General features: G+C 34.1%; 2 protein-coding genes across 2 annotated transcripts; both read right to left on the reverse strand.

Moving 5' to 3' along the window:
- Positions 1 to 6,339: 6,339 nt before the first annotated feature.
- On the reverse strand, positions 6,340 to 25,777 carry LOC104599581 (BTB/POZ domain-containing protein At2g13690-like). Its single transcript, XM_010262190.2, has 2 exons — positions 24,753 to 25,777; positions 6,340 to 7,471 (listed from the first exon to the last, which is right to left on the reverse strand). The coding sequence occupies exons 1-2, from the start codon at positions 25,497 to 25,499 to the stop codon at positions 6,536 to 6,538; spliced, it is 1,683 nt and encodes a 560-aa protein (XP_010260492.1). The 5' UTR covers positions 25,500 to 25,777; the 3' UTR covers positions 6,340 to 6,535.
- A 43,017-nt stretch (positions 25,778 to 68,794) lies between these two features.
- On the reverse strand, positions 68,795 to 71,051 carry LOC104599582 (bidirectional sugar transporter SWEET1-like). Its single transcript, XM_010262191.3, has 6 exons — positions 70,801 to 71,051; positions 70,661 to 70,697; positions 70,317 to 70,412; positions 69,775 to 70,054; positions 69,563 to 69,682; positions 68,795 to 69,441 (listed from the first exon to the last, which is right to left on the reverse strand). Exons 1-6 carry the CDS (start codon positions 70,832 to 70,834, stop codon positions 69,280 to 69,282), a joined length of 729 nt encoding a protein of 242 aa, XP_010260493.1. The 5' UTR covers positions 70,835 to 71,051; the 3' UTR covers positions 68,795 to 69,279.
- Positions 71,052 to 72,089: the final 1,038 nt, after the last annotated feature.

Genomic DNA, 72,089 nt, shown 5'->3' on the forward strand with positions numbered 1-72,089 from the left:
AGTTGAGTTGTTTCCTCTATTCTAAAGCGTTGGGCAATTAATTAAAATATAATATAAGAAGTATCGTTTTCTTTTTCTTCCTATACAATTATATTTGGGAAACTTATTAGTGTTTGGGAGGTCTTTTTTTTCAACTGCACTTATTTGTATTTGGTGAGTTGTTTATCCCATAATTTCTTATTTTTGTGAAAGTAATAATTATATCCTTAACTTAACATACTCATATATTGTATATTTTTAATATTATATTGCCCTATCTTAACATAGCCATATACCGGACATTTGGGGTATCAAAACTGTAACAGTTTAAGCACATTTTCTTAAAAAAAAAATTGATTTTCAACAATATTGTTATAGAACTAAAAAGATAAACATATGCTTCAAACTCATAGATATGGAGTGAATTCGTTCCTATGAGCAATATGGAAAAATGATGGGGAGAAATCTCCCTAGTCGTTACCACTGCAAGAAAACAAAAAAAAAAAAAAGGATTTTTTAATTACTCTTCTTTTTAATTGTCCAGTACCTAAATATATTTCACATTGTTATTTACTGATTTATGTATCTTGGTTTTGAATTCTATGCATATTCATTTCAATGAAACACATGCCTTCAAAGTTTTATGATTTTTTATTGACTTACTCTTGTTAATTATTCATTTACAATGTGATAATTTGTATTTTGTATATAAAATTATGTACTAATTTGATTTATCATATGTTCTAACCATTTATAAACTATAACTAATATTTTCTCTTAAAAGTTCAAGACTTATGCCCCACTTTTAGACCATTTTGCCTCAACCAAAGATTAAAATATTAATATAATATGTCCGATACGGAGTATATCACATCGGTATTGGTGTTTACAAATATGGGATACACTATGACCAAGGGTAGGGTTTCTATCATGTTTTGGAACATATGATAAATCAAGTTAATATTTTAGTTTCCACTATTGGGAAACTATACTTAGTTTCCACTATTGCAAGTATAGAGGTGAGTGGGGGAGAAAGGATAGGGTTTCTATCATGTTTGAAGGTGGGGACAAGTTTTGGAAATAGTGTAAGATATTGGAGACATTTTTGCCCCAATAAATTCAATTAAACACTTATTCAATAAAAATACCACCCAATTATTGTTTATTTTTAGAAAAGTGCTATTTTAGACTTATTCTCCAAATGCGTTTAAGTACTTAAAAGGCCTTTTTGTGGTCCCGTAGAAAGTATTGCATTGAGAATTTAATAATTAGTTGATTTTTTATAACATTTGAGAATTTAATATTTAGTTGATTTTTTTTTGTTAATATTAAAAATTAAATGACATAATAATTAAAATATAATAGTTGCATACATTTTTTTGCCTTGGACTTAAATAAAAAATAACAAAATAATGACTTTGTGCATGTATTAATTTGTAAGAAATTATATAATATATCTTGGACTCTTAATTGATGCATTATCATTAAAATTGTAATATATTTATGCATCCTAATATATTAATTGTAATATATTTCTTCATATATATCATTAAAATATACATTTCCTATGTATTTATACATAATTTATGGATATTTTGATTTAAATTTAGTGTTATTAATGTAATTTATGGAATTTCTAGCATATCCAAGCATTTCTATATATATATATATATATATATATATATATATATATATATATATATATTGTTGATATCCATGCATTAGTGTATCAGTATCCATATCCATATCCATATCCAAGTTGCGCAATTCAATACTCAATATCGATACTTTGATTCTTGGCCTCAACTATGCCATTAGCCTTTCAAAGCTTTGATTTGCACCACCTTTCTCCTACCTCAATTCCCTCTCATAAGGCTTAGTTTGTAAAGCGTACAAATACAAATATGTATAGTGCAAATACATACAAAATAAAATACGAGGTTTTGCACTCTACATATTTGTATTTGTACTCCTTCCAAACTGAGCCTAAAGTGAGGACCACATTCATTATCTCCAAAACAAACAACCATCCTCCACCTTCATTATCTTTCATATATATAAGGTGACGACCACATCATTTATCATTTGACTTCCTATTTTACTTATCCCAAACAAATAAGAGAAAATCAATTCTAAAGCAAAAAATAAACTAGAATTTAGACTCCCATATTTGCAATCTTATGCATTTACACTAGTGTAATTGAAATTTGAATCACAAACAAATTAAACCTAAGGTTTAGTTTGAAAAGAGTACAAATACAAATTTGTAGAGTGCAAAACTTTATACTTTGCATTATTTTACATGTATTTGCATTATATATATTTTTGCATTTATACTCCTTCATAGGGCTGTAAATTGGGTTGGTCTCGGGTTTAGGTCAACCCTTATCTAACCCGAGTTGTTAAACCCTCGGACCCTAATCCTAATCCAAACTTCAATCTGGCCCAAGTTACAGCCCTAAGTGTTTACATTTCCAAGTTGCCTTACATCGGAAATATATATGGTATCAAATTCTGGTAAGGCAGATTGAATTCAGCTATAGCCAAAACCAATTTGTTTATGGTCGTAGCCATCATATTTTCCATCCATGAAGTATGATTCATGTCTAGCTTAGTATACATCAATAACAATTAGGTTTAAAGTATCAAATATAATACGGCTTATATGTATCCTCTCTTGGGCCGAGGGGCGTGATACATCCATTGAATTCCAATAATATCAAGCTCACACTCCGTTATTAGAACTATATGGACCAAGATGGACTAAATAAAGATAAATATAGGAACCAATACAAAACTGATAGTTTGATACTGATTTATATAAACCAATAGATGTTAATACACGAAAGAAAACACAATCACATAGAAGTAAGACACAGAAGATTTGATATTGTTTGGTGGTTGATACCCATATCTAAGATTAGAAATGGAACAGTAGTTTTTGAGCTGTTATAATCCTGGCACAGTCTTCGAATTTCACAGAACAGTAGTCTTAGATACCCATATCTAAGACTAATACAGTCTTCGAATTTCACTATTCTCGATTCAACAAAATTAAAATCCTGGCACAGTAGTTTTTTTTTTTTTCGTTTATATCTCAAATGTATTCTCAAGTAGCAAATAATGATAGATCTGAAGCTGTTATAATGCAAAATGAACCCCCTGCCCAACTTGATCCTATTGATTCTTTGTGTAACATGCGTGTTCATGTAGTGATAATGTTTTAAAAATCAACCTGGAATTGAAACCGCTTTGGCCATCTCTGTCCAGGTCAGCAGTTCGATCGACCAGTTCGAATAGATGGCCTGTTCTAAGTTAAAAAATAAAAAAAAATAATTAAAATAAAAAATGATTAAAAGCCATTGTTTGAGTCGAACGGGTTGACGGTTTAACCGTTTGAGTCAGTGGGTCACTGATCAAGTCAACAGTTTTGGATCAAAAAACAGGTTGAGAGTGAAATGGAACCAGTTGTTTGGATAGTTTTCAAGCGTAACAGTCTGACTATCCGGGTCAACGACAATTTGAAAACAATGTAATGAAATAGATGACCACGCTTTTACTGGAAGCTTGAAAGCCTCAAAACACTGGAGAGGTTAGATTGATCAAACCTCCCAATTTTGGGTTTTTTGGATTTTCAACTTGTACCAATTGCCAAGGTTATTGGTTTTTCAAGCTCTGCCAATTGCCAAGGTTCAGGCCAAACTCTTCTCTTGCTGGCCCATGATGGAGAACTGGTGGCCCAAGGTTATCATATTCCTATTGTGGCAGCCCAGAAACAATTAAAAAAAAAAAAAGTATCCTCTTCATGAGAATGACCATTGACCAAATTAATTAGATCTCCAAGGTAAAGAGAGATCTGGGTGCGAAGGAGGTAAAACTAACTTCGTATAGTTTATATGATAATTTAATGGGAGGAACTAGTCTTGCCACATCACAAATGTCAAAACTCTCTCAACTCTCAAGCTTTAACCCAACAGTCACCAAAGAAATATCAATAGCTGGCATTTTAGGAGGGGAATCTTTAAGTCTGACAGCAGAACTACAACTAGTCTGAGATGCAGTCTGAACTTGAATTCTCATTCGTGGCAGAACTGAAATAAAAGTTGAGAGAGCATACGGACGGACCACTTGAAACTTGAAAGTTGAAACGGTTCTTGACTAACCATTTTCATATTAGAATTGAGGATCCCAGAAATTACTAAATTAGAGCACATAGGCTTGTATCAGTCATCTCATGTCAAGGAGGTGACGATGATGACATGATACCCGTCAGGACTCAGGACCACAATGTATGCCTATGGAACCAGCAATTAAATGATTAATGCTCTCACAAGTCACAACCAAGCAGCTTTACATGGGAAATCCATACTAATTCAATCTCAGATCTGAATTCCTTTCATAATGTTGTGCTTTATCTTCCCAAGTCCTACACATTTAAAAGGAATATATGTTGCAAAAACTTAGAGATAGGGGTGTCAATGGACTGGATTTGGGCTGTTCCCAATCCAAGTCTAATGATCCAATGGTTTGATGGTCCAATAAGACATTAGATTGGACCGGTCCAGACTTAAAAGGTCCACATGTTTATCACATCGAGCAAGTGTAGGGTTTAATGGTCGATGCAACAAATCTCTCTCTCTCTCTCTCTGGTGTGCGACTTGGGTTGGCCCAAGTTAATATTTTACACTGCTTTGGGCTCAAGCCTTCCGGCCAAGCTCATCAAATTTAGCCCAACCCAAACCCACCCAAGTTGCACCCCCCCTCTCTATATATAACTTATGTTTTTTTTTTCTTGTATTTTATGTTATCCTTCATTTTTCTATAGTTTTATATGATTTTCTTTTTTTATTTTAGTTTAGGGAGACCAGTTCGGATCAACCATTCCAACCCAACCTAACCCATTTGCATTTAAATCAGATAGGGTTGGGCTTTCTCTTCACTAGATTCAGATTGGATATGGTCAGGGTTGTCTGTCAATGGATTTAAACCAGATTTGGTTGGACCAAAACCACCCGGTCCATTGATGCCACTACTCAGAGTCAGAGACTAGGTGGGAAATTTAGAGGGGCCAATTGGACGGATTTAGTCCAACCTGATCCAGTCCAATGTGAGTCCACTTATAAATGGATTGGACCCAATCCAATCCAATTCATTAAAATGTAAATGGATTGGATTGGATCCAATCCAAACCGAATGAAATATCAAAAATTATATAAAAGCACTTTTAACATTGAGAAAACACTTTGTAAAAGTATTTTGATAAAAATATTTTCATAAAATTGCTTTTACAAAAGTACTTTTGTAAAAGCACAAAAGCACTTTTCGAAAAGTACTTCCATAGACTTATAAAAGTACTTTTGTGAAAGTGCTTTTGTAAAAGTACTTTTTGTAAAAGTACTTTATAAAAGTACTTTCATAGAAGTGTTTTTATAAAAGTACTTTCTAGAAGCGTTTTTATAAAAGTACTTTCGAAAAGTACTTCAAAAAAGTGCTTTTGTAAAAGTACTTTTGTAAAAGTACTTTTGTAAAAGCACTTTTCGAAAAGTACTTCCATAGACTTTTACAAAAGTGCTTTTGTAAAAGTACTTTTATAAAAGTACTTTCATAAGTGTTTATAAAAATGCGTGCTTCCGTAAAAGTTTAAAGAAAATTGATTTTCTAAAAGTGCTTCCATAAAAGTGCTTTCGTAAAAATGCTTTTATAAAAGTACTTCTATAAAAGTGCTTTCATAAAAGTACTTTTGTAAAAAATGATTTCATAAAAGTGCTTTCGTAAAAATACTTTTGTATGTTTTTATTAAAGTGATTTCATAAAAGTGCTTTTGTAAAAGTATTTTTATAAAAATTCTATTGTAAAAATACTTTTCATAAAAGTACTTTTATAAGTGTTTTTATAAAAATGTTTTCATAAAAGTGATTTTCTACTATTTTCAGCTTTGATTGATTTCAAATTAGACAAGGGTTTGGCCTCATGATCGGATTATTGGAAATTTGGTTTAGGTCTAAATCAAACCAATAAGAATATGGATCAATTTATTTTGGATTGTCCCAATCCAATAATTATAATAGACCATCCAAATCCGATTTGATAAAATTTGGATCAGATTGAATCCAAACCAAAACTGATCAATTGACACCCCTAGTGGGAATAGACGAATAGCTGGAGCATGTGGAACCAAGCGGACCTTCCTCTCGTAGCTAGAAACAGAGTACATCGAAATGCATACGCTCTTGAATGCAGGCATGGAGTTAGTTGCCATTCACCCCAGATGAAGAAGAGGGCGAGATGCTTCATCAGTGTACCTTTTTCTTGATCATCAGTTTCAAGAGTAGGCCAGTCCAGTTTAGCTTGATAATATGCACATGGATGCCTTCTTAGCCTCTATATATTAATATTGCTGAATTGTTGTTGAAGCAAATGACAGTTTGCATCAATGAATTGTTAATAGCAATTGACTGCTTGTTAAAACACTGAATCACTAATCTACATAGGTGATCTACAATTCTACATTTACGGACGATGATAATACAAATGAAAGAAGGTGAAACGCCAATGGCTACCGTGATTCTACGGTGCGAATTTCAGGGGCCCTCAAGAAGCACCTGCGCCACCAGATTTGAAAGGCTTTGCCAAGATTAGGACACTCGGTGCCATTCCTGGAGAAACATCGGAACCATTCCATGAACAGCCAATGCTGTTGCTTCAGTGGGAGCGTAAGGAGTGCTTGGCCCATGGCTTCCTCCAACGTCTTTATTTCTAGCCCTTTTCTGCACCTCTGCAGCCAACCAAAGTCTACCAGCATAGGGCCAAACCATGCTTGGAGGACCTGCGATCTGGCCTCCAATCGGCAGTGCAGCTTCCCTCTCCCAAGGGCAATGAATATGTATGCTGAAACTCGGCTGAGCTCATACCTGATCATTGGAGACACCAGCTCATGGATCCTTAGCAAGTCTCCTTGATCTGCCCACATATCAACAAAGTCTTCTGCCATTTGCCTTTCCAGCAGAATCTCTAGAAGCCAGTTTAAGTTGTCAACTTGCCTTGAGATTTGCTCGATCAAGGGCTTACCATTCTCTTCTTTTCCTGACTTCTCCCTAGCAGAGTCAGATGTTTCCCCAAATAGTCTAACCAGTGAACTCAGACAATTTTGACAAACGACATAGAGATCCTCCTTGTTTAGACTTATAGCACCCTTCTCATATACTGAGCTCTTGGACAAAAGGCCCGTGACCAAGGACTTGAGCTCATTCCTTGCACTAGCATCAGCACCACTGGTGATTGACCAAATGAGTTGCATCGCCAAATGTTGCTGGGAATCAACTTGATCTAGTGAGTGCAGCCGGCCCAATACTTCTCTAGCTGTTGCATTGTTAAAAGCAAATTTTGTAAACAACTTCTTAAGCTTCTCTTCGTCATCCTCACTCCAAGGAACAGCCTCAATGTATTTCAAACAAGATAAAATGCCTTTTGTAAACGTGATGCCTGCTGAGACCTGAAATGAAATATAATATTGACTCCTGAGTCTAATAGTCCAGAGCCATCAAATGAAGCAGAAAAGAATTCACCAAAACTCAATGGTGCCATCACTTTGTCCCATAAGCTTTTAAACACTTGAGAGCACAAGTAAACCATTCAAGGTAATCAGGTACAAGGAACTTATTGGTCTAAAGGATGGCATTTAAGATCACTGAAAACCCTCTTTATTACTGATGTAAAAATTGAATTATAAATTTCTAAAGTAAAATATGATGGACTAGACTAGCCTTGGTAGCACACTGGTAGGAAATCAATTTCTAAAATTATAAATTGCACTGATCATGTTACAACCAGCAAACCTTTTTTTCCTTTTCTTTTAGGTAATGAATAGCAAGAATTTTTAGTGGAAACAAGGGGTGAACAGCAGAAAAGAGAAAGAGGGAAAAGAAAACAGAAAAAGAAACCAGCATATCTAGACTATTGAAAAGGTTTCCCTTCAATGCCAAACTATTTCCAACCTAGACCAGTAGAGCTGTATGACTGAGAGCTCTAATACCAAATGATGTGGGACTGACATGATCAAAGGCTGAACTGGTAGCAAATTTGAGAATGACCGCAAGGGAATTGGTGTTTATAATGGTTTAGCTATAAGTTTGGCCTTGTGGGGCCAGGGGCAGGTTTATGGAATGTGAAGAAGTCAAGGGTTACAGCTGTGTGATTGATTAACAAGCAATTTTAGGGCTGAAATTCTTGATATATGCATAGCTTCGCAAAGAGAGAACAAAAAGAATTTGATGGCTTGAAGACCAGAGTCATTAGGAGTGGTGGACAAAAGAGGTAGATTAAATTTGGAGATGTTTTCAAATGGTTTGGCACAAAAGGACAACAAGAGAAATCGAGTCCTTTTTAGTGCACAAATGGTTTGGCACAGGATAAATTGCGTCCTTGACTAGATGTTGAATAAATGACTTCTCCTAGGTATTTGATAACTGTTAGTGTTAGTTTTTTAATAGAGAAAACTTGCAAGAGAAGACAAGAGAAAGAGAGAAAAAAAACTAAGAATCGTAATAGGGGTTCCTAGAATCATCTTGAACTTTGGAAATCACTCACCAAAAGTCACATATAGTACTAAAAAAAATCAAATTAGAAGAAAAACAGCCTTTTGAGAAGAAAGGACTGTTTAGAAAGTTGCAAAAATTCAAAGAAAGTAGCAGAAATCAGAGTTCAAGAGGAGAGAAGAAGAAGAAGAAGAAGAAGGTGGTGGCAACTTGGGTTCAGAGAAAGAGAGTTTCTAACATAATCCCTTCTCTTACTCCCTTAATTCTATTTCATTAAGTTAAACTTTAGTAATTTACAGAGAAGCCCCTAGTTGGGCAGAAAATTAAAAAGACATAACATAAGAAAGAATAAAGCCCAGATTAAGGCCCATTACAGCAAAGAACATAAAAGATAAAAAGGATAAATAGCCTATGGGCCATTCGGTCCATCTTCTCTACACTCCCCCTCAAGCTGAGCATAGATGTCAATCATGCCAAGCTTGCCAGTATCATGTTGAAGTTTAGCCTTGGGAATGCCCTTAGTGAGGAAATCAGCTAACTGTCCTTCAAAGGTGATGAAAGGTAGACACACTTCTCCAGAAGCCACTCTTTCTCGAATGAAGTGTTTGTCAACTTCAATATGCTTAGTTCTGTCATGTTGCATTGGGTTGTGAGCAATGTTGATGGCGGCCTGATTATCACAGTATAACATCATTGGCTTCTCATGCTCAATACCCAGTTCCTTCATCAAGGATCTAAGCCACAATAGTTCAGAAACTCCATGAGCCATGGCTCTGTATTCTGCTTCGGCTGAAGATCGAGCAATAACTGATTGTTTCTTGCTTCTCCAAGAGACAATATTACCTGCCACCAAGCTATAGTACCCAGAGGTAGATCTTCAGTCATCAATGTTTCCGACCCAGTCAGCATCAGTGTAAGCTTCAAGTTTCATATGGCCATGCTTAGCAAATAGAATTCCCTTTCCAGGGGAGCCCTTCAAATAACACAGAATCCGCTCTGCTGCTGCCATGTGAGTATCCCTAGGAGCATGCATGAACTGACTGATGCAACTGACAACATATGCAATGTCTTGCCAAGTCATGCATAGATAAAGAAGTTTTCCAAGTAGTCTCTGGAAGACTCCCTTATCTTCTAACAATATTCCATCTGAAGCAGAGAGTTTATGGCTCATATCGATAGGAGTAGCAACTGGTCTAGCACCCATCTTCCTTGTTTCAGAGAGCAAATCAAGAACATACTTTCTCTGAGAGATAAGGATCTCATCCTTGGATCTAGCAACTTCTATGCCAAGAAAGTATCTCAATTCCCCCAGATCTTTGATCTCAAACTCTGTATGAAGGAAAGATTTGAGATGATTAATCCCTGAGACATCATTACCAGTCACAACAATATCATCAACATACACAATCAAGTAAACGACCAATGATCCTCTCCTCTTCACAAAGAGGGTATGATCAGACTGTGTCTGTACATAGCCAAAGCTAACAAGGGCAGCCCTAAACCTTTCAAACCATGCTCTAGGAGACTGTTTGAGTCCATAAAGAGATTTCTTCAGCCTACAGACCTTTCCTTTCATATCTGGTTCATACATCCTTGGAGGAAGAGACATATAGACCTCCTCATGTAACTCTCCATTTAGAAATGCATTCTTTACATCCAGTTGATAAAGTGGTCAGTCTGAGTGTGCAGCCAAAGATAGCAGAACTCTCACAGAAGTCATCTTGGCAACAGGGGCAAAAATCTCCAGATAATCAATCTCATATGTCTGTGTATAGCCTTTTGCAACCAGCCTAGCCTTGTACCTTTCAATGGTGCCATCAGCATGATATTTGATAGTAAAAACCCACTTATAGCCTACTGGATCCTTCCCTTCAAGCAAATCAACCACTTCCCAAGTGGCATTCTTGTGCAGGGCATCAATTTCTGTTCTCATAGCATCCCTCCATTCTGGAATAGTAAGAGCTTCTAACACAGACCTGGGAATTGGGTTAGAAGCAATAGAAGAAAGGTAGGCAAAATATGAAGGAGAGAGCAAACTATAAGAAAGGTGTTTGGAAATGCAATGTGTAGTACACTTCTTTTTTCCTTTCCTAATAGCAATGGGGATATCAAGATCTAGGAAGGATGGCTCTAAAGGGGCTGTAACAGTACCTGTTGTCTCATCTGTAACTGGAAGTGCATGAGGCTCATGTGTTGGAGGGGAAACAATCTACTCATTTCTGGTTCTCTGCCATTGGTACAACCTGGGATTAAAAAGAGGGCGAGGAGGTAAAGGAGGAGGAATAGGAACACTAGAATGAGAGTGAAGTGATTGATCCTCCCTTGACTCATTTGGAGGAAGAGACTCAACAAAAGACTCAACTAGAACAGGAAGAGGAAGAGCAAACACCTGTGACAAATCCTCCCCCTTTGGACAATGTCTCTCCAGAGAAGAACCATAAAAGGCTATAGTTCTCTTCTCTCCCTTGTTCGAACACCGAACCACAGCAATGGCAAGCGATGGTAATCCCCAACCTCCGGCGGCCGTTCTCTCTCCCTCTCCTCTTCTTCTTTCCTCTTTCTTTTTCTTTCTTCCTTCTTCTTCCTCCTCCTCTCTCAGTTTCCGTCACCTCCATAGATCTCTCTCTCCCTCTCTCCTCCTCTCTCTCTTTCTTCCTGTCCCGAACCAGTTGCAACAGCAAGCCATCCCTCCATAGAGCTCTCTCTCACCTTCTACTTACCAATCCATCAGAACTCTCTCTCAGCATCAAACCTCCCTCTTCTCGGTCATCCTCGCTTGGGCAGAACCGCCACTGCAACTCCTAGCAGCAGCAGTGCCCTCATTTCAAACTCTCTTTCTTTTCCTCTCTCCCTCTTTCCATTACTGTCAAGACCGACAATCATTCTGATCCACTCTCCATCGCTTTTCTCTCTCATCTAAATCAAACCAGCATTTCCTCATCTTCTTTGTTGAGACAGTGGCTGCGATCAGAGGTTCCAAAATCGAGTAACAACGGCGACATCCGGCCAGATCTCTCTATCACTCTCTCCTCCTCACCAGTTCCATGCCTTTCGGCTGAAACTGTTGATCACTTTCTACTTTTGGACATCCAGCAGAGGTAGCGGCAACCATCTCATCTACCTTCTGTTTTTACCTCTTCGAAATTCCTGATTGCAAGCACCGAACACCAACCAGGTTGTGTGGAGAATGGGCATCAAGAGGTGAAGTGCTGTTGATCGAAGTGCGCCGACAGGTCATCGCCTGTCTGAATAACTTGGGTGACAGTGTTGATCGAAGTGCTGTTCCCTTTGGGAGAATGATGGAGGGTGAAAGAGGATTCAGAGCAGTAGGAAGATGGAGGTCTGAGGTGTCGATCGAAGCCAAGACGTTCAAGTTCGAAGAGGAAAGGACCAAAGGCTGTACTGAAAATCAGAGAGAATAACAGGGCAACAGTGTTGGTGTCAAAGGAGGTTATAGCATGGATGAAAGGTTTCATAGATGGGGCTATCAACTCTGGTATGGTGAATGGTTGGAAAAATTCCATGTCAGTTCCAGGCAAGAGATATGTAACAGAACTGAATAGAAACAAGAAGGGGTGGTTCGTCACTGTGGTGGAGTTTTTTGGAGCAAATGGAAAACAAATGCTTTGTGTGCCGGAAGGGAGATTGCAGAAAGGGTCGATGGCTTTTGTGCAGGTGCTGCAGTCTTACCTTGTAGCTTCGGAAGAGAAGGGAGTGGATGAAGGGAAGGCAACTGGCCAAAAGCTTGAAGACCAGAGTCAAAAAACTCAGGAGGAGGCAGCATCGATTGGAAAAAAAGAATGGTGTTAGTGGCTGATAAAAGGGTGACAGATTGGAAGAAGGTTCTGAGTACAGTTGCAGGAGAGATGGGTGCTGGGAATGAAGCAATGCTGTTCCCTTTTGCGGAGACGAAAGCCGTGCTTGATGTAGGCAACCAGGAACTAAGCTTCAAAGCAGTTGTGGTGGATGGAAGTCTGATACAGGTTCAGAACTGGAGCCCAATCTGCAATGAAGTCAAAGTTCAAGATGGGTGTGTTTGGCTGAAGCTAATAGGCCTTCCATTTCACCTATGGCGGAACCCTGTTCTTGAGTATATAGTGCAAAGACTGGGAGGTGTTTTAGTGAAGGCTGATAGACGTAACCTGAGTGCAGTGGAGTTACACGTTGCTGGTGTTAGACAGAAGAACTTGCCAAGGTTCTTTGATATCTGTTCGGATGAAGCCTGGTACAAGGTGTGGGTGGCTTCAGAAGTCGAATGGTCGTGGTGAGAAGGAGGTCCTAAGGTTGAAGATGATGAGATGACAGGGTGGTGGACATGTGGAGGGAAGAGGGAGGGCGGTGAAAAGGTGGAGCAGATGAAGGTTAAATCTAGGGTTACTGTGTCGGCTGGGGAAAACCAAACGATAGGCAACCTATTTAAGGAAATTAATTCAAATGGGTTTGAATTAAACAAAATTAGGGCGGGCTCTTCATCTTATGCTGACATGACAAAGAAGCAGATTGCTTCTGGGAGCAGAATGGCTTGGTCCGAGCCGGTGAAGGTGGTGGGTTGGTCGGGCAGGCTGAAGATTAAACCGGGACAAATTTGGAAGGAGCCACGTGACAACTTAAAAAGTCATGTGGGTGGGTTGGGCGGGTTGGAAAGTGAACCGGGCCACTCATTTAAGGGCCCATGTGACAACTTAAGTGGTCACGTTGGCGGGTCGAGTGGGCCTAATACCGAACACATGTCTTTTTTGATTGACCCACGTGATAACTTAAGTTGTCACGTGGGTCAGGGTAAGGAGACACAACATAGACCATTACTAGACAGTGAACTTGGTCTATCTTCATCTCAAATGGCGAGAATGGATGGGGGACGTTCGCAGCAGTGGAAGTTGGAGAAGGGGAACTTTCAGTGGGTCCCCCGCTGGAACTGTGAGGAGGTTAGCTCCCTGCGACTCTCCTCAGACAGGCCAAATCCAAGATATGCAAGGGAAAGAGCAAAAGAGAGGGAAGAGGCGAATGAAGGCTGGGTGCAATGTAGTGAGGAAGATGAAGATTTGAACGAAAGCTCAGATGATGGTACCAGCGTGGGCAGTGTAAACGACAAAGGTGGCTATGCCGGAGGTGACATGGATGGATGGAATATTGCAAGCTAATTTCAGGGTGAAGATTGTAACCAAACTAATTCATCTCCAAGACTCCAGAGTGTGCAAGGTACAACAGAAGGGGCAAATCGGGAGAACCTGAAGCAAAGTAGGAACACACCTCCTAGGGGTGATTCAGGGGTAAAGAGGAGAGATCACCAGAGTGACCAAAGGACAAAAGTACTTTCCAACCAACTCAGGGAGACAGACGTTTACCAACCTTTGAAACAAGAGAGGGAGGTCGGGAACAGTCCTTTTCCAACCTTTCTACCAATCCCAGGTAACAAAGTGAATTCGGTTTGTGCTACTAATGTGTCTCCTGTGTCTTTGGTTCTAGATTCCGTCTCGGCGCCATGTACTATAGCCCATGAATATGCAGCCAAGCTAGATGGTGGGTTGTCCAAGGTAGTGGAGAAGTGAAGGAATGTGGGGAGGAGCGGGAAGGGAGGTATAGGAACGAAAAGGTGTGGGAAATCATTGAAAGAGTGTTTAGTGAAGTGGAAGGAATTCTGACTTGGAGGAGGGGTGGGGAGGAAGGAAGAGGGGAGGGGTCAGTGGAGAGGAAGGAAAGGAAGGAGGGTAGAGTGGGAGAGGAATGTGGGGAGAGAACATGGCTGGAGGCAGGTAACAGGAGAGGGGGGATGGTTGGAGAGGAGAGAAGAGGGGTGGGACCAGAGGCGAGGAGGGAAGGGCAGGGGGGCAGAGTTGGAGGGGAAAGTGCAGGAAGGATAGGGGTGGAGGATTCGGTGAAAGAGGACAAGATAGCAGAATTTGTGGGGAAGATGGGGTGTAGGCTGGAAGATCTGAATGTGCTGAAAGAAGGTCTACAGAAGAGGAAGAAGGAGATAAAAACGAAGAAGAGGAAACTGAGTGAAGTAGAGAGACTGAAAAGAGATGTAGAAGGGGATAAGAAGTTTGGAGCAACAGGAGATAGAAGAAAAGGGGGAAAGTAGTGGGTAGGTAGAGAGGGAGTCAAGAAAGAAGTGGAAATGAAGATACTTAGTTGGAATGTGAGGGGAATAGGGAGTGCAAGAAAAAGAGCAACAATAAAAGAGGTGATAAGGAGGTATTACCAAGATATTGTTCTGTTACAGGAGTCCAAGAGAATGGAGTCTAATAATAGTTGGGCGAGGAGTGTATGGAAAGCCAGGGGATTAGCTGGGTGGTTACTCCTTTGTGGGGTGCTTCGGGGGGGGATTGTAACAATGTGGAAGAGGGATGCAGTTGAAGGCCTGGAAGAGCTGATTGGGAAGTATTTGGTTTCCATGAAGTTTAAGCAGCAAGAGGATGGTTATGTATGGGTGCTCATAAATGTATATGAACCAAATGACTACAGAGAGAGAAATGAGTTGTGGGAGGAATTGGCTGATGTTAGAGGAGTGTGGGATGGGCCATGGTGTGTGGGTGGCGAATTTAATGTGATTAGATACTCGGAGGAAACCAATAAAATTAATCAGAGGGTGACAAAAAGCATGCGAAAGTTTAACAAGTTTGTGAGTGCCTTTGAGCTTAAAGAGATTCCTTTAGCCCACAAAACATTTACATGGTCAAATCTCCAATCTAGTCTCATCTGCTCTAAGTTGGATAGATTCCTGTTCTCTTTGGATTGGAAAGAACATTGGGGAAATTTGGCTTCAAGAGCTCTCCCAAGAGTGACCTCGGACCATTGGCCCTTAGTGATTTGTAAGGAGGAAAGGAGTGGAGGACCCGCCCCATTTAGATTTGAAAACATGTGGTTACTCCACCCTGAGTTTACCAATAAAGTAAGGGAGTGGTGGTATGACTGTAACCCAATGGTGGATTGGGAAGGGATAAGATTCCATAAGAAACTACAATTTGTAAAAGCAAAGGTCAAGGAGTGGAATCTTTTGGAGTTTGGGAGGTTAGAAGAAAGAAAGAAAACGCTGATGGACCAACTTGAAAACATTGACTCTAAAGAAGAAATGGGAGACTTTGGAGAGGAAGATAAGGAACTCAGGAGAGGCTTGAGAAGGCAATTAGAGGATTGCCTGCATAAGGAAGAAATAAGCTGGAGGCAAAAATCTCGATGTAAATGGTTGCAGGAGGGAGACAGAAACACTAGGTATTTTCACTCTTTGGCGGATGGAAGGAGGAACTTTATCTCCAAATTGGTAGTAGGTGGAGTTGAGTTAAAACAACAAGAGGAGATAGTCGGGGCTTGTGTGGAGCACATTGAATCCATTCTAAGAAGGCCGGTAAGTAGAAGGGTGTTTGGTAGAAGGTTTGGATTGGCCAGATGTAGGGGTGGAGAATAGGAGAAGGTTGGAAAGAAGAGTTGATTTGGAAGAGATTAAGGAGGTTGTGTTTTCTATGGATAGAACAAAAGATCCATGGCCGGATGGGTTCACAATGGTTTTTATCAGGACTGTTGGGATATTTTGAAAGATGATCTTTTGCTGGTGTTTGAGGAGTTTTTCAGGAGAGGAATCATCAATCCAGGTGTGAACTCTATATTTATAGCTCTGATTCCAAAAAAGAAAGATGCCTCCCACCCGAAGGACTTTAGGCCAATTAGCTTGGTTAATAGCCTGTATAAGATCATTGCTAAGGTGTTGACATTGAGGTTGAAGGAGGTTTTGCCAAATATCATAGCACAAAATCAATGAGCATTTGTGAGTGGAAGGCAAATCATTGATCAAATCTTAATTGCTAATGAGAGTGTGGAGAACTTTAAGAAGGCTAAAAAGAAGGGAGTGGTCTGTAAGTTGGACTTGAAAAAGGCTTATGACTTGGTGGATTGGGAATTCTTGAGGGAAGTTTTGATCAAATTTGGGTTTGGTGGTAGATGGTGCAATTGGATCATGGGTTGTGTCCGGAATTGTCATTATTCAGTGCTAGTGAATGAGACAGTGGTAGAGTTCTTTCTAGCCAGTAGGGGTATAAGACAAGGAAACCCTCTCTCTCCTTTCTTGTTCATACTAATTGCAGAGGTCCTGGGGAAATTGATTCACAGAGCAGACTCGAGGGATCTCATTAGAGGTTGGAGAGTTGGGAGGACGGAAACCCCCCTCACTCACTTACAATCTGTTGATGACACGATTCTTTTCTATGAAAGTGGCAATGTGAGCTTTATCAGGAACTTGAAGTTGGTGATACAATTGTTTGAGCAAATGTCTAACTTGAAGGTGAACTTTGGGAAAAGTTGTGTAGCAGGGGTGAATATGGAGGAGGGAGAGATCAAGGAGAGTGCAGAAGTGTTGGGGTGTGAAGTGTCAGGGTGGCCATTGAATTACTTAGGGTTACCATTTGGTGACAACCCTACGAGGGAGAGCTTTTGGAACCCGGTGGTGGAAAGGTTTGAAAAAATATTGGTCTCTTGGAAAAAGAATTACCTCTCTCATGGTGGAAGAGTTACACTGATTAAGGTCACGCTTGCTAATTTACCCATCTACTTCTTGTCTATGTTCAAAATCCCAATGAAGGTATCTAACAGGTTAGAGAAGTTGATGAGAGACTTCTTGTGGGAACCGGGAGAGGAGAAGAGGGATCATATAGTCAGCTGGGAGGTAGTGTCCAGGAGTAAAATTTGTAGTGGTTTGGGGCTCGGGAATGTTAGGAGAAGGAATATGGCTCTTCTAGGGAAGTGGTTGTGGAGGTTCCCCTTGGAGAAGGAGAAACTATAGGCTAGAATAGTGGCAAGTATACATGGGCTGGAGCACAATGGTTGGGATGCTGGAATCAAAGCCAGGACCACAAACTTTTCTCCTTGGAAAGCCATTCACGATCTGCTTCCAGTATTCTCCCCCAATATCAGGTATGATCTGAATTCCAGTAACTCCATAAAATTCTGGGAACAAACTTGGGTGGGGAATGCCCCTCTAAAGGATCAGTTTCCTTCTTTGTATGCTCTATTTGATCTTAAAAATGAGCCAGCTTCATCCTTCATTACCCCGTCCTCTTCCAATTTTGGGCTTAGGTGGAATTTGGGTCTCAGAAGGGCCTTGAGGGATTCAGACTTTGCTAATATTTCGATCCTTCTTGAACTTCTTGATAATGTTGTCTTACTCACAAGGGCGGACTCTAGAATTTGGACCCCTACCCCCACTGGCTTCTTTTCTTGTGCTTCCTTTTTCAAAGTCATAAGCCAGTCCACCAGTCCTATAACCCCCCCTTCCCTGTAAAGCGGATGGGGAGACTGGTTTTCACCTACTGGTGTCTTGCCATTTTGCGAGGTCAATTTGAGAATGGGCTTTTTCCCTCTTTGGGTGTAGATGGAACCCTCCATCAGATCTGCAGGGCCTTTTTTCCCCTTCTGTCTTCAGGTGGCGTAGGAAAAGGGGAAGGACTATGTGGAGAGGTTTGAGGGTTGCAGTATGTTGGACAATATTGGAAGAAAGAAACTTTAGGATATTCTCAGCAGTTGAGAGAGGAGTGGAAGAACTAAAGACTATCATTCATTTTAGGGTTGTATAGTGGCTGAAATCTTTGGAACTATTCACAGGTTACACAGTGGATGACATGTTGAGGAAGTGGGGTGAAATAGCAAAGTGCACACAGACCAAGTCAGTAATGAGTGTGTCTTGGACACCTCCACCTGCTAGGTTCATGAAATTAAATTTTGATGGGAGTAGTAGAGGGAACCCTAGACAATCAGGGATTGGGGGTGTCTTTAGGGATGAGAATGGGGTCATTTTTGCCTTGTTCTCAGGCCCAATTGGAGTGGGTGACTCCCTTAGAGATAAGATCTTTGCAGTTATGGAAGGAGTCCAGAAAGCCAAGGAGATGAACATTAGAAAACTCTTAATTGAAGGGGATTCGGAGGTGGTGATAGGGTGGCTGAATGCAAACAACAATGGTTTATGGAGGTACAGTAATCAGAGGAGGAAATTTAAGTGGTTGGTGTGGGAGATGGAAGATAAAATGCGCTGGGTCAAAAGATCAGCCAATTCTCTAGCTGATGGTTTAGCCAAACACGGGGCAGAACGGGATTCAATGTTTTGGGCTAAGTTGTAATTTTTGTCTCTACCTATTCTTTTGTTTTCTTGATTGTACTTGGAAGATAAGTGTGTTTGTCTTCCTTATGTAACCTCTTTGGTGAATTAATGAAATTGTTATTGATCAAAAAAAAAAAAGAACCATAAAAGAAAGAAAGCTCATCAAAGGTGACATCCATTGAGACATACTGAGTGCTAGTCTTTGGATCAAAACAACAGTAACCCTTCTATGTGGGGGAATAACCAAGGAAGATACACTTGTGGGCTTTTGGTTCAAATTTATGTCTCTGGACACTTGGGATATGTACATAACAAGTGTAGCCAAAGACACGAAGAGGAATAGGAAAAAGATCCTTGTCCGGATGGAGAAGACTGAAGGGAGACTTAAACCCTAAATCCCCGGATAGCATATGGTTTATAAGGTAGGTAGCAGTGAGAACAGCATCACCCCAAAATTTTGTAGGGACATGTAAGGCAAATAGAATACTTCTTGCAACATCAACAATATGTCTATTTTTTCTTTCAGCAACTCCATTCTGGTCTGGGGTCCTAACATAGGAGCTTTGATGAATAACCCCTAAATCAGTGAGATAGCAGATCAGGTTTTTCTCAAAATATTATTTTGCATTATCGGATCTTAAAATTTTAATTCTGGTATCAAACTGAGTTAGGACAAATTCATGGAATTGCCTCACAAGTCCGGGAACTTCATCATGGGACTTCATCAAAAATATCCAAGTGAATCGAGAAAAGTCATCAATAAACAAGATAAAATATTTGTAGCCACCCATAGAAGGTAAGTGGTAAGACCCCCACACATCAGAGTGCACAATATTAAAAGGAGCAGAAGATCTTTTATTACTTAGAGGATAACTGTTTCTACAATGTTTTGACAGTTCACAAGACTCACAATGAAGACTGAACAAACTAATTCCCTTAAACAGTTCTGGGAATAAATGACTTGATGCAGAAAAAGAAAAATGACCCAAACGAAAATGACATAACATGACTCGACTGATGTACTCTGTAGATGTAGACACAAAAGCAGTTTTTCCAGGTTATTAATGGCACGTCCAGAAGTATCCAATAGATATATTCCATTTGCCTCACGGCCACTCCCAATCACCTTCTGAGACTCCAGATCCTGAAAAACACAATAGGAAGGGAAGAAGGTTACACAACAGTTTAATGACTTGGTTAGGCTACTTACAGATAACAAGTTTGTATTTAGACTAGGTACATGAAGAGCAGAAGGAAGAACCAAGGAGTTTGTACCCTTGATGGTTCCTTTGCCAGAAATAGGGGCAAGAGAGCCATCGGCTAGGGTGATTTTGTCACGTCCAGGAAGTAAATCATATGAAACAAACAAAGTAGAAAGGCTGGTCATATGATCAGAAGCACCAAAATCAATAACCCAAGGGATCCTACGATTACCTGAAATGGTTGCATGATTGGCAAAAACCCGTATACCTGAATGAGCAAATGCATAAGAGGTTGAATTTCCTGGAGGGTTGGAAAAAGAGGTCACACCCTCTAGGTGACTGACCATCCTCCCAAACTTCTCATATTCTGCCTTCATAGCTGCTAACTGCTTACTAGCCGTCATCTCTTCAGTTTGGTATCTATCACTATCTGGACCAACAGCAACATTGGCACTCCCTGCCTTTATATTATCAGACTTCTTCTGAAATTGAAGTGATAAGAGCTCAGGATGCAATTTCCAGCACTTGTCTTTAGTGTGTTTTGGCTTTTTACAATACTCATAGATAATCTCTTTCTTACCTGAGCTACTTGGAGTCCCTGCAACCCCCTTGGGTTTCACTCCCATATTAGCAAAGTGATCATTTAGACCAACCCCTTGGACCCGAACAAGTCTTCTGCTTTCTTCACTACTTAGCAAGGCATATACTTGAGATAGTGAGACACTATCCTTGAATAAAATAGTTTGCTTTGTAATGTCGTACTTTGGATTTAGCCCTGTCAAGAACTCAAACACACTGTTTCTCTCAACCAGTTTTTTGTAGGTCTCAGCATCCTTAGTGGTGTCCTAGGCTACAGCTTCTATCAAATCTATTTCTTGCCATAAAAACTTCAGTGTTGAGAAGTATACAGCTAATGGTTTCTCCCCCTGTCTCAAATTCTTCACATCACTTCTCAACTTGTAAACCCTGGCCACATTTAATTTTTGGGAATATGTTTCAGCAACACTATCCCAAATTTCCTTTGCTGAATTCATCCACAAATAGTGTTGACTAATCTGTGGTTGCATTGAGTTCACAAATATGAATTTTTACTGATTGTGACCAAGCCAGATAATTAGTTCCATCCATCTTGATTGTGGTCATAGCCAGTAGAGAGTCTACAGAGGTTCCCGGAACTTGTCCGGATTCAGCAACATGCTTGTTTTCAAAGTCTGAGGAGTTCATCTTCTTAAATACTTCAAAAAACGACTTCAAACAACACGAATAACAACAAATGAAGACAGAACAAAAACTGTGTTGTGAGCCAACCTCTATGCAGCCAATAACCTGTGTCACACCTGGAAGCTGGGAGAAACAGAGAAAACTCAGCCGCTCCTTGTAGACTTCACAGAACACCAATCCACTTGATTCGATCTTCAAGAAGAAGAATGAGAAGGCCTTCAGTCACTGAGCGCCCAGGTCAAACTCCCTGTGGCGCCCGCAATCAGATTTCTCCAAAAAATTAGGGTTTTGGGCAACACACTTAAATCTGTCAAGAGGACGACATAACCAGTCCCCTTCACTCCATAAACCACTAACAACTGGGCTGAAATAGGTTTCTTTAACTATTCATACGATTCAGTTCTCCATACACACTGTGTATGGGAAAAAAAGGTGAAAAAAGGGAAAAACGAGCCTGCTCTGATACCAAGAAGAAAAACGGCCTTTTGAGAAGAAATGACTGTTTAGAAAGTTGCAAAAATTCAAAGAAAGTAGCAGAAATCAGAGTTCAAGAGAAGAGAAGAAGAAGAAGAAGAAGAAGGTGGCAGCAACTTGGGTTCAGAGAGAGAGATTTTCTAACATAATCCCTTCTCTTACTCCCTTAATTTTATTTCATTAAGTTAAACTTTAGTAATTTACAGAAAAGCCCCTAGTTGGGCAGAAAATTAAAAAGACATAACATAAGAAAGAATAAAGCCCAGATTAAGGCCCATTACAGCAAAGAACATAAAAGATAAAAACTATAAATAGCCTATGGGCCATTCGGCCCATCTTCTCTACAAAATTCATTAGTTTTTGTAACTTTACACATTAAATAGACTGTCCAAGGTCAACCAAACTCCTTCCTAAGCTAAGAAAACTCAAAATTATAACTCTTCCACTCATGCTTCAAACTAATAAGCTGGACCTTACATTGCAATTGTCAAAATAACTAAAATACCCCTGTGACTAAAATCATTACAATCCCCAAGAATAACTATCCTGCTAAATCAGCAGTTACTGATTGGCTTTCTTCTATCTAGAATAAGTCTTCAAAGGCCTAAGATGATCCCTATCACCTTGTATAGGTCCCCTACCCCCAATGAAAAAGAGAAGAGAACATAAAGAAAAATCCAAGAATAAGAAACCAGCATGTCCAAACTGATAATAAAAAGTTTTTATTCCAATACATCTTTTAATTAAGAGATCCATCTCATCATTTTCTCAACTCAAGACTGAAAGTTGTGATACACTGTCCAACAAAGACAACAAAAAAGTTGTGATACACTGTCCAACAAAGACAACAAAAGTTTTTTGTTTTGGGATCAAAACAAAACAATAATCAAGGGGTATGTTAATGAGACAAATGAATAATACAAAGAAGAACCCCACTTTGAGGTATGTCCAAAACACTTGGCAGTCTACTTTTAAAACCAACATGTCCCAACTCAACAAGCATGTTAATTGAAGCTCTTGAAGCAGAGGAAGTTCTGCTCTCATAGAGAATAGTGAATCACTTAACTACCCAACTTCTAGGGCCACAAGTTATAAAATTGGTAGTGTAGCTGCAACTAAATGTAAACCCTATAGAATATCAGACATCCCAACATATTAGCTATTATTGGTCATAAATAGAAATTGTCAAGATTTTGTAAAGCCAAATTATTCAAACATCATTATGTACATTCAAAATATTAAATGGAATTACTTGAACCTAATAAATTGATTCTCTTCTGGAGTCTGGGCCATTGTTAAGTACATGGGGAAAAGTTGGTTCGATTACAAATTTGAATAAGTCAGATAGTTCAATTGGGGACAATTTGGTGGAACAGCTTGAACTAACATGAATTATTCCACCACTCAGATATGTCTTTTATTCTTCCAATTAGATAAAAGTTGTGGGACCTTGATGGGTAAGTAGATGAGGTTCCTACTATGCTATAATGAGCCTTAGTAGGAAAAGATACCTTTTCTTTAAACTTGATTTCATGATTTCATGAAAATTTAAAAAATGTACATGTATTTCTCTTTTCTAGATATAAAGGTTAAGGATTGTTTATATCAAGGTAAAGACAAAGGGGCAGAGCTTCATTTATTAAATTGCATGATCTTCTTGTTTTTGAAACAGAAATTACATAGTGAAATTTTCTTCATTTTGTAAGTAGCTCATAAAATGTAAAGGCAATGATTTTAGTGGGGTATCTTGGTCATTGAGATTGAACTCAATAGAACTGCAAATTGCAGCAAAATGCTCATTTGAACTGACAAGGAGGTATAGGACTTGAGACATCCTCTTATTTCAACAATATCATGGTTCATGAATATTAATATTTAATAATAATGTGAGATCAACTCCATTGACAGAAGAAAGCTCTAGGAGAATAAACTATCTCTTAGACCACCATTGGAGATGCTGTATCACTTACCAGGTTTCAGAGGGGAAAAACTAGTAAAGCATAATTACCAAAAAAAAAAAAAAAAGACATGAGGGTCATTTTACCTGTTTTTAGGGAAAAATAAAAGATGTTGCATCACTTTTTCTATTAGTACTATATAGGCCCTGCACATGAAAGGCATGTGCAAAGGTGGTAAAGGATAATTGGTAGGTTTGCCTATATAAGAGACGATAGTATGTTTTTTTAAAGTTAATCGAAGAAATGGTAGTTCAAATAAAAAGTTAAAGGAACTAGTCAAAAGATAAAAGGTAAATCGACCAAAATGTATTTAGCAATTCCTTATTAAACCAGCAAGTTTTAATCCTACTTTTATAGTTGATATTTAAATTTTACTGTTACTACTAAAGCAACTTTAGGAAATATGCTATTATATCCAAGTACTTGAGGTGCTTATAACATCACAAAGCCAAGACAAACATATAGACCGAGGAAGTACTCTGAGATTATTGCTGGAAGTTGTAAATCAATATACAAGTTAATCTTTAATGAGACAGCTTTCCTGACATTGAAACAATTGTAACATTAATCTAATGTATGCAGTAGAATCCATAATTCCTACAATATAGAGAGATCATATTGTCATTACTTCAGAGCTTTAAAAGAAATGCCTGATCTGATAAAGGATGCTATAATAGCAGGCGGGGAAAGCTTGCAGATGGAGAAATACTATCAGTACGGGTAAAGCCATTTTGTCCCACCAGAGCACTAACTCTATAATGATTTGAGCTGAGACCTAAAAACATGGGCAGATAAGGATAATCATGGTACAGGAGACAGCAAAGTTCTGGGTGATGCTTGTAGTGCTATTGTAACTTTTAAAACAGTCAGTTCGATCATCAAAGGCTAAAGATTACTATCATTAATCCATGTTGAAGTATCATGAGTACATTTTCTCATTCCAAACACAGTCAATTACCAAACCAGATCCATTCAAAAGCTTTTTTGCCAAGTAAGAAATTTCCCAAGTCGACAACTAAGTTCTCATGAAAATGCATTGCACCCCCCCTCCCTGCTTTTTCTGAAAGCAATCTAGAACCTATTTCTTAGTACATAAACCCATCTTGTTCTTCCTTATGTAAAGCAATAGAAATCAACCCATATCAAAACAAGTGGCTGGGTCAAATGGGCAAATTCAAAGTTCAATAGAAACTGATAGCAGTTCTACTTCTACAGAATCGAACGAAGTGCATGGTCTATCCTTGCAGAAGTACAGATCTACAGAATTCAGAAAACCGAGAAAAGATTCTAAAACACTCACCTCGAGCACATCAATCGCACGGGAGACCCCCATCTTTAACAGACGCCTCGTGATATCTTCCAGAAACATGAGCTCAATTGTCTCACGATAGACACTCAAGTTCTCAACATCAGGAACCTCAATCCTGCAGAGTTTTGCAGCCGAACCGCCGCCCGAATTCCTTCGACAATCTGAGATCAAATCTGCAAAGACGGAGCTATTCGCAGATAACACCTCGGAGTCCAATTCCAAGACCAAACAGCCCTCGTTCTTGCCCTTCAAGCTCAGTCTTACATCAAATACCGGAGAACAGCTCTGTTCTCTCGTCGCAGTACTCAAAGAACGATTAAGGGAAGGTGCCTGATAAATTTCCGGTCCCTCCGGTGTTAGCAACTTCTCTTCAGTCGAATGGAAAGTCTCCGATTCCAATGGAGCTCCACCATCGTTAACAGACGAAGTGTCCGGTACAATATCCCGAACAGGATCGGGCGCAGCGTCCGAGTCAATCGGAGAAACCCGTCCGGGGGACAAGATACGCCGACGATCGATGAGCCCGACTATCACTAACCCAGTTCTGCTGCTCAGAGGAGAACTCGGAAAAGAATTACCAGATTTCGAAAGGATCTCAGATTTCTGAGTCGTTTTGGAGCGGGCACAGCTCAGATTTTCGGGGCTCTCGGGAGGAATACCGAAGGAACAACACCAAGACCGGCGGGACCCTCGATTATCCCGGCGGGAAACTACTTTCCGGTGGCCCGAGGCCGCCATTGACAACGATGGTTCGTCGAAGAGTTTCAGAAAAGAGGTTGAAGAGGCGGAAAGGCAGATAACTTAGGGTTATTGAGAGAGAGCAATGCATAGAACAGTGAAGTTTTTGGAGTTTCTTTCGAAGATTCTTGTTCTTGTTTCCTCGATTTCCGTGGGTTTTGGATTCTTGTTCGTATCAGAAATGGAGATGGATCGGAGGGAGAAAGGAGAGAGACATTGCTGTAACAGTGCTTATTGCAGTGTAAGTAAAATACGTATTTCGAAGAAGCTAACTTGCCTCATTGTGCACCATGGGTATTAATGTATATGTTTAACTAAAATAATAACCAATAATAATATGATTAAAAATAAATAATAATAATAATAATTTAATTATTATTATTATTATTACATTCTATTTTTATTACGATGAGTATATAACATTAGAAATGTTTTTAAATATTTTCGATAAAATTTTGTATTTTTTCATTTTTGTGTTCTATCTTTTCTAAATATTTATTATTTAATTATCACATAATGGGTTTCTTTAAAAAGTTGAATCATTGAAACACTATCTAGATAAGAAAATAGTTTTTCTTCCCAATCAATTTTAAACTATATATTTTATTTGTATTATATAAATAATTTTTACTTATCACACTTAATTTTTGTTTGACTATGATAACATTTGACCCAAACCACTAACCCACCACTCAAAAGGGAAAATAATTTGATTTTTAGGTTGATATTAAATTTTGTATTACATTTCCATCATTGATAAAATCATTTTTATATATAATACTTATTTTGGTTCAATATAATAAATGTATAATATTAAAGATGTACCCAATATTTTAATTTTAACTTTTTAAATAATTAATAATTATTTATATTTTACGCACTACTTGTAATAATTTTTTTATAATACAAAAATAACACTAATTAATTTCATCTAAGGTTGTTCAACAATTTCCCAACCCAACCAGGTTGGATCAATTTCGTTTTAGCAATATTTTTAATACACAAAAGTGAAAAATTTCCCATGTTCCTTAGTCTAAAATATTCTATATCATAGATTTAATTTTTTATTTTTTAATAATGCCACTGTATTTTTTATAAAAAAAAATTAAATTTAATTTTTTAAGTTTAAATCTTTGAAACCAACTAACCAAATAACCAATTTGATATAACTTGAATTGGCTGGTTTTCACTAATGATCTATTGGTTTTCAGGTGACCAACTCCCCAACCTAACCAGGTCGATATCGTTAGCCAAAATGCTTACAACCAAACTGAACAAAACCATAAACACTCTTAATTTCAATAAAATTAATAGTCTAATCTCTAATAAATAACAATAGTTTAATCTCCAATAATTCTTGCAAATTTATAACAAAAATACATTGAGAATATATTAATAATAAAAATATAATAAATAAATAATAAAAATACAATAAATATAATAATTATAAAAATACAGTAAATACTAAAAAATATATTAAATTAGTCAGTAAATAGTGTAATCTCAAATCATAGTTTAATCTCTAATAAATATTAATCAATAAATTATAAAAAAATACAATAAGTACAATAAGTTGAACTTAAAACATTAAATAACAATAGTTTAATCTCCAATAATTATTGAAAGTTTTATGCTAAATAACAAACATAAAAAAGATTTATACATAATTATTGAAAATATATTTATAACAAAAAACAACAAATACATAATTAACTTTAGTATATAAGTATATAATAAATATAGATTAAGATTTTAAAATTATTATCAATAAATATTATTTTTCAGAAAACTATTTAGTTATTTAAATAATATCATTATTTTAATTTTAAAATATTAATTATTTATTGAATTTAATAATCCATAAAATTATAATTTATATTATTATGACATAATTTCATTATTTTAACTATTTAAAATCTACTTATGTTAAGTATTTCATTATTTAAAATATTTAGTAATTTAAATATTTAAATAATATATATATTTAAAAAAATTATTTGAATTTTATATATTTAAAAAAATTATTTGAATTTTATTTATTTCAAAATTATTATATAATATTAAATACGTGGTTATATTATTATTTAGATATTTTAATATTTTTATTTAAGATATTTAGTTATTGAAATATTTAAATAATATTTTATTTTTTAATGTTAAATTTTTATTATTTGAATAACATTTAAATTGAACAATCTGAAAAGTCATAATTTATGTTTTTAGTACATAATTTTGTGATGAATTTTTTAAAAATATAAAATTATTAATATTATGAATATTATTAAATCTATTATAACTATTTTTGTGTTTTTAATAAATATTTTAAAGTTATTATATAATTTTGATAGAATATTTAAATAATTTTTAAATTTTTTTTACTTCAAACATTGTTTAGATAAATATAGATAAAAAGTGGGGGAAAAGGATAAATTGGAATAAGAGATAATTCCGGAGCGAAACTCTCTACTAAATTAGATATAATTTAGGAGATAAATAGGAATTAGAGATAACTTATGAGAAAGTTTGAGAGATAGTTTATGAGAAATTTTAGGAGATGATATTATTTAAGTTATTGGGAATGTGTGTGAGAGAGAGAGAGATTTTAGTTAATTTTTATGGGGGAGGAGAGCATCTCACTAGTTATTTAAAAAATGACATGGAATAAAAAATAAAAAAAAGGAAAAAATTTATAGACTGTTGTGTTTTAGTGTGTATATATATACATATAACATTAGATATGTGCCCAAATTTTCTCTATTTGTGAGTCATTGTATTTTTTATTTTTTAAAATTTTATTATTTCTAAGTTGATTTTAAAATTGGCATTCTATTTTCATCATTAATGAAAATACTTCTTACATAATACTTATTTTTGTTTAGTATAATGAATATACAATATTAGAGATATCCCTAATTTTTTTGTATTATATATTTTATTTATTTTTATTTTTTATTATTTAATTATGGTATTATTTGTTAACCCATTTAACCCCAAAGGTTGAATTGCTTACCCACCAACGAGAGGGTAGAAAATGGTTTTGTTTTCAAATTACTTTTCAAAATATTTATTTTTATACTACTAAAATTAATATTGTTGATTTAATTAGTAGAATTTAATGAAGAGAAAAATATATTTTAAATATAGGTTTTAATGAGAGAAAAGGAAAATAGTTTTATTTTCAATTGGTTTTAAATTTTACATTTCATTTCCATCATTAATAAAACCATTTCTTATTTATCATAGTTATTATTGTTAATATGTTGAATATATGATGTTAGAAATGCTCTAAATTTCTTTTAAGTTCTATATAAATTATTTTACATTTTATTTATTTTTTTATTTTTATTATGTAATTGTTGCAATATGGAATGGCCTATTTGACCCATAATGGTCAAATTTTTTACCACCAATTAGATGAAAACACTATTTTTTCCAAGCAGATTTTAAAAGTATAAGTTTTTATGTTAATGGAATTATTAATTTATTATGTATGTATTTATTAATAAAATTTAATGATGAGAAGAAACAAAAATGCCTTAAATATAAGATTCAGTGAAGATGAAACAAAGTTAATAACTTAAACGTTGGATTTAGTGAGAGATAATTAAATGCCTTGAATATCTTAAAATTATCTCTTTTCAATTCATTTAATATCAAAAACTAATTACCCTATTTGCCCTCATTTTTATTAATAAATTTAAATATGGAGGGGTAAATTTTGTCCTTAGAAAATTTTTAGAATATTCTTGAGGCTATTCATGCTTTTTAATGTAGTATAGATTAGATATTTTCCTTTAAAAAATTTGATATTTTATATATTTTATAATATAAAATTGATATTTTAATTTATATTTTATAATAATTGTTAACAAAAATAAAATATTATTTATTAAACATTTAAGAATTTAATATTTAGCTATTTTTTTATTAATGTTAAAAGTAAAAAATATTAAACAACAAAAAATCATCATCATCCATACCATAACCCAACTATATGGGTTGATTATATGAATTTTTTTCACCAATTCGTTCTATTTAAAACCAAATCCACTATTAAATTATTAGTGATTAAATAATTTCTTATTACTTCTACCCATGTTCTTTTTGGTTTACCCCTAGCACTTTTAGCCCATTCCACTTGTAAATTTTTCTAATTGGAATTGTTGGTGATCTTATGTACGTGACCAAATTATCTTATCCTATTCTCTTTCATTTTTTCACTTATTAGAGTTATTCCTAAGTTTATACAAAATAGTTTTATTTCTTATCCTATCATTTTTAGTTTTTTCACTCATCTATCTTAGCATTTATTTATAATTAATGGAAATAGATAAAGGATAAATATTTAACCTTAGTGAAAATCTATCATAACTATAAAATCGGAAGTTTCTTTTACTAGTTTTCTAATATTGGTTGTTGCCCCTTCATACATATTTCTAGTTAAGTTTATATACCTATTTTGAACTTTATTTTTCAAGACCCATTATATTATCTCTCTAAGAATTATATTATAAGCCTTTTTTCTATCACTATATACCATATGAAGATCTTTTTTCTTCATTTTGAACTTTCATGGTTGATAATCTTATCATAAAGTTAAATTAATTTTTTACATACTTTTTTTAAATCATAATCTTTGTTCAATTATTCTCTTTCAAAGTTTCATAATGTGGCTTATAAATTTAATCCCTCGATAGTTATTATAAATTTGTATATCTCATTTGTTCTTAAATATAACCATATGCTACTATTTATTCAATTATCAGGCATCCATTTTTTATTATCTTATTAAATGGTTAATTAGCTATATATAATAATGTTATTTCTTCCACGCCTTTCTACACTTCTATTAAAATCTCATAAGATATTACGCCTTTCATTTATTTCATCTTATTTAGTGCATATTTTATTTTAGTAGGTTTAATTTTATAAAGGCACATATTATTTTTAACACTATTAGCATTACTAACTATTTCCTCCCATTAGTTCATCATAAGTCATACATTTAGGTTCATCCATTTTCTTTTTAACTTTTTCCTTATGGTTTTTTTACTTCTTTCATTTTTTCGCATTTTTTATTTTTTTTCAACTTTTGTAATACATTTGTTTTAATTTGATTATATTTTGAACCTCTTCAATTCACCATTAAGTTTTTTAGTTTGTTTCTATTTTTTTATAAATTTTTTAATGACCCCTCATTTGCTACTTTTTTTTTATGTTTACTTAAGCTAAATATCATTTATCTTTTCATCTAAATTTCAATTTCTTTTTGTTATCAATTTATTTTTAATAACTCTTCCATTTTTAAGTTTTTCACCTAATTATCTTAAACACATATTTTCTTCCATATTTTTCTTTTATTACTTAATGTCTACATCTACTACCACTAATCTATATTGTATTATTAAATTATCTTCTAGAATAATTTTGTAATTTTTACACATCATTCATTGTCTCTTATTAGAAAAAAAAATCCATTTAACTTATGTTTGATTCACTTTTAAATGTTAGTAAGTATTCATCTTTTTTAGAAAAAAAATGAGTTTAAAATTAAAATATCATAAACTACTAGTATTTTTTATTCATTTTTTCCTAAATCTAAATCCTTCATATACTATATCATATCCTACACTTCTTTTTCGTATATGTCCATTTAAGTCTCCTATAAAAATATTTTCTTCATTTACAATTTTTTGGATTAATCCTTCTAAATTTTCCAAAACTTGTATTTTAATGTTTTCTTTTAAATTTACTTGAAGTGAATAAGCATTAATTATGTTAGTATTTAAATCCGCAATTCTTACTTGTATTTTAATTAAAATTATTTTATCCTCAATTCTTTTAATATTTATAATTTTATCTTTTAAATCCTTATTTACTATTATTGTCACATCAGTTTTATTATTCACATCTCCCATATGCCATAATTTATAGCCATTAATTTTTTATATTTTTTACCCTTTTATTTTGTTTTTTGTGCATATGTAATATTAACTATTATCCTCTTTATATGATTTGTCAATTTCATAATTTTTTTATTAATGTTTTTGCATTCCAAATGGTTAAACAAAGTTATGTTTTTTAAGTTATTTTACTCGCCCCTATTTAATTTGATGTGGGAATTTTTGCACTATTTTACACCACAGGTGTTGCCATTGAGTGTCATTTATGAGAATTATCTTATCCCGTTTAATACTACATTCGAGTTAAGTTGCAGTGTATCATGAAAAATGTCTTAACATGAATACAAAAAAGTAAATCAAAAACCATATTCATGAGAGTTTGGAAAAAGTTTTAGTATTAGGTATCAACCTAATGCAACCCTCCTCCTTTATTTGAACTTAGGACTACTAGAAGACAATATCACTCAAACAAAGTTGTTAAAAAAATTGTTATAATAATTAAGATATAATATTATGTGCTTTTTATCATAGACAAATAAGAAATAACATAATAATGTTTTTGTGCATGTATTAATTTATAAAAATTTATATAATGATGCATTATCAACAAACTTGTATGATATCTATGCATCTTGGTATATTAATTGTAATATATTTCTTCATATATACCATAAAAATATATATTTCTATGTATTTATACATTTTTTGTGGCTATTTTGACATTAAATTTAGTGTTATTAATGTATTTATGAAATTTATATGTGTTTCCCTAATATATTCAATCATTTTCATGTTTTCCATTCATATCCATGTGTTTTTAAAATGTATCCATATTTAAATTATTACATATGATACCTAATATTTGATTATTGGTTTTATTTTCCAAAGCACGTCCATATATTGAGATCATAGTCTTCTACAAAAATCAGTATCACATAAACCATTATTTTATAATGTTTTGTTCTTTTTATATATCTCAATATTTTTTAAATTCTCGCTATTTAAAATATATATGCTATGATTAAATGAATTAGGGAAATGACTCATTTAAACAAAAAATCACACTATGAAAGATTGCATTAGATCATTTTATTAATAATAGGATGGTACATTACATCATTTTTTCATGCCATGTTTCTAGATTGATACTGTTCCATATTTAAAACAGATTTCCAACCATTTTTTCATCTAGAAAAATGATAGATAAGATGTTACACCTCATAGTAGGGGCATACGATAAATCATTCAAAATTAAATTGTTAAAGGCTTTAATATGAATTTTTAATATTCCTATTTTCAAATACATCAAAATAAGTATTTTTCCTCACAAGTATTGTATGTTTTACAAATAGGCCCTGTTTGATTTTACTTATAAGAAGTATTTCCCTTTAACACATACTTCTTTTAAGAGTTGGGACCATACACTAAGTGGTTATTAATGTGTTGTTTAGTAGTGTGTTCATCTTGTGGACGGGACCAGTCCACACTATTTCGTAGATCAGCCCTGTCTACACTCCAATTTTTCGTCAACGGTATTTTTTCGTGGATGGGATTAGTCCACGGTTTGCTTTTGCTATTATCTTTCACGCGCACTCTCCAAACCCTACATCATTTTACCATTGAATGTCACTTCTACCAAAGTGCTCCACTGAAGATCTCCACTATTGGAAGTTGTTGTGCTTCGCCGAAGGTTTCCACCGAATTAGTGGATTCGATGGATTATTAGTTTGCATAAATCGTTAGATGTCATGCTTATCTTGCAAAAATTTCTCGTATCAATTGTTTAAATATTATTTTTAATATTTTTGTCAATAAAATATTAATTATCTTACTTAATTTTTTAATTTTTATATTTTTTAATATTTTTATCAATAAAATAATATTTTTTTAAATATTTAATATATATTTTATAATTTTTTTAATTATTTTACTATTGTTTTATAAAAATAATAATAATTGTTGGTTAATATTAATTTATTGATGCATTTTTTAAAATATTTATCATACAAAAAGCAAAAATTAGATATTTATGATTAACTGTATATATCATTCATAAAATGTACATGAGATACATGGAATAAAAAATTTTCCATCCACATTGAGGGTGTGGACTGGTCCAATCCACACAGTTTGTCTATAGTTCAGAACAGTTGTGGACTGTGGTGTGGTGTAGATTGGTCCCTACCACATGGTGTGGTGTGGATCAGTTCACACCCATAAATTTCTCATCCACACTACAGAACACCCCTAAGTGGTTTTATGTGTTTGGTAAAGAAGTGGGGAAGAAGTTTATCCACACCACACTACAAAAAGCCACTGTGGGTGTGGACTGGTTCAGTTCACACAGTTTGTCCATAGTTCAGAATAGCTATGGACTGTAGTGTGGTGTGGATTAGTTCACACCCACCAATTTCTCATCCACACTACAGAACACCACCCCCTAAGTGGTTTTATGTGTTTGGTAAAAAAGTGGGGAAGAAGTACTTTTTGTTAAAAGAAGTATTTCTTAAAAAAGTGACATGAAGTTGGTTTTTTTTAACACTTTTTGAAAAAATACTTCTCTAATAAAATGGGACAAACCAGTCCCTAATATTTCTTTATAATACATAAAATACCCCTATGCGAGAATGATACATTCATCTCCTTTAATTCGAACATATATACTAGGTAGCGGCGCGCCAAAGTTATAGGTCCACCAGTAACGATCGATGGTAAGGAAAAGTGGCCGGCGGACCTGTCATTTTGCCACTTTTTTCTATTTTCTAAAGTTATTCTTCTTATTGAATCATTTTTTTGTTTTTTCTTAAAACTTGAACTCCCCTATTGTTCGCAGATCTACACTTTGGAAGAAAAAAGTCTAATGGCGACAGTTTCACCATCCAGCCACTAGCGACAAGAGGTTAGTTCGCCAAACTCCTCCCCTCCAAGATTTTACTTTTTTTTTAATTTGAAACTCTCATGTTTTTCTTGATTTTTGTATATTTTTTTACAACGTTCAAATTATTTTTAATGCAAAAAATGATGTTGAAATATGGGATCGGATCAACCATATTCTCAAACCCCATAGCTTCTTACTCTAGTAGCAAAAATTTGGGATCGAATACACTGCCACAGGGATCGAAACCTAGATTTGGTTATTATTATTATTATTGTTATTTTTTATTATTATTATTATTATTAATTGGGTCCACATGGCAATTCATGTGTGGGTCCACGTGGCCTCTCAATTGTCATGATGTGGGGTCCACGTGGGCTTTCAATTGAAATGTGTAGTATAACATATGAAAATCATTGTATATATGTATGAGTGAAGTGAGAGCTAAAATTGTCATTTGTGTTAATATAAGCACTTATGGGGAAAATAGTTTACCAAGCATTCCCACCCTAATAAATGTTTAAAAGCATAATAAGTGATTTGGCAAGTGAGTTACCAAACAGCCTTAAATGGTTGTTAAAATAAGTACTTCTAACAATTACTTGTGCAACAAGTATTTTTTTTAACAACCACTTAATCACCAAATAGGGCCTATGACAATTAAAATTAGTTACAAGAGATTTTAAAATGACATAAATAATATATTTCGCTCCAACAAGTTTTATACTACATAAATAATGTATTTAATCCACAAGTTTCATATTTCTTATTATTATCATTATAAATCCTATTTTCTTCTATCTTGAGTCCAACATAATTAAACTTTTTTATATTCAACCTTCCATAGTTGTAACAAAATACTCTCTTCTAAAAGTTTGTAAAGGAATTTTGTTTTTTGTACCATTTTCCTTTTTCTTTTGGGATGTTATCAACCTTAGTGCTAGAATTAATATTTTCCATCATTGCTTGGTCAGATTTCTTTTTGTTTTTCTTTTAGCTTATAATGCTAATAATTAATGTAGTAAGACTTTTTAGATTTAAATTAATACTAAAAATAATTAGACAAACAAAATTTCCTTGAATCAAGTAAACTATATAAAATAATAGAAATCTAATATTTTTTAGGCATTGAATTTTCAGATGTAAATTCTTTATCTATCAAATTCATACTATTGATATGGTTTCTATAGAGTTGGTTTCTTTCACTTTACATGCATAATGTTTTTTAATAACTAATTTTACAATTTTATCTTCTTCAAGAAATTGAGAATAATTACTATGAATAGTAACAGTAACATCTCTTTTTGGAACTTCAAGATATGAAAATTTGCTTCATTTAACTTTTCAATTTTTTTAGGCTTAGTACCAATGTAGAAGTGCCACTCTTGATTATATTAAGTAAAAAATTAATATAACTAATTAAATTAGAAATGTTTAGCTTTTGTTAAAGGTTTTCAGACACACTTTCTAAAAGCTATCTACTTTAAATCAATATTAAAATTATAAAAAGATAATACTTTGCACATTGCAAAGATAGAATTAAGGTAGTAAAATAAAAGATTATATTTCATACTCAAATAATAAGTTAAAAATTAAAAATTTTAGTTTTGAATATATAAAATGTAGTATAAACAACAATAACCTCTAAAAAAAACATGAGTTGTTTCATTGAAATTCAACATGCAATATGAAAACTATATTATGATAGAAATCCCTAAAAGTTTCTATGTCAATTTAGAAAATAACTTGTTAAGCAAATATGTCCAACTTAGATGCATGCCATATTCTTCATTATTCCAAAATAGACTATTTGTCTAATTAAATTAAATAAATAATAACATTTTATAAATCAAGAAGCTCGTTGTATATCATTTTCCATAACTTACATATTTGGTTAATGTTAGTTGTAAAAACCATACATATAGGAGGGATATCATTTAGTTTAATATTCAATTCTAAAATATAATCATACACAACCTAAAAAGAATATAAAACAAGAGCATAGATAATTATATTTTTAACTTACAATTTGTAGTTGGAGCTTTTAGCCAATTTTACTCAGAACTAGGGGCCTTAACATTCTTTTATAGTAACGAAGTACAATATTAATCAACTATTCTACAATTAGGGCGTGTTCAATGTCACTGAACATTGAACTCTGAATACCCGTCGTACCACTTTAGCGAAAAAGTAGTTGTTTGGCTCCACTTATCGCTGAAGAGTGACAGGTCGTGACTATCAGTATGATCCGGATGGTTAGCAAATATATTCACTTGACCATCAGACAATTTTACCCTCTTAACATTATAAAGTGTAAGGACCCATTGGACCCACCGCCCTGCCATTAACGACATTCGTTCGGTGCTCGATCAATCAGAGACGTTTAAGAGGCTTCTACCACATTGGAGGAGAGATGATATGCTGTCGTTGGAGGATATCTTACCCACGAATCGCCGTCGGATTACTTGTCGGAGTGATTTTAAAGAGGTACGTTATTTTTCCTCTTCTAACACTGTTTGTCTCAGGCGGCTAGTTGGACAAACGCCATAGTAATTTCTGGTCACCACAATGAATGTTGTCGGATCCCTATACTGATGTCGTGCATGAGTTGTCGGTGGACGGTGTTCATTGAACTGCTCCCAAAGCTTGTCATTGCTGCATCTCTGTTTTCACTATCGAGAGGTTGAAGATAACCTTTTGACCCTTTTGTGTGTATTTTGGAACTTGGAAGTATGGTTGTCTAGTCCATTCAAGTTGGACCGTGTTTTATTATATGCATGTTGTGTGCGGTTATATGCATGCAGTTTAGAGGGGAAGTTATTGGTTGAACCGGCTTTTAGACCTAATTCAGGTCAACCAACATATGGTTAAAGGGACAAAAGAATGTTATTAATTAGTAATTAATTAAGTAATTATTATTATTAGTAATTATTAAATAGTAACTGAAATTACCATTAATTATTATAATTGATTAATTAATATTTAAATATATTATTTGGACCAACCTATTTCGGTTCAAAGAATATATATGGTATGTGTAAATATGTAATACCAATATATAAAGAAAAGTAAAAAGCTTATAATAAAAATTCAAATAAAATAATAAAAAATTAAAAAAATTGGAATGTATATATATTGTATGTGTATATAAATATATATAATATTGTAGATATATATGTAGATAAGAACAATAAAAAATTATTAAAAAATGGAAAAATTAATAGAAAATTACTGTTAAAAATACTATATATATGTATAGAAAAGAAAAAAATAAAATACATAAAAAACAATTAAAATAGTAAAAATTTGGTATATGTAGATTGTATTGTAAAAAATTACACATACATACATACATACATACATACATACATACATACATACATACATACATATATATATACAACATGCATACATGTATATATATACATATACATATACATACATACATACATACATACATACATACATACATACATACATACATACATACATACATACATACATACATACATACATACATACATACATGTATATACATACATACATACATACATACATACATACATACATACATACATACATACATACATACATACATACATACATACATACATACATACATACATACATACATACATGTATATATATACATATATATATATACATACATACATACATATATATATATATATATATATTTAATTGTATATATAAATAAATAAAAAACATATAATAGAAAAACAAATAAAATACTAAAAATCATTGAAAAATTAGTAATATGATATATGATAGCAATCAAATTATAGGTTGTGTTGACATTAGAGCTGACAAAATATATTTTGTTTTATTTATGTAATCAAATTATAGTAGTTTCATTATTGTTGATATATTATAATTGGATTAAATTTATTTGTGCAAAGTCTATTAGTTCTTTATAGTTGATAAATTCTGCTTTATTTAAATAATTGTTGTTTGTGCAAATTCTACTATAAAAATTATATGTGCAAATGGTAATAGACATTTAAATCTATATAATATTATATATAATTAAATTATATTGTAAAAACAGCAAATAATAAAAAATAATAGAAAAACAAAGAAAAGAATAAGTACTATTAAAAATGGTAATATAATATATGATAGCAATGTAAAAATATATAATTATAAATAAAAAATCTATTTTTATAAATATAAAAATTTATATTATATTGTAGAAAATAGCAGAAAATAATAAAACCTATGACTATCTATAGAGGTTGTATTGTTAAAAATATTTAATATAAAAAGTAAAGATGTAATAAAACAATAAAAAATTATTTAAAATAGAAAATAATATACACATAATATACATATTATATGTTATATACTAATGTAAAAAATAACAAAAAATAATAAAGAATTATTTGTATAAAAGTATAATATAATATATATAGAAAAGTAAAAATAAAATATTAAAAATATTAAAAGTGGTAATGTTATATATGATAGCAAAAAGTTATATGTATAAATGGTAATAGCCATATATATATAATGTTATATATATATATATATATATATATATATAATTAGATTATATTGTAAAAACTAATAGCAACTAATAAAATGATTTAAAAATAACAAAAAATAATAAACACATTATTATTTTAAAAATATAATAATAAATAGATAAATAAAAAGATAATAATAAAAAAAATAAAATATTAAAAAAATGGTAATATAATATACGATACCAAAAAATTATATGTATGCATGCATATATATAACACCAAAAAAATAAAAAATAAGAAAAATAAATAAAAAAATTAATATTATAGAAAAATAATTTATAATATATATAAAAAAATAAAAGGATATAATAGAAAAATGAATAAAATAATAAAAAATTATTAAAAAATTGGTAATATGATATATGGTATCAAAAAATTATGTATATGCATTCATATATATAATATACATATGATATGTTATGTTTGCATATATATATATATATATATATTTATATTTATATATATATGTATATAAATATAAATATAAATATATACATACATATATATATATATATTATATCATAAAAACTAATAGAAAATAATAAAAATTATTAAGAAATAACAAAAAGTAATATTAGGAAAAATATAATATAATATATATTAAAAAGTAAAAACTAATAATAAAAAATTATTAAAAATTAAACAAATTAATAGAAAACTGTTATTAAAAATTCTATAATATATAGAAATGTATAGAAAAGAAAAAAATAAAAAACAATTAAAATAGTAAAAATTTGGTATATGTAGATTGTATTGTAAAAAATAACAACAAATAATGAAAAATTATTAAAAAAGTGGTATTTATATACATATATACATACATATATGCATATATATTTGTTATATAACATGCATACATACATATATGCATATATATTTGTTATATAACATGCATACATACATACATACATACATACATACATACATACATACATACATACATATATGTATGTTATATATGTATACATATGATATGTTATCATATATATACAACAGAAAATAAAAAATAATACAAATTTATTATTATTAAATATACTATAATATAAATATATAAATAAAAAACATACAATAGGAAAACAAATAAAGTAATAAAAATTATTAAAAACTTGGTAATACAAAATCATGCTAGTCTTCCTTGCTCCTCTGTAGTGTTTGGGCTTTTTCCGCTTTCATATATTTCTGTACATCCTTTACGAGCGTCGTCAAGTTGGGAGGAGAGTTCTTCTGCAATGAGAAGCTGGACATAGAGGAGTGCAAGCCGTTCATGATCACAATCACTATTATCGATTGGTCCAAGGCTCGAACCTAGAGGGCCTCGACGTTGAACTTTGCCAAGTATTCCCTCAAGGTCTCTCCCTTCCTCTATTGACATGCAAGAGCCTGGCTGACGTTTTTCAATGTCTCTGACTAGCAATGAACTGTGCTAAGAATTGCATCTCCAGTTGTTCCCATGAGGATATGGACCGCAGAGGAAGGGAGGCATTCCAAGTTCTAGCGACTCCGTGGAGGGTGGCAATGAAGGCCTTGCACATGAGGCCTTCGGAAGAGCCGTGCAACATCATTACAACCTTGATTCCTTCGATGTAGTCATTAGGGTTCAAGGCTCCGTCATACTTCACGAATTGAGGAGGTTGCCAACTAGTCAGTGGGAGCTCGTCCATGATCTCTTGGATGAAGACAGGTTCCTCCGCGAGCTGCTATGGTGTTGTTCTATGGGCTGGGCCATTGGAGGAGCCACACTTTTTTCTGCTTGGTTATGTTTCAGTTTGGCTAGTTGTTCTTTCAGCTCCCTAATCTCAACGTCTTTGTCAGCTGGGGTCACATCCATGGGCTTCTCTCCTTTTGGGATTGTAGGCCAATCTCGGACCAAACTGGACTCAACTATCGAGATTGGTGGTTGTGGTAGACGTTGGCCGAGTCGTACTTTTGCCGATACTCGGGTGAAATGATGTGAGCTATTGTGGATGTCGTGTGCACGGGACCGGATTGGGGAGTCTGGTCTTCTAGATAACTGTTGCTTCTCACTGTTGAACCAGGCACTGTACCTATCTGTGTGTCGCTTTTTGGGGTCCTCGGTGTGAGGATTAGCCATGGTAAACGCTTGTGCAATAGGGCAAACAGTTTGCAGGTCTTGAGCTGGCTGTCCCAACATCTCCATCATTGCAAGGATGCAGTTGACTTTCTGTTGCATTGCTTGGAATTGTGCAGGGTTGACCATGGTCTGTTGTTGGGGCTTTCGAGGAGGAGAGCTGCGATGAGAGTGGGAGTCCCGAGATGGGGAACGAGCTCCAGAGTAGTCAGATGTGTTCTTAGGCATGGTTGTTTTGAGTGTGCAGAAGGTGGTTTGGGAAATGGTTTTTTGTGTGTTTCCCACAGATGGCGCAATCTGATGCTGTTCGATCCGAGGTATCTCGAACCAAGGACACAGTCAAATAATCTTTCCAACTAGACGAAGCTGAGGTGGAAGGACGAAGTCATGAACTAGGATATGCAAGCAAGAGGGAAAGTCAGAGGCCCGAGGAGTTATTCCTCGGGTAGGTACTCCGATGCTCAAGTCAGTTGAATAGAGAGGTAAGCAAGCTTCAAAGTATCGGAATGGCAATTTTAAGAGACGTATCGAGATACGCCTTGGATACGCATGCATATCGTAGAAAAACTAAGATATGCTTGGAAACACTATAAATACTTTAATAAATCATAAAAATACATCAACAACACTAAATATAAGACCTCAGTGAGGTGTATATATATATATATTAAATTAATATATTTTAATGGTTTTATGAAGAAATATATTGTATCTAATTATAATTTCATTAAAAATCCTATGCTTAACTATAATTTATAAATTATAATTCTTAAGTTTTAATGTTTTATGGGATGGGAAAAACCCAATTCTCCTATCCAACCATAAAACATGCATTGGCACAACTTCTATGTGAAAATATAATTAATAATTATTTATTATTTAAATAATTATTATTTATTAATCATTTCCAAAAATTATAATAAATAAATAAACATTATATAATATATTCAAAAAATAGTTATTAATTAAGAAATTTCAATTGCTTTGTGGATATGATAGATCATTCATAGAATTATAATATATTCAATCATTGTGATCAAATAATAACAATTAATTAATTAATTAATTAATTTTTAATTTTAAGAATATAAAAATAAAAAAATTATTAAAGAAGAAATTTCAATTGGTCTGTGGATATGATAGATCATCCATAGAATTATAATATATTCAGTTGTTGTGATCAAATGATAAAATATAATTAATTATTATTTATTTCTTAATTCTAAAAATATAAAAAATCAAAAAAATATTAAAGAAAAAAATTCAATTACTCTACGGATATGATAGATAAATATATAGATTTAAAAAATATTTAGTCTTTATAGGCAAAGGAAAAATTACATTTTCAAATTTTTTGTTAATTTATATTTTCCCCAAATATCTTCATGAAATTTCTATAAATATATTGATAACACAAAAAGAGTTGTGATTTTGAATGTAAGAAATGTAGATCAACATAAATTTAAACATTCAAGAAAAGAAAGAAATCAATAGATATTATAAAAAATTGAAAAACTTTTCCTATTTTTGCCATAATTTTTCAAAAATTGAAAAATCTTTAAAAACAAATTAACGATTCACACTTGTTTCTGCAAACTTTTGCAAATCTTGTACTGTAGGAATGAAGTTTTATAATCATTTGGGGATGAAAGAAGGCTTATTTCAGGGAAGAGAAGCTTGCTTCCCCCCTTTAATTTAATTTTTTTTTTTTTTTTTTGTTTTTGGCCATATCTTTTTCGTCAATATGCTACCAATATGCCTCGATACACCCCCGATATGCCCCCGATACGGGTCCGATATGAATGAAAAAAGACGAAACGTCTGATATCCATGTGTATCTCGTATCTATTTTTCAAAGATACAATACAATACGCCCTGTATTAGGTGTTTCGTATCGAAAATTTAAACATTGGAGATAAGTGGTCGGGCTGAGCAAGTGAGAAGAATGTTGGTCCGAGCAAAGAAGATAGAGCAAAGGTATTCTCAAAGCATATCTTTCCAAAAGTCCCTTACCTTGAACGGAGATTACCCATTTATAGTTGGACGACCGTGTTCTTAACGAATGAGAATTTCAGGGTTGTCGGGATGAGGTTGCTCGCTAAGGTCTTTGGGATGTCTCCTTCCCCAACGGTGTTAACTTTCTCATCCGTGACACTCCTTCTTGGTCATAATTATCTGTTGTGCATGGTACCGACGTGGCTAGAGAGGGAGGATGGTCGCAGAGGCCGCCACGTAGCATCTTTGGCCAGCTCAACCATATCCCAAATAGCTACAACTCTTCTCAGTATAGATACGAGTCATATGGCACAGGTTGTATAACTGCATCCCCTATAACTACAAGAAATTCTTGGCTTTCTAGAGCTTTTGTTAAAGGCTATGGTTCAAATTACTAGGCTCAACCTTAGTATCAACAATGTTGTAATAAGAAACAACTTAAGCATTTCAGGTAAATATACATAATGTCCTACTTTAATAGAATGAATTAGGTCAAATATTTCTCTTTAATTATAGGCTAGGGTTGTACACGGGTCTGTTTGGTTCATTTCATTTACTTTTCTCAACCGAATCGACACTATCGGGTTGATTATTTAGTCAACCGAAGTAGATCCATAAAAATGTAAAACTGTTAAGTCGATTTTGATTTTTTTTTGACCAGTTTAATCAGTTAACCAAAAGAAAGTGTATTATGTATTTTACTATCAAATGTCAAGTCTTCAATTTATTATTACATGGGTCCCATAAGAGATAAAACTTTTCACTTTAGTACGAAAACTGTCTTCTTAGAACTTTATTTGATAAAACTAACATCTATAAGCTTAAGACGTCAGACCCTAGGTAGTAGGACTTAGAGTTTTGAGTTTTGTCTTTTTCATTTTTTTGAAATTAGAAATTGAAAGTGAGAGAAAATAATGAAGAGAGAGAATGTTAGGCGGCTGAAAATTTTTAAATATAAAATAAGTCAAATCATAAAACGAGTCTAAATTAAAAAGTATTAATAAGGCTACATTTTCCTCTATTCCACTAATACAACAGATTGGTTTTTGTTCGATTTATGACACAATAATCCTTAACCGAACCAAAGTGTCGGATTCTACTATTTTTCAAACAAAAAATGACTAAAATATTTTCAGAACTGACCAAATTGGGTTGAGTCAGGCCGGTATGGTCGATTTTATCGGTTTTTACTATTTTGTGAACAACCCTATTAGAGGCAAAAACAATGTAAATATAAGCAATTATGAACTTGTAAGAAACTCCCTATGGTACTAAACTATTAAATTTCATTCCTTCACTTCAAGTATATAAGTATATAAATTATCAAATAATGATTTTTTATAATTTTATTATGATTTTAATATTTATTTATTAATTATTTTTAAATTGTATATCATATATATTATTAACAAACATTATCATTTATGAAAGTATGTTTTACATTTCTTTAACTAAATAACTTTTCATCAATTATACTTTTATGCATTCGACAGTTGTTGGTTTGATTTAACTTTCCTTACTATTTGGGATGGTTGTTGTTAGGGCTGTTATTATTGTTGTTGGGTTTCTCTAGATTAGTTTATCAATTTGCTGAAAATGTGTAATAATTTGTCAGTGGATTGTAAAACTTTACAACTTTATTCATTTATGTCAATCTTTCAATTTTTTGTTGATGTTTTGGAGAGATTGGGTATAAAAGTTCTAAGAGATGCACCATGATCTTTTGGTGAAAATTCATCATCATCACTTAAAACTTCCCCCTCATCTTATTGAGAGTGAAAGTCTATTGACAATCAACTACTATATCAAATGATACCATCTTATCCCCTTTGACGTAGATAATGGATTTCTTTGAGTGGATACTTGTGTTGTATGACCTCAACGATGTGAATCTGTAGTAATTGCCCCATCAAACAATGTTCTACATTTATCATACTATTAATGTATTTAATACATAAATTATAGGGTTTTGGGATGAATTTATTATTTATCCATATCATATGTTATTACTTAAAAGAGAAAATATAGATATTTGAATGTTAAATAGGTTTATGAATATTATCTTTATATACTCTTTTCATTTCATATTAAGGTAGTCTATTATGTCAATGATTATATTGTAGCCACCTCCTATAACATTAGTTGGAGCCACCCATTCCTTATACTAATATTTCAAATAGATATACTGATCTTTTAATTATTGTTGGTCCATGTCCATACATCAAACAACATTTATATTATTAGTAATTTATTATCAGGATTGCAATGGTTCAAAAATGATTTTACCAATATTGAGTCCTACGAATCAAAAGACTTATCCATAAATGGCATTACTATGCAATCCATACAACACTCAATTAAACAATAAATAATGTTGTAAAATGATTAACCTAAATAACACTATGAATTGATGATTGAGGCTCCCTAAATTGAGGATGCCTTAAAAAATGGACTATAAATACAAACAAGCAAAAGAAACAGATAAGCAAATTTGCGAAAAAGTGAATAAACGGATTATGTTCGCAAAAGATAAAAACTTAGGAAACAAGCGATTATGATGACAATTATAAGTGACAGAATGTGTCCCCTTAGATGTGACACACGGTAGTTTGTAAGTATAAAATAAGGTGAGCTTGTACTATGAATTACAGTCCAACATGTGTCACCATCACAATGGTTTAAAGATCCAAATCAATAACATATTAATGATTTTTCTAAAACCCCTAATAAATGTATAAGTGAAACCGAATCTCCCATTCTCATATAAATAGAAGGATTTCCTAATACAATAAGAAGTGATATATAGAAAGACACATTAAAGGTCAAAATATTCTCAAGGTCTTGATCTTACCTTGTAATTATTCTTAAAGTTCTTTTCTAAGTTTTCCAATTATTCTTCCCCTTTGCATCCTACTTCACCTTACAAACATATCAATAAATAATTTATGAAAGATAAAATATATTCAAAATATTTAAGTAATTATTATTTTGCATAAATATTTAAATAATTTAAATAATTTAGGATGTGGTATACAATCTAGTAAATCTTTTAGCAATAAATAAGAAATTTTGTTAAATATTTATATAAGTACTACTACTTATAAAAATATAGGTAGTGTTTGCCTATGCTTCCCACCTATATAAATACGTATAGTTACTATATGATTATAGTTTTTATTCTATATTCTTTAATTTTTTATGTAATAACATAGTTTACGTATTATGACACAAAGTGTTATATTTTTAACAATATTGAAAGCATAAGGAGTAGCTAAGTTGGTACACAGGATGAACTGTTCCAGCATTGATGTGGTTTTGAATCTCGTTATTATCATCTATGTAAGAAAAAGAATTATGTGATTACTTAAGGTTGTTGGTGTGATGTTGTACACTTCACTTAAAAAGTAACGAGCCTTATGGGGGTATTAGGCAATGATTAATACCAAAATAATTTTATTACATACAATACATTAATATTCGAATAAATTAATAAAACAATATAAAAGAATTAAATAAATAAATTTACACATGCACATAAGCTAAACACAAAATTTATACATGTATATTAATGATAATCATATTTGAGGTGTGTATTCTATAATTAAATAAGAAGAAACTTATTAACATATAAAAAATGAAAATCAACTATCAACCAAAAAGCAAATATACATGCAAACATATATGTACAATATAAATATTATATTACATTATATTATATATAATATTTTGGAACATTACAATATATAATGTGTATATGTAATATATAGTGTATATAATAATATATACTATATATTATATTATATCACTATATATATGTTATATTATATACATTATATATTCATATAATACACTATATATATATACACGTTAGACATAAATATTATATATAATATAGTTGTTTAATATTAGATTTAGGCCAAATAGCACAATGGGTCAGTCTAACCCAGTCCTTTCTTAGTTGTACTTAGAGATGAGTTTAGGTTTGTGGGCTTGGGCTCGAGTGTAAAACACGAGGCCCAAATTTATTTTGGTTTGGGTTCAAGCTTTCTTAGAAAAGTTTGGCCTGAGACCAAGCTCAAGTTAATAATATATTATATAGCAAAATATGTATTTTATATAATAAAATTATAGATATAATATGCTCTTTTCTTTATTCCTCCTCTCATTTTCAAACTACATTGAGATCTTTTATTAATTTTGGGTTTTGAGGTATTTTAATATAAATAAATTAGTTTTTTATTGAGTAAAAAAGAGAAAAAAATCTTTTTTTTTTCAATTTTCTGGCAAGCTTCATGCTTGGGCTCAAGACCCGATGGTCGGGTCAGACTCAAGCTTGGTCTTGAATGTATTCTATTAATATGGAGACAAAGTCGGACTCATGAACAAGTCTATTTCATGTACATATATTATATAAATATGTATATTTTATACATCATATCTTCTAACTTTCAGTATAATAATTTTATAATATTTTCTATAGTATAAATTTGATTATAATTGTGTAATATGTTATATTTTAAATACTAATGTGACTTGAACCCAAGACCATAACTCGCCTAACACCCAATAATAATGCATCTTTAACCATTAAGCCAACATTTATTTCGTGTCAATAAATGGAATACATTAACTTTTATTACTTAGTATCTTCATAAAATCCCAGCAACCAACATACACTTATCTTCAACAACTCCAATTACAAATTAAAAAGAATAATATTTTATAAACCAATAGAGTAAATAATCTACCAAATCCACATTTATATCAAAATGTTGATTTTTAATTTAAAGAAATTTTAAAATATTAATAAAATAATAATTATTTTAATACTTAAAATTTACTAATTTTCACTTGATATATATCTTAAAATATTTATAAATTATTAATTAATATTTTAAGTTGCATTAAATAACCATGCATTTATTATTTACAAAAATAAAATATTATTTATAAAATGTTTAAAAATGTAATATAAATTGAATCTATCAAATCCACTAATCTATACTTATATTAAAAAATTATATTTTTATTTTAGAATTTTATATAAATAAAAATATTAATAATGAAATAATTATTGTAGTAATTAAAATTTGTGAATTTTCATATAATATATCCTTGAAATTTAAATAGATTTGATATATTTTAAGTTAGGATTATATATATTTATAAATTATCTATTAATTTTGATTTGCATTTTATAATAACATATTTATTGTTTACAAAAATGAAAATATTGTTTACCAAAATTTTGAGAATTAATTTTTAGTTAACATTTTTGTTAATGTTAAAAATTATAAGTAGTAGAATAGAGAAATGATATAATAATTGAAATATAATGGTTGCGTATGTTTTGTGCCTTGGACTTTAATATAAAATAAGATAATAATGGCTTTGTGCATGTATTAATTTGTAAAAATCTATATAATATGTTTCTTGAAATCTTGATTGATGCATATCAATAAAATTGTATGATATCTGATGAATCAATTTTTTGTGCTAAGTACCTCATCATTCGGTCTACTTCCAAGTGGTCGATGACTCAGATGCTGAAGTGGAGAATTTTGCTGGGTGAGGACCTGGAGGCCGAGCTGACCAGAGTGCCGAGTTGCCTATTAGGTGCCGAGCTGACCAGAGGGCCAAGCTGCCTATTAGGTGCCGAGTTGACTAGAGGGTCGAGCTGCATATTAGGTGCCGAGCTGACTGGGCCGAGTTGGGTAGTTTAGGTGCCGAACTGACTAAGCCGAGTTGACTAGAGGGCCAAGCTGGATTGCTTGTTGAGCTTCGTAGTTCTTTAGAGACCTACAAAGATTCAATGTCAAAGGACCCGGAGTGGCTAACCCGACGAGGTCGCTCCGATGCTTAAGTCAGTACCCTCATGGTAGAGTGCGAGCTAAAAATCATAGAGTATGAGAGCTAGAATATGCTTACTTGCCCCCCTATGCCATTGGGGTTGGTGCCTTTATATAGGCATAGTTTGGCGTGGGCTTCACGCACCGCATCTGAGATTTCCGAGAAGTCGTCTAAGTGGTTCGAGATTCCCTGAGGCAATCGCCATGCACGTTGACCACCCTCCGGATCGTTCGGTACGTGGGCCAACTTCCAAGGATTTGGGAGTGTTGGGATATGCATGCCAAATTTGTCGGTGAGCACGTCTTGCAGGTCGCTAGGTCGACACCTGTGCCAGGCCGCAAGTTCGGCGCTTGTGCCAGGTCTCCAAGTTGGCGCTTGTGCCAGGCCACCAGGTCGGACACCATCATCTTGGCTAAGCCAAGTTGTTGCCTAAGTGGTTCCGGGTGTCACCTAGTTGTTCTGAGACGCCATGTGTCACAATGTCATTTTAGGGCCAAATCCGCCCTCATCATTTGCCCCCCACTTCCGAGCTGAAAGTAACTCAGTGAAGGGAGTAGATTGCTCATTTTGGCCTGGAATGACTAATTCGATGAGCTCGTAAGCGTCGATCCAATTTGCTTCTCAGGTCAGCAAAGTCCAAGTGTTTGCAGCCTTGTGCAGGACCTCACCATCTTTATTTTCGGGGCACGAGAGCGAATTAATCTGCTCGAGGAGAGGTGGAACAGGTACCCCGAGAACATCTACCTTATTAGGGATGTGACCATCGAGAGGTTCTACGATCCAGGTAAATACCTCAAGAGTGAAGCTCATCATGTCATCCTTAAGAGGGGGTTCCATGTGACTGCTTTATCAGGTCGCTCCACCTTGGTAGACTTCGACGCAGCGTTCTTCGAGCTGGCTCTAGCCAGTGAGTTTGATGCGGAGCCTGCAATCGAGGTGGAGGTCGGCTGTGAAGAAATCAAGTTTGCATCCATCATGGTGCTGAGAGCGAACTAGTCTTTCCTTTGTTTTCTCGTGCTGAATACGAACTGCTTTAGTCCTTAGGATCTGGGAGAAATTCGCAGTCTACTCTCCTTACCCTTGATTTTGCCCATGCCGAAGAGGCGATTGGGTCTTATGTGGTGCCGAGGTCTTTTATCAGTTCAACACTTTAGCCCTTAGGCTCTAGGAGCGACTTGTAGTCCACTATCCTTGATTTTTCCCTTGCTGAAGAGGCGACTAGGTCTTATGTGGTGCCGATGTCTTTTATCAGTTCGACACTTTAGAGCTATGGTTGTGCTGCATTAGCCTCGTTAGTGACGCCGATCACCCACTCCTACAAGATGCTACTGGGAGCTCGACCTACGGGGGCAGCACTACTAACTTTAGGTCACCAGCTCGCACGGGAGCCTTGGAAGGCTCAACTGGCAGGGGCATCCGTGTACTCCGTTGGTCGCCAACTCCCATAGAAGCCATGAAGAGCTCATCTTGTAGAGAGTACCTCACAAAGAGGACTGATGAGGCTTTATCCGAGTTGAAATAAAGTCGGCAGAGCTGCTTAGTCTGTTGGCCATCAACTTCCTGCATACTCTTTGAGTTCATAAAAAATGGAAACTAGAAAGTGAGAGCTTTAGTTTCTAAAATGTGAGAACTTAGCTTTCTGGAAGAAGAAGACTTAGCCTTTCAGAGGATGAAGACTTAGCTTTTTGTAGCGTTTCCCACAGATGGCGCCAATTGATGAATCAATTTTTTGTGAAGTATCAATTTTTTGTGCTAAGTACCTCGTCATTCGGTCTACTTCCATGTGGCCGATGACTCAGAGGCCGAAGTGGAGAATTTTGTTGGGTGAGGATCTGGAGGCCGAGCTGACCAGAGTGCCAAGCTTTCTATTAGGTGTCGAGCTGACCAGAGGGCCGAGCTGCATATTAGGTGACAAGCTGACCAGAGGGCTGAGCTGCCTATTAGGTGTCGAGTTGACTAGAGGGCCGAGCTGCATATTAGGTGACAAGCTATTTGGGCCAAGCTGGGCAGGTTAGGTGCCAAACTGACTGAGCCAAGTTGACTAGAGGGCCGAGCTGGATTGATTGTTGAGCTTCGTAGTTCTTTAGAGACCTGCAAGGAATCAATGTCAGAGGACCCGGGGTGGCTAACCTAGTGAGGTCGCTTCAATGCTTAAGTCAGTACCCTCATGGTAGAGTGCGAGCTAAAAATCATAGAGTATGAGAGCTAGAATATGCTTACTTGCCCCCCTATGCCATTGGGGTTGGTGCCTTTATATAGGCATAGTTTGGCGTGGGCTTCATGCACCGCATCCGAGATTTCCAAGAAGTCGTCTAAGTGGTCTGAGATTCCCTGAGGCAACCGCCATGCACGTTGACCATCCTCTGGATCGTTTGGTACGTGGGCCAACTTCCAAGGATCGTGGGAGTGTTGGGATATGCATGCCGAATTTGTTGGCGAGCATGTCTCGTAGGTCGCCAGGTCGGCGCCTGTGCCAGGTCGCAAGGTCGGCGCCTGTGCCAGGCCGACAGTTTGGCGCCTGTGCCAGGCCGCCAGGCCGGACACCATCATCTTGGCTAAGGCAAGTTGTTGCCTAAGTGGTTCCGGGTGTCACCTAGTTGTTCCGAGATGCCATGTGTCACAATGTCATTGGAGGACCAAATCCGCCCTCATCAATATCTATGCATTTTGTTATATTAATTATAATATATTTGTTCATATATACCTTCAAAATATACAACTATTATTTATTTATATATTATTTGTAGCTATTTTGACATTAAACCTATTGTTAGTAATATATTTATGAAATTAATATTCATTTTTCTAGCGTATCCAAGAGAGGGACTTCTAATCCAATCAAAAAATTTAAGATTGACCTATAGTTTAATAGAAAAATTATACCATCCATGTACATTGTCATTTATAGAGAATGTTAGAAGAGTTTTAGAACTGTTATCCACATGAGAGATAGAAGTCAAATTAAGAGTCTGGCCCACGTTGCATTTATCAATCTCTAAAAGATCTACAATGTATTCTACATTTAGTTGTTCTATTTCAGAACGACATAGAGGCATGGAGAAACAAATGCCATGCTCTTGAAGCAAGGATCTTAAACCTTTTGTAGACCGGGAGATGTAAGCATTACATAGTCAATTTGTTCTTCCTGGGTAGTTAGCACCAGTGAACGTCACCACAAATTGTGAAATATACATATAAGAAATGTCACAAGTTCTCCTTCAAAGCATATAGTAAAGACTTCAAAATGAATCTTCCTAGGATACTTGTCGTTTCAATAAGAAATCTGCCTCTCCTCCTTGGGTGGTTGCTGAAGTCAATTGATTCACCCGAAAGACTTTAGTAGCTTTCCATATGTAGACCCATTTCTGTTCAAAAGCAAGAGTTTTTTGTCATCTTCTCCTTGAACCATTTCTTTTGTTTTGGTTCTGGAGCTCTACGTATTTCCTAGAGTTACCATTTTTATCTCTTAGAGATCTAGAGAGATGTATGAGCATTCTCAAGCTAGAGAGTAATGAGGTCTTTCCCTACTATTGAAACAAGACTGAGCATTGTCAAACTCCCTGTTTAAGGTTTTTGGTATTGGGAATAAAAATCTTGAAGAAAGTAGACCATTAGTCACAAAAGGGCAATATTAGGTTTTAAAAAATTCTAATCATCATGTGATGCCACATGTGAACCAATTGTGATGGAACATTAATGGACATTAACAACAATGGAGGATCTAGTCAATTGTCAGAAAACTTAGGGATACTTTAAAACAATATGTAAATAATAGGGGTAAGAGTAAATCAATTTCCTAAACCTTATGGGTACTTTAAGAAATTTGCCCTTTATTTTTATATTTTATGATATATATTTTATATAAATTATATAAAATATTTAATGGGACTATTAAAGTCTAAAATTCAATAAACTACTATGTCACAAAGCTAAACAGTGGACTAGTGATTGTTCTAACTAGACCTGTTCATGGGCTGGGCCAGGCCGGGCTCGGGCCGGGCTTTTACTCTTTATTAACAGAAAAATGTTAGGCCCAAGCCCGAGCCCGGCCCGACCAACGGGCCTACAACTTGGGCCCGAGCCCGGCCCTGATAAAAAGCCCGAAGCCCAAACCCAAGCCCGAAGCTCGACCTAATAAAAGAAATTTGAATTTTCCCTATTCAAATGGACATTATCTATTTTAATTCAGATGTTTTTTCCCCTATTTAAATGAACAATGGGCTTACAAGTGAATCATCAACCTTCTTAAATCAAAAAAATTATTCAAATGGACATCACATAGGGTTTTTACTTAGGTTTAACTATAGGTCGGGCCGAGCTATTTTGACAAAGCCCGAGCCCGGCTTGAATTTTATGTGGGCCGGGCTTTTTGGCCTAAGGTCAAGCCCGTCTGGGGGTTGGCCCGTCGGGCCACCCAGCCTATGAACAGGTCTAGTTCTAACCACATAGGAAGCATCTTTGGAGACCAGTGGTCATTTGACCACACCAAAAGCATCAACAACGATTGATGGCCAACTACCCATGAATATTCTTCTGAAATGAAAGCATAATCAAGTGGATCACCTAGATTGATGATATGCAATTGACCAAACTGTTTGGGTCATTTGATAATAGACCCTCTAATTTAGTTGAGAACGCATTCACATCCTAAGAATATGATCTATTTGGTTCTTATTGGGGCTTATGTGATGAACGAAAAAGGAAGGAAACAACAATATGGAACTGAGGAGGAGAAACCGTGTAGAGAGGAATAAGTGGGTGAGGTCACTCATGGGGGCCAACATTCGTTTTATAAAAAGTATTGAATGAGCAAAAGGTATTTTTGGAAGAATGACCAATGGATATATTTATTGCAGGCCTTGATTTAACATTTTAGACTAAAATATTTAGCTACAATTGAATGCTTTGAAACGTTCAACACTTTTTAGCATTTAGCATTTAGAGCTATCGAAAATGCTCTTAATTTAACTATCATAGTTCATAAGCCAACCATAAAAACCAATTAGTCCTTTGTGAATGTCGTGAAGTACGCGATCTACTTCCGAAGGTCACAAGCAACGTAGGTAGGGGAGCGTGAAAAACCTCCTATATAGCCACCCATTGATGATAATGTACCGAGCGGACTGATGCTCTATCTTTTGAGCTGCATTACGATCCGTTGGTAGGGTCCCGTGGAGTAGATAATCGACGAGTGGATCAATTCAGCTCGATTCTGCTTGCAACACGAGAGCAACCTCTTCTGCCCCCTCGAGAATGCTTGGCCGAGGTAGGTCTTCTATGTAAACTGTCCTCATCGTGTTGTCACTAGTGCTCTCCAATCATGATAGGGCGTCAGCCTCAACGTTCTATGACTGTGGAATCTGTCGAGCGAATCAAGAGAGGAAGGACGACAAGAGCTCTCTTACTTTAGCTAGGTAAGCTGCCATGGTCGGGACTTGGAACTTGTAGTCGTCATTGACTTGGTTCACCACCAACTGGGAGTCACTACATACTATGAGGTGCTTCGCACCAATTTCCTTTGCCAAATTTAGCCAAGCTATCAGTGCCTCATACTCTACTTTGTTGTTCGACGCTTCGAAGCCGAACTGGAGAGCGTACTCTAGCTTCACCTTGCTCGGCCCGTATAGTATTAATCTGGCACCGCTTCCTCGCTGATTAGACCGTCAACGTGGAGGATCCAGAGCTCCTGGTCCCAGGTCGGACATTCTTTGACCGGGTTCGATGCCGCACTAGTTAACGCCTCCGACATGCTAACTAGCTCAACCACCTTAGGGGCTGGCGTGCTGAACATGCATTCTGCCATGAAATCCACCAAGACATGGGCTTTGATCGTTGGATATGGCTCAAACTGGATGTTGTACTCGCTCAACTCAATGACCCACTTCGTCAATCTTCCTAATACCTCAGGCTTCAATAGAATGTGCCTCAAGGGTTTGTTGGTGAGGATGATGATCATGTGGGCTTGGTCCATACAATGTCTTCATTCTTCTTAATTGCTTTAAACAAGGGTAGGCACCGACCTACCGATTTAGACATAAATAGGTTTAGGGCAGCTATCTGGCTAGTCAGCCTCTGAACTTCCTTTATATTTTGGGGCAGTCTCATATCTAGTATGGCCTTTATTTTATCCGGGTTGGCATCGATGCCACATCGGTTCACTTTGTAGCCAAGAAATTTGCCCGACGTGACCTCAAAGACACACTTGTTCGGGTTGAGCTTCATGTTACATTTTCTTAAAATTTGGAAAACACAATTTAAATCATCCAACAAAGAATTCGAAAATTGGGTCTTCATGACCATGTCATCAACAAAGAATTCAAAAATTGATGAGGGGTGATTTGGCCCGACTTGATAAGTAGAGGACACGTGGACGTGACCTGCCAACTAGACGGTGATTCAGCACCTTCGGCCACCTCGACGAATTGAGTCACCTTGGGTGTCCTGGTCACCTCGGATAGCACCGAGGTCTAGGTACCTCGGATAACCAAATCTTTCGAAGATGACACGTAACATATTCTAGAAGCCCGCTGGCTGCCTCCGAACCATTCGGGATCATACCGTGCAACCATAGGCCTTATCCTCGTCCCACCCAAATCGGACGGACACGGTAAGCCTTATCAGCTAGTACGTTGGTCACCTTTCGAAGCGGAATAGACTCCAATTGCTCGGTCCGAAGATCTCGGAGACGTTTCTTGAGGCTCACGACAACTTAGCTATATAAAGGCATCAACCCCTTGTACCCAGGTACACGTGATTATGTGCATTCTAGCTCTCAAGATTATTGATTTCCAGCTCGCAATTCATCACTAAGAACTAACTTAAGTAGTAATTAAGCACATGCATTGCATGTGAGAAATTTTTCTTCATATTAATTACTTGAATTTTAGATATAGCATAGTTAAGATAGAAATTGAAAATTAACAAAAGTAACAATATGATTAAAAATAAACTTAAATGTTTGTAGCAAATAACAATTAATAATAATAATAATATTATTACTTTTTGTATTCCATTTCTATCATAAATAAAAATAACTTTTATTTTAACAATTATTTTTATTTAATATGTTGAATATATAACATTAGAAATGTTCTCAAATGTTTTTGACAAAATTTTGTACAATTTAATTTTTGGTATTCTATCTTTTTTTTAAATATTTAATATTCAATTATGACATCATGGGTTTCTTTGAAAAGTTGCATCGTTGACCCACCTTCTAGATAAGAAATTAGCTTTGCTTTTGGATTTGTTTTAAATTAGAGAAAATTATAGTTAGAGTTGGATATACATTTAAAATTAGGCTATAGGTTGGTCCAAAAACCAACAAAACTTAAACAACTGGCTCTACATTTCAAATTATAAAATAACCACCATGTCATCGAAAGGCTTATGTGGTTGTTGATAGAATGGGACTTAATCCATGTTAGACACAATAAAAATCTTATACAAAAATTTCCCTTTAATGTTGGGTGATTGGAAAATAAAAAAAATGGTTTTTAGTTTATCTCATATTCCCTTCCTCCCTCTCTCTCTCTCTCACACACACACACACACATTCTCACAATCGTCTCTCTCTGCTCAACAACTGTGTGATTTGAAAATAATAAAAATGATTTTTGGTTTCTATATTTACGTTCTTTCTATCGATTTCTCTTAATCTCTCTCTCTACCTATTGTTCTCCCTCAATCTCTCTCATTCTCTTTCTCTCCCGCTCCATCTCTCGTTCTTTTTTTTTTCTTGCACACTTATATGGTATTAATCAGGTCGTATAAAAGAACGTGAGACCAATTTGGTATGATTCAAAAATCATTTCACCAATTTGATAAAAATTTACAAGAAACTCTTGGTTATGAAATTTACACCAACTTGATAGAAATTTATAACTTGATTGTACAAGTGGTTGGTCCCTTTAGTTCTTTTATACAGTCTGACTAATATTGTATAAATTTGTAAGGAAAATAAAAAAGGATGAAAGAGGGAGTGGAAGAAAGACTAAGGGTGGACGATAGATTGAGAAAGAGAGAGAGAGAGAGAGAGAGAGAGAGAGAAAGATGTTTTGATTTGGATACAAAATGAAGTTGAGAGAGTGGGAGAGATAGAGGGAGCGGAAGATCGAGAGATGACTATGAGAGTGAGAGAGAAGGGAGGGATATCAAGAGACAGGGACTGTGAGAGAAATTAAAAACCTATTTCCAGTATAAGATTTTTGGTATGTCTAACATGGATTAAGAGTTCCATGCTGGCAATAGCTACATAAGCCTTCGATGACATTGTGGGGGTTTTTATAATTTGAAACATAGAGCCGGTTGTCAAAGTTTTATTGGTTGTAGACAAACCTACAACTTAATTTTAAATGTACAACCAGTTTTGACTATAATTTTCCTTTTAAATTATATGTTTCATTCATATTATATAAAATAACTTTTACTTATCGTATTATATATAGATAGATAGATAGATAGATAGATAGAGAGATAGAGAGAGAGATAGATAGATAGATATAGCATAGTTAAGATAGAAATTGAAAATTAACAAAATTAACAATATGATTAAAAATAAACTTAAATGCTTGTAGCAAATAACAATTATTATTATTATTATTATTATTATTATTATTGTTGTTGTTGTTGTTATATATTTTGTTGTTATTATTATTGTTGTTGTTATTATTATATTTTGTATTCCATTTCTATCATAAATAAAAATAACTTTATTTTAACAATTATTTTTATTTAATATGATGAATATATAACATTATAATTGTTTTCAAATGTTTTCGACAAAATTCTTTACAATTTCATTTTTGGTATTCTATATTTTTTTAAATATTTAATATTTAATTATGACATCATGTGTTTCTTTGAAAAGTTGGATCATTGACCCACCGTCTAGATAAGAAATTAGCTTTGCTTTCAGATTCATTTTAAATTAGAGAAAATTATAGTTAGAATTAATTATACATTTAAAAATAGGCTACAAGTTGGTCCAAAAACCAACAAAACTTCAACAAATGGCTCTGCATTTCAAATTATAAAAACCCCCACCATGTCATTGAAAGACATATGTGGTTATTGCTAACATGGGACTTAATGCATGTTAGACACAATAAAAAGTTTATACCAAAATTGCCCTTTAATGTACTTATAGGGAGTTGCTCCTCATAGCACTTGAACTGCACATGATTGCTTTGGGTGTCTCAGAGGAAGGAAGAGCTCGTGTGAGAGTTTGTGGGGCCTCAATCGAAGTGGCAGTTTCAGAGGAGGGACTTAGGGACCATGAAATCTTTCTACGTCGATGCCTAGTTGGTTTTCTAGGTTTAAGCCCTCCTACTCAAGAAGTGGAGAGTTGGGCTTCCTTGACGTGGAGAACACAGATTAAGCTACAAGCGAGGCAGATGGAAGGAAACAATTTGCTCCTAATTTCCTCTTTAGAAACGGAAGCGACTGGGGCGTTATTTTCTGGTAAGGTATGGTTCAATGGCTCTCGTATTACCCTTTCCAGGTGGAGCTCTTTAGGTTGCAGCAATAGGCAAGTGATTGAATATGGACGCGGGTAGGTCAGAGTATTTGGAGTACCTCTCCATGCGTGGTGCCCTACGGTCTTCAAGGAAATAGGTGATGCAGTGGGTGGTTTCATCGAAGTGGATCCGAGCAACCTGTCCTGGAGCAAGCTCGATTCACTTCGTTTACTAATTTGGAGCAGGTCAGTCCATGATGTTCCAAAATTTATTGGTTTAGAAATACTGGGCACAAGTTATGTTCTCCGCCTTGCAGTCGAAGATGGTAATAATAGAACAGGGAAGCGGAACTCTATTTCAGACTCTTTAAATGGTGAATTGTTAAGAGAAGATTCAATCTACGGCAAGGAGAAGCTTTTTCAATTCTCAGGTGTTGGGGATCGTTGCTCCAATGGACCAGCACCGGTGGTAAATAGAGGTGCCCAAAGACCACATATTTCGAAGGAAAACAAAGGTCCTAAACGTCTTCGTAGAAGGCACCGCAAAAGGCATAAGGAAGAGGATCCACCAGTGGATGGGGAAGGGGAAGGGGTTTTTCCTCGATCGCTAGTAGTCTCCTAGAAAGCCCATCACCACAACCCTCCAAATCGTTCCTTTGTCAGTCGTAGACACCGGTGATGGCGGGCAACTCAAATTTTGAATCGTTGCTTCATCCTAGTGAACAACTGCGCATAGAGAGGCCAGGTGGGCCCATCATCTTATGCCCAAGCCCAGACAGAATCCTATCTTTTAAAGGGCCTCCTACTTCAGGTTATTCAGATGTGTCCCATAAGAGGCTTAATGGCTTGCACTTGTCATCAGGCCTAAGCCCATGTGTTAGTGATGCAAGGAGGCTGGTTCCACTGTGCACCATTTGGAGCAGATTCTAGCCCATTCTTGGGCCCGCAAAGAGTGAGAAACTTTTGCCTGATCTTTCATTACCTCAAACGGAAGTCCCTGAGTTTCAACCACAACTGAATTATTTGGAGGAAACTTCTACTCTTTCTTCGGATTTGGTGGGTGGATCCCTAGCACCCGGGAGAGGCAATAATAGTCAGGTTGAGAAGTTTATGTGTCTCGAAAATTTGCTTGGGGTGTCGTTAGATGAATTGCAGGAAGTCCAGGTTCGTGAGTGGTTAAGTCCAAAAGATGAGATCGAATCCAACCATGGTAGATAGCTCTGTTGCAAAAGATGAGATCGAATCCTTGAGCTATAGCTCGGATTGGTTATCCGGTAGTTTGGATTACCTCCCTGGTAGAAGAAAGTCAAAATGTTTGGATTTGTTCTATGATGTAAAGGTAACAAATCCGTCTAGTGGCTTGAAAGCCTGAAAGGTAATAGGAGTGTGAGAAGTGTAAGAGGAAGAGGTAGAGAAAGATTTGCAGCCTATTCTTAGATCTGCTGGGGAAGCACGGTTTCCAGCCTTAATCTCAGTCGAGATTTTCTACATCTTGAGTGTCGGTTGGTTAACTCAGACTTTGTTTGCCCTCCTCTTGTAATGTGTTAGTTTTGGTGTGTTGAGTTAGGATAGTACTTCTGTCCTATTTAGGATGCTTTTTCTCTTTGGATGGTTTTTTGGTTCTGGTCTTTGTAGAGGCTTAAAGAGGTCTCCGAAGGCCTAGTTTGTCTTGGAGCTTGGTGGTAGAAGCTTGTAGAGGCCTCAATTGTATACAACTTGTATACCTTTTTATGGGCTTTCAATAAAATTTTACCTTTCCTTTTCTCATGCTTCCTCCCTCATGATTGAAAAATAAAAAAAAGGGTTTTTAGTTTATCTCATGCTTCCTACCTCTCTCACACACATACACACATTCTCATAATCATCGAAAATAAATAAAAATGATTTTTGTTTTTTTTTATTAATTTCTCTTATTCTCTCTCTACCCATTGTTCTCTTTGAATCTCTCTCATTCTCTTTCTTTCCTGCTCCACCTCTCATTCTTTTTTTTTCTTACACACTTATATGGTATTTATTAGGTCGTATAAAAGAACATGAGACCAATTTGGTATGGTTCAAAAATCATTACACTAATTTGATAAAAATTCACTTGTACAAGTGGTTGGTCCCTTTAATTCTTTTATACAGTCTGATTAATATTGTATAAATTTGTAAGAAAAATAAAAAGGAACGAAAGAGGGAGTGGAAGAAAGACTAAGGGTGAATGATAGATTGAGACAGAGAGAGAGGTTTTGGTTTGGCTACAAATCGAAGCTAAGAGAGTGGGAGAGATAGAGGGAGTGGGAGATCGAGAGTTGATTATGAGAGTGAGAGAGAAGAGAGGGAGATCAAGAGATAGAGGGAGTGGGAGAGAAATTGAAAACATATTTTCAGTATAGGCTTTTTGCTATGTCTAAGATGGATTAAGAGTCCCATGTCGGCAATAGCCACATAAGCCTTCGATGACATTGTAGGGGTTTTTATAAATTGAAATGTAGAGCCGGTTGTTAAAGTTTTGTTCGTTTCTGGACAAACCTACAACTTAATTTTAAATGTACAATCGGCTTTAACTATGATTTTCCCTTTAAATTATATGTTTCATTTATATTATATAAAATAACTTGTACTTATCGCACTTAATTTTTGTTTGTTTATGATATCATTTGACCCAAACCATTAACCCACCACCCAATAAGAAAAATTGTTTGATTTCTAGGTTGACATTAAATTTTGCATTACATTTCAATCATTAATAAAATTATTTTTTATGTATAATACATATTTTTTTCAATATAATGAATGCATAATATTAGAGATGTTCCCAATATTTTATTTTTTATAAATATATTACATTAGATATGTGCCCAAATTTTCTCTATTTATTTTTTTGTGATTCTTTGTATTTTCTAGTTTTAAAAATTTTATTATTTGACTATGGCACCATTTCATTTCTAGGTAGATTTTAAATTTGACATTCCATTTTAATTATTAATAAAAATACTTCTTATATTTCACACTTATTTATTTTATTTATTTTATTATTTAATTATGATATTATTTATTAATTCATTTGATCCCAAATAGTCGAATTTTTTGCCTACTACCGGGAGGAAAGTAAATGGTTTTGTTTTCACATTACTTTTCAAAATATTTTTTATACTATTAAAATTAATATTGTGGATTTAATTACAAGAATTTAATGATGAGAAAAATATATTATAAATATAGGTTTTAATGAAAGAGAATAAGAAAATATTTTTATTTCCAATTGGTTTTAAATTTTACATTCCATTTCAATCATTAATAAAAACATTTCTTATTTATCATACTTATTATTGTTTAATATGTATTTTAAAAATGTTTCCAAAATTTCCATTTTTTTTCATTTTATCCATTTTTTCATTTTATTATTTAATTGTGGCAACATGGATTGACCCATTTGACCCAAAATGGTTTAGTTTCTTACCACACGTAGATGAAAACACTATTTTTTAGGTAGGTTTTAAAAGTATAAGTTTTTATGTTATTGAAATTATTAATTTATTAAATATGTATTTAATTAATAGAACTTAATGATGAGAAGAAACAAGAATGGCTTAAATATATGATTCAATGAACATGAATGCAACTTAATAACTTAAGTGATGGATTTAATGAATTTAAATATAGAGGAGGTAAATTTTATCCTCAAAAAATCCAAAAATATTCTTGAGGCCATTTGTACTTATAGTTTAAAGTGCGCACACGTTGCACATGGTAATATATATATTGTCGTCTAACTCAAAGACCTAACTTCAAATGTTTTTATAATTTCTATCAAAGTTTTCAACATGCGGTTGAACCATAGAGTTGGATTTATTGGTTTGTCAATCGGACACATTGTTTTAGTATGTTTTAACCTAAACAAATTTATTGCAAAAAAAAAAATTGACGAGGTCAAGAACCAAATGAGGTCCTTGCCTGTAGAACCACTAACCTATTTAACTATGAAAATGGGCTATGGTTAATACATTATTTTTTTTTGTATTTTAGTATTTCTATTTTTACTAAATTATTCTCATTTTTTAAATATATTTTTGTTTAATGTGAAGAATATATAATATTAATACATGTTCAAAATTTTCCATAAAAATTATAAAAAATTCTGTTTTTTTACTATTTAATTTATGACATAACTAAAAATTACTTATTTAACAAGAGGAAATGCAATTCTAATATATTGTTTGATATTGGTTTTTAATATTGGGGTCAAATCAATTTCTTAGATTGTTTAGCCGACCACCCAATTCATGATTGTAGGTTCATTTACCACCAACTGCTTGCCTACGGTGGCCTAGCTAATTAAATCATGGAACCATTTGACATGGTTAGTGGAGTCATGTGTTAGACATTAATGTTTTATTTTTCCCTAATTTTTATCTCATTTTCATCATTAATGAAAATAATTATCATTTATCATACTTTTCTATATGATGAATATATAATATCATAGAATGTACACAAATTTATCTACATTTTACTATAATTTTGTGTATTTTATTATTTAATTACGATATCATATGTTGATCCATTCGATATGGACAATTGAACCATTAATTCACCACTTGGATGGAAAAAATCATTTTGCTTTTTTGGTTGATTTTAAATATTGTATTCTATTTTCATCATTAAAAAAGTAATTCTTATTTTCATATTTATTTTTATTTAATAATATGAATATATAGCATTAGAATTGTATCAAAATGCTTTATACAAAGCTTATATTTTTCTTTGAGTTTCTATATATTTTTTAATATTTATTTCTTAGTTATGACATCATAGATTGACCCATTTGACATAAAAGATTAGATTGTTAACCTACCATCTAGATATGAAATTGGTTTCATTTTCAAATTGGTTTTAAATTTTGCATTTAATTAATATCACTAATAAAATAATTATTATTCATCATACTTGTTTTTTATTTATGAGATTAATATATAATATTATAGATGTGCCTAAAATTGTTTCGTATTTTTTGTATTATTCTATTTAAAAAAATTATTTTTGATTATACATCATGAGTTAACCCATTTGATCTGAAAGGTTGAACCACTAATTTGCCCCCTAGATAGGAAAATTGTTTAATTTCCCATCGGTTTTAAGTTCTATATTTCGTGTCCATCATTAATAAAATTATGTCTATTTTATAATACTTATTTTTTAATACGAAAAATATATAATAATAGAAATGTGTCTAAATTTTTCAAAATTTCTTTATTTTCTATATTTTTATATTTATAAAATTTTATTATTTATTTATGACATCATGGAATTATCCATTTGACCTAAATGGTTGAACTACTTACTTACCACCTAGATGGAAAAATATGATTTAATTTCTAGGTTTATTTTAAAAATATAAAATTTCATTATATTAATAACTATTGTGTATTGATTTATTAGTGAAATTTAATGATGAGAAACAAAAGTATAAAAGTTGGATTCAATGAGAGGGAGAGAGAGAGAGAGAGAGAGAGAGAGGGAGGGAGAGAATGTGATTTATTTAATGACTTAAAGGTGAGACTTGATGAGAGGTAATAATTGAATGCACTTAATAGTATTATTTTAATTGCATTTTCTACTTAAATCTTGTATTCCATTTTCATCATTAATAAAAGTAATTCTTATTTTCATATTTAATATTATGAATATATAACATTAGAATTGTATCAATATACAATGCTTATATTTTTCTTTGAGATTTTATATATTTTTTAATATTTATTACTTAGTTATGACATCATAGATTAACCCATTTTACTTGGAAAGTTAGATCATTGACCTACCATCTAGATATGAAAATGGTTTCATTTTCAAGCTGGTTTTAAAATTTGCATATAATTTATATCACTAATAAAATAATTATTATTTGTAATACTTATTTTTTGTTTATATGATTAAGATATAATATTATAGATGTGGGGGTGAGCATTCGGTCTATTAGGTTAAAAACCAAACCAAATAAATTGAAATTTTTTAAAACAAAATAGAAAATAAAAACCAAATCGAAACCGAATAATTGAAAAACCAAAATTTTTTATTTGGCATTTAGTTATTTCGATTAAAACAAAATTTGAATAATGTATATACTATATTATAGACATTATATAATATATAATATATGCTATGAAAGCAAGTTTCATTATATTATATATTAATATATAAATAATATTATATATTAATATATAAATAATATTATATATTATATATTGCATATGATATACAAAAGTTTAGTTTATTTGGTTAACCGAATTTCTAATTCCAAAAACCAAATTAACCAAAACCCTAAAAAAATAAACCAAAATTTTTAGTTTGGTTTTAACTGAATTATGCTCACCCCTATAATAGATGTGCCCAAAATTGTTTTGCATTTTCTGTATTATTCTATTTTAAAAATTTTATTTTTAATTATACATCATGTGTTAACCCATTTGACATGAAATGTTGAATCACTAACCCACCCCTAGATAGGAAAATTGTTTCATTTCCTATTGGTTTTAAGTAGTATATTTAGTGTTAATCATTAGTAAAATTACGTCTATCCTTTCATACTTATTTTATTTAATATGACAAATATATAATAATATAATTGTGTCCAATTTTTTTCAAAATTTCTTTGTTTTCTATATTTTTGTATTTCTAAATTTTTAGTATTTATTTATGATATCATGAAATTATCCATTTGACCCAAATGGTTGAACTACTTACCCACCAACTAGATGGAAAAATATGATTTCATTTTTAGGTTTATTTTAAAAATATCAAATTTCATTGTATTAATAATTATTGTGTATATATTTATTAGTAGAATTTAATAGTGAGAAATAAAAGTATTAATGTTGGATTCAATGAGAGAGGATGTGATTTATTTAATGACTTAAATGTGAGACTTAATGAGAGGTAATTGAATGTATTTAATAGTATTATTTTAATTACATTTTCTGCCCTTACAATTGAAGAGAACCAAATTCAAGAGAAGGGGTATTTTAGTAAAGAAAAATTCTAAAAGCCAATACCTTATTCACACTTTTATAGGTAACTATGACATCATTTCATTTCTAGGTAGATTTTAAATTTGGCATTCCAATTTCATCATTAACAAAAATACTTCTTACATTTCATAGTTATTTATTTTAATTTTTTATTATTTAATTATGACATTATTTATTAATCAATTTGAGCCCAAATGGTCGAATTGCTTGCCCACCACCAGGAAGGAAGAAAATGGTTTTGTTTTGAAATTACTTTTCAAAATATTTATTTTTATACTATTAAAATTAATATTGTGGATTTAATTACAAGAATTTAGTGATGAGAAAAATATATCTTAAATATAGGACTTAATAAGAAGAATAGGAAAATATTTTTATTTCTAATTGGTTTTAAATTTTACATACCATTTCGATCATTAATAAAAACATTTCTTATTTATCATACATATTATTGTTTATTGTGTATGTTAAAAATGTTCCCGCTTTTTTTAATTTCTATTTCTTATTTTATTTATTTTTTATTTTTATTATTTAATCGTCGCAACATGGACTGACCCATTTGGCCCAAAATGATTTAATTTCTTACCACCACCTAGATGAAAACATTATTTTTGCTAGATGGACTTTAAAAGTATATGCTTTTACATAATTAGAATTATTAATTTATTAAGTATGAATTTAATTAATGGAATTGGATAATGAGAATAAACAAAAATGACTTAAATATATGATTCAATGAACATGAATGCAAGTTAATAACTTAAATGTTGGATTTAATGAGAGCGAATTGAATATCTTAAAATTACCTATTTTAAACTCATTTAATATAAAAAACCAATTACCCTATTTGCCCTCATTTTTTATTAATAAATTTAAATATAGATGGGTAAATTTTGTCCTTAGAAAATTCCAGAAATCTTTTTGAGGCCATTCGTGCTTTTTAAAGTAGTATATCTAGGTTGACATTAAATTTTGTATTATATTTCCATCATTGATAAAAGTATTTCTTATGTATAACTTATTTTTGTTCAATATAATGAATGCATAATATTAGAGATATACCCAATATTTTATTTTTTATAAATATATAACATGGATATGTGTCCAAAATTTTCTTTATCTTTTTTTGTGATTCTTTGTATTTTCTCTTATTAAAAATTTTATTATTTTACTATGACATTATTTCATTTATAGGTAGATTTTAAATTTGGCATTCCATTTTTATCATTAACAAAAATACTTCTTATATTTTATAGTTATTTATTTTAATTTTTATTATTTAATTATGACATTATTTATTAATCCATTCGAGCCCAAATGGTCGAATTGCTTGCCCACCACCGGGAAGGAAGAAAATGGTTTTGTTTTCCAATCACTTTTCAAAATATTTATTTTTATACTATTAAAATTGATATTGTGGATTTAATTACAAGAATTTAGTGATGAGAAAAGTATATCTTAAATATAAGATTTAATGAGGAGAATAGGAAAATATTTTTATTTCTAATTAGTTTTAAATTTTACATTCCATTTCCGTCATTAATAAAAACATGTCTTATTTATAATACATATTATTGTTTAATGTGTATGTTAAAAATGTTCACTTTTTTTTAATTTCTATTTTTTATTTTATTTATTTTTGAATTTTATTATCTAATTGTGGCAACATGGGTTGATCCATTTGGCCCAAAATGATTTAATTTCTTACCATCACCTAGATGAAAACACTACTTTTGCTGGATGGACTTTAAAAATATAAGCTTTTATGTAATTTGAATTATTAATTTATTAAGTATGGAATTAATTAATGAATCTCAGTAACGAGAAGAAACAAAAATAGCTTAAACATATGATTCAATGAACATGCATGCAAGTTAATAACTTAAATGTTGAATTTAATGAAAGAGAATTTAATGCATTGAATTAATTTCCATATGATATCTTTTCTAAATCATAGATTTTCCCATTAAAAAGCTGAATCAATCGAATGAGTGTATAGAATGATGATAATATCCTTGCACGACAAAGGGATCATCCATCATTGGTGATTCAATGTTCTTTGATTCATGGGTTTGGATTTTGATGATAACATTATTGATCAAATAATTTAGCCATGGTTTTCAAAACCGGATCAGAATGGATAGTCGGACCGGAAAAACTGGGAATCGGTCACTTAACTGGTTTTGTTTTTCCCCCAAAACCGCTGATTTTGGTCAACAAACCGTTGAACTGGCTGGTTAACCGTTTGAACGGTTTTGACCATGGTTTTTAAAATCGAATCGGTCAAGGGTCCGGTTACTAGTTCGAATAGTCTGACTGTTTGACCCGAACGACCGGCCCATTTTGACAAAAAAATAAAAAATTTTAAAAACGGTCAAAACCGTTCGAATGGTTAACCAACCGGTTTGGTGGTTTGCTGACCAAAATCATCAGTTTTGGGGGAAAAAGCGGGTTAGGGGAAAAACGGAACCAGTCAGGTCCAGTCTAGTTTTGAAAACCATGATTTTGACCATTTTTCAAATTTTTTAACTTTTCTGTCACGGACTGGCCATTCGGGTTGAACAGTCAAACCGTTCGAACCGGTAACAGGACCCCTGACCGGTTCGGTTTTAAAAACGATGAATTTAACCATTCGCCCAGCTGTATGTTAAGTGAAAAGAGAAATCAGATCAAGAAATAATTGAACACTTCTTCAAATTAAGAGAGTTCAAGCCCAGCCCACACCTTCGTGCGTGAAGGCGGGATTGGGTCCCACGTCACCGCAACAAATAACAATGAGCCAGAGATTTCATCATCAAGCTAATTGGCATCTTTGATCCCACCGATAAAGCTGAAGTGAAAGCATGAATAGGAAACTTAATATAGAACCGAAATTCCGGATCAAAACCCGCGGGATTGGGCCTTGGGGCTTTCTGAAGCCTGTCTCAATTGAATCATCAAAAAACCCTTGTTGGGCCTCTGACTCGACCCTATCTATCTTCCTTCGGTAGATCGCATAAACCCTTTAGGCAACTAGCCACGCACACCATAACATCGTCTCTCCATTAGTCTCCAACGTCTCCAACCGTTTGATAATGACCCAAATGATTAATCTACTATCTCCTATTGGAAATCTAAGGTCATGGAATCGGCAATAATAGAAGATAAAATTACAGAATGAAATCCACTAACGACAACTTGTTCAATCCGAGTTGCACCCCTATATCTGAACCGTCCAATGCAATGGATCAACCTTCTCTTAGATATAAGTTTTGACCTTTACATTTATTCAACCAATTTAATAAAAAATATTAATAATGTATATAATATTTTTGCCCCTACTAAAATGTGAAATAATATTTCTTACCCCTAGAGTCGGAACCTGTTGGAACAGTCAGTATTTGCTTGTGAGCATATCAGGCGGGTTTTAATAATGACCCAAATTAGATAGCTCAATCAATCAAATCGACTAGGTGTAGAGAAGAATGATAATATCCTTACACTTGCAGACAAAATGAGGATCCATCCTCCATGATTCAATAAATTAGCCTTTTCCCCAGTTGTACGTTGAGTGAAGGGATCAATCATTTAAGAAATAATAGAACACTTCTTCAAATTGAAGACTTCAAATTCAAGAGAGTTCAAGCCCAGCCCATCTCAAGAGAGATGGGATCTAATGGGAAGAATCCACTACGCCGTTACAATACAGAAATACAATACAAAGCCTGTAAATCTGTCCGGGGCCCCCACAGCTTGCCACATGTCTTGTATTTGGAGGATCGGAACCCACAACAAAAAATGGGCCCACTACTAATATTTTCAGAATTTCAGTCTTAACAAATAACAAAAGTGGGTAACCCTCCCCAAATCCTCGTGATTCGTGAAGGAGGGATTGAGTCCCACGTCTCCGCTACAATCATCCAGAGATCTCACCATCAAGCCAATTGGTACAGTGCCACCTTCGGTCCCACCAATCAGCTTGAAGCGAAGGAATGCATTATGCATGAATATGAAACTCAATCAAGAACCGACATCAGGGCTTGTCGTTCGGCCGTTGCTTCTGCTACAGTTGTTATTGTTGTGATTGTGGGCCTTGGGGCTTACCCAAGCCCATCTCAATTGAATCATCGACGCTTTTCTGGGCCTCTTCCTCGGCCCCACCTTTATTCTTCCGGTAAATCGCATAAAGTATCAGCTGCAACGTTCCCAGTCCACACCCAAACCCGTTAGGCACCTGCCACACCATAATATCACCTCTCCGTTACAAATCCAACCGACAAGGGCAATGTTGTCATTTAATAGAAGAAGCTTAATCACATAAATCTCCCTGGTAAAGAGATCATATTACGACTTACGGCGATGAACGGGTCTCGACCGAGCAGGCCGTAGATGAACCACGACGTCCCGCACAGGAACACGAAAAGCGACAAGAAGAACGGCATGAACTCCACGCTTTTCGTCTTGATCACTATTCGCTGCACAATTTCCGCAGCCTCGTCGGATGAGAATCCAAATCTGGTGCAAGTGGGAACCGAAAAGAGAATGGAGAAAGGGATTTGAAGCTTACCATGATTGATAGAGGTGAGGCGTACATTATAATGGAGAAGATGGTGGCAGCGAAGCCACAGAAGATCTTCCTGGTGTTGCCGTGGAGGGCACAGAGAGAGACCACGACGACGGCCGAGAAGACGGCGAGAACGAAAGAGAGGAGTGCCGCTACCCTCGCCTTCTCCTTCTTCGGCGCGAATATCAGGAAGATAAGCACGTAAACTGACTCGATTGCAGCCCCTGTACCGTTGATTACGCTGACCAGGATGTTGTGTGGGGAGACGAACGGAAGCCCGTACCTGCCCCAACAATAGACGAATTTCAGGAGAGTATTAGATCGGACGATGCGGGATGAACAGAGTGGATCGGACGGTCTGAATCCGTAATTGCATGTAAACAGTATTAAGACTGATTGGTGACTATCGGCTCAACTCTTCCAGTCTTGTATTAAAATTCAATGACAGTAATACCCCTATTATCCTTCGTTAACCATTATGAGATAATGTTAATAAGATATCAAAAGGGAGGAAGAAAAGTAAGGGAGAAGAAACGAAAGCGTACCATGCGGAGAGCAGACAATTCAGCAGGGTCATGACGTACGGGATACCTGAGAACTGCTCAGTAGATCTGTTCTTCATGATCCGATAGAATGTTATTCTGCGAGCACAACACAATAACCAGAGTGAGATGATGAGATTCTGCAACTGGACTTTTTTGGAGCAATGGATCTATGAAGGACGATTGAAGAAACTGGGATGAATAGCAATGGCGATGGAGTTTCAAGAAAGAAGAAACAGAGATCTGAATATGGGTTCTTCATGAATTTTCCTACTGGGTAGGAGGGAAGAAAACCCATTTATCTAGTAAAACGAAAGCACAGATACTGAAAGAGGGAAGAAGCTTACGTTGGAGCGAGGAATAGAAACAAACCAGTGGCATTCCCTGTTACAGAAACAGCAGCAGAAAAGAGAAGGAACCCATCAGTGACAAAACGGGAAGCTATATAGGAAAAACAGAAACCCAGATGGAAGAAACAGGAACCCACCAAAGATCCCAAATACGAAATGAAGAACATCCATTACTGCTGCAGTCCGAGAAGGAAAGAAACCAGAAAAGCAACTCAGAAGCGAGGAGAAAATGATGAGATCCAGAAACTGAGATATGGTGTTTATATAGACGAAAGGAGAAAAGGCAAGTAACCGTTTTACCGTCGGAAACGATTTTGTGCTTATCCAAAACCTAGCCTAATGAGAATCGTCCGCTTCTAAGTTCCGACACCTCTCTCTTTCTCTCACTTCTGTTCAAACAAATGGGGTTTGCAGATAAAAAGTACTCCTCCCGACCTGTCAAAAAGTCGACCCAACCCGGTAAACAGACCCGGAAAGGTGGGTCGGGCCGTCTTTCTAGCTAGCCAAACCAGAAGCGGCATGGACGACCCGAACTACAAAGATTTTGGACCGGATCAAAGTCCATCCGGGTCATCCGTTTTCGAACCAACTCTTTCAAAGTTGAAACTGGTGTTGACCCAGACTGTTGAACTGTTTAAACCATTCGGACCAGATGGTTAAACCTGTGTTCTGATAAAAGCCATTGATTCGGGTGGTTGAACCATTAATCCGTATGATCCACGGTCAACCCTAACCTAAATATTTATTAGGATGCCTTTGCCGACTCGACCCAAAACTTGACCCTACCCGAACCCCAACAGATCGGATTGCTAGGTCTCTCCGCCTTTTTCTCGGGACCGACTTAACCGCAGCTAACTAACTATATTACCCATGTGCCCTAGCACGTACCTGAATGACGTGGCAAACATGTGGGGTCCTTCGACTGGATTTCTAGGGCCTAGCGAACTTTTAGTTCATTTGCTGGGCTAGCCCATTTATGTGGGTGACACGGCAACACGTATTGACCTTTCAACTTACCTGCAGGTTGCCAAGTGGGAGATCTAACGAGCTTCCACGTGGTCATCTGATATGCCACGTGGATGAATCCTATATCTGCTTGGTCACTTCAATTCTGAGCGCGTACCCTGTAGACCCTTCGGTTCACAGGAAGCGTGTACCTGCCAAATGAAAAATGAACAGGTCGTCTTAGTAAATTAACAAGAGTTTAACAGGGTTGCTTGGTTAATAATGGTCTAACTGGTTGAACCGGTTACTAAAAGACAAAAACAATAAAACCCAATAATACTTCCCTCTCTCATTCGAATTCCCCTCTCATTGTCTCTCAAGTCTCAACATACTATAACTAGACCACCAGCCACCACAGTAATCGATGTTTAGCGTGAGGCATCAACCGACGACACAATAAATTCTTCTTCTCTTTCTCCTC

The sequence above is a fragment of the Nelumbo nucifera genome, chromosome 1 (genome assembly GCF_055504915.1).
Source record: "Nelumbo nucifera cultivar China Antique chromosome 1, China Antique-T2T, whole genome shotgun sequence".
Classification (NCBI taxonomy): domain Eukaryota; kingdom Viridiplantae; phylum Streptophyta; class Magnoliopsida; order Proteales; family Nelumbonaceae; genus Nelumbo; species Nelumbo nucifera.

Bases quoted from the DNA above. Each gene is read 5' to 3' on its own strand.
- LOC104599582 (XM_010262191.3), bottom strand. From the start codon at position 70,834: ATGGATGTTCTTCATTTCGTATTTGGGATCTTTG. The intron at 70,698-70,800 runs GTGGGTTCCTGT...TTTCTGTAACAG, and splicing joins TTTCGTATTTGGGATCTTTG to GGAATGCCACTGGTTTGTTT. The intron at 70,413-70,660 runs GTAAGCTTCTTC...TTGTGCTCGCAG, and splicing joins TTTCTATTCCTCGCTCCAAC to AATAACATTCTATCGGATCA.
- LOC104599581 (XM_010262190.2), bottom strand. From the start codon at position 25,499: ATGGCGGCCTCGGGCCACCGGAAAGTAGTTTCCCGCCGGGATAATCGA. The intron at 7,472-24,752 runs GTGAGTGTTTTA...ATTTCATTTCAG, and splicing joins GTGCGATTGATGTGCTCGAG to GTCTCAGCAGGCATCACGTT.